The sequence below is a fragment of the Ptychodera flava genome, chromosome 19 (assembly GCF_041260155.1).
Source record: "Ptychodera flava strain L36383 chromosome 19, AS_Pfla_20210202, whole genome shotgun sequence".
NCBI lineage: Eukaryota > Metazoa > Hemichordata > Enteropneusta > Ptychoderidae > Ptychodera > Ptychodera flava.
This window is the reverse complement of record NC_091946.1, coordinates 27,971,872-28,043,960: the sequence shown is the minus strand read 5'-3', so window position 1 is coordinate 28,043,960 and position 72,089 is coordinate 27,971,872. Positions and strand designations below refer to the sequence as shown.

General features: G+C 37.3%; 2 protein-coding genes across 2 annotated transcripts; both read right to left on the bottom strand.

The window, feature by feature from the left end:
* Positions 1 to 27,808: 27,808 nt before the first annotated feature.
* Positions 27,809 to 45,032, bottom strand: LOC139119152 (G-protein coupled receptor 54-like). The gene is made up of 3 exons (XM_070682808.1): positions 44,497 to 45,032; positions 41,051 to 41,186; positions 27,809 to 29,498 (listed from the first exon to the last, which is right to left on the bottom strand). The coding sequence occupies exons 1-3, from the start codon at positions 44,809 to 44,811 to the stop codon at positions 28,831 to 28,833; spliced, it is 1,119 nt and encodes a 372-aa protein (XP_070538909.1). The 5' UTR covers positions 44,812 to 45,032; the 3' UTR covers positions 27,809 to 28,830.
* A 17,700-nt stretch (positions 45,033 to 62,732) lies between these two features.
* LOC139119143 (uncharacterized) lies at positions 62,733 to 68,686 on the bottom strand. The gene is made up of 5 exons (XM_070682796.1): positions 68,109 to 68,686; positions 67,776 to 67,888; positions 66,483 to 66,658; positions 64,826 to 64,946; positions 62,733 to 64,252 (listed from the first exon to the last, which is right to left on the bottom strand). Exons 1-5 carry the CDS (start codon positions 68,554 to 68,556, stop codon positions 63,845 to 63,847), a joined length of 1,266 nt encoding a protein of 421 aa, XP_070538897.1. The 5' UTR covers positions 68,557 to 68,686; the 3' UTR covers positions 62,733 to 63,844.
* Positions 68,687 to 72,089: the final 3,403 nt, after the last annotated feature.

The following is a 72,089-nucleotide window of genomic DNA, read 5'->3' as shown; positions in this document are numbered from 1 at the left end:
AATACATTGATACGTTGATTTGATACGTTATCGGTAAATTTGTTGATACGTTATCGGTTAGGAAAAATTACTACGTTATCGGTAAATTTTTACTACGTTATCGGTTAGAAAAATTTACTACGTTATCGGTTCGTTACTACGTTATCGGTTGATTTACTACGTTATCGGTTAATTTTTACTACGTTATCGGGTTTGATACGTTATCGGTTAGTTACTACGTTATCGGTTGTAACAAAGGCGCCCTTTACGCACGGTTCATGAATACATCCAAATGAAAGCGATCAGAAGTTTAAGACCAGCCTCGAGGGAAACAACGGACATTTCAATCAACCGGAAAAGCCCTTCAAGTTATTGTGCTATTCATTAAAAGCAAAGCATAAACGTATCGAAAATTTTGAACGATTTCCTTCACGAGATATGATCTTCACCTATGTAAAAGAAAATTGCAATACCTGCCCAGGGGTATCATAGAGATCCATTATGGCTTCCACGCACATTTTTGTAGTTTGAATTGGACCTCGAGTTTTATAGCGTCTTGACAGACACTATAATTACAGCAGATGCGCATAACCCGACATGATTGACCCGGAATCGACCGACATCAAATTGATTTGCGCATGTAACCCCTGGAGGACATTCACCTCGATCTGCACAGACTGAAAACTGCAGCCTCTCCATCATGTGATGGAGATACTTTGTTCAAACCGAATAGTGACACTGTCAGGGGTAGCCCCGGCTCCTCTATATGCCGGAAAGTGAAACATTTTATCGTGGGAGATAAAAGCCTGCGAAAACAGGAAAATGTTTTTACATGATACTATATGTTACCTCGCTGAGAGTTGACATATGAATAAATTGTAAGAGTTCGTCGGCAGGATCAAGACTTAGAATTCACTTTTTTGTATCGTCTTATGACTTTTGGACTGCACCCCTGTCGTGCGGCTAGCCTACCAGGGCACGGAAGATGGAGAGGCTAAGATCAGAAGCCGGCGGCTCATCCAAAGTGAAATGTTAATGCATGTCAACGTCAACCTAACGTGATGCCTTGATGGATCAAAGGGCAGGAAATTCATGCTGAAAAGAGTATCATCGATTCACGTTTGCTCGTGCGTCACATTGAGAGGCGTCGTCATGCCAAACGTACAAGCGATAAGTGAATTACACACCTGCTCTGATGGTTCCGAACAGCTACAGTTCAAGCAGAACAAGTAAGCAATCTTGCAAGCAAGCAAGCAATCAAGCGAGTCAACAAAAACAAACAAACAAACAAATAACTAAACAATAACCAAGTATAGAAAGAAACAGACAAACATAATTTTAGTTTTGACAAAGGGTCTTAAACATTTTTTTAAATTGGTGGATTTTTTGTGGACTTACACGGGCATGCACATATCAATGAAGCCCTTATCCGTTATTCTTTTATATGCTGACCACCACTCTAGACTTTTAATTTTTCAGACACTATTTTCATCTCAGACAACTACCTTGAAGTTTAATTCTTCGTCTCTTACAGCGGTTTATACCGAAAGGACGAGACGATGCTAAAAGCCGAGCGTTATAAATAATAACACAAATTACTTCAAGTATAATATCTGTTACTTAAGGTGGAGCTGCATGTTGCCAACACAGTTTTTTCAAAGCAATATTTCTCATCAAAGATGACAAGGAAACCCCCTCATACAATATATTTTCAAAACGCAGAGACTCTAAAGTTTAGTATAGTAGCAGTAGTTTACTCGAAGGATGAAGTGGGTTTATATTTGGGATTAAAACCTCAATTTTGGTATTAATTATAATAATTAATTTAAGTCAAACCTCGACACTATTTCTGAAATGTAATATTTAACTTGAAAGAAGAGTATATGTAGAAAAAAACGACTATTTTATTTTGCATTATCTATCCTCATTCAGAAATGGCAAGGGTTGAAAAAACTGACACTCAAAAATAGTGATTAAAATCATGATTAGTAAATTCAAATGCATCTTATTTAAAATGCATTTAAAGAACATAATGTGAAAATTTCAGAAAATTTGACCAAGCCAGAGTGGAGTTAAATTCTTTGGAAATTTTGAAATTGGGAGGAAAAGAAGCCAGGAAATCGAGTGATTTGCATTCATTTGCATAAATTAACACTTCTTTATCACGAAACTTACGACTGCTTGACAAGCTAAAAGGTGAACCCTGCCAACATTTTAATCTTGGGTTAACATATTAATTAAAATTGAATGAATATTTGCAAAAAACGTGATTTTTGAGCAAAATATGATGTGTTGGGTGCAGCGCCCCCTAAAGTTTCATTTATCCTCCAATCTTCAGACAGAAGTGCCCTTTCAATTTTGTCTAGGAACTTGCAGTTGTCACTCTACAGGCTGTTTCATGCGCTAAGCAATCATCAGGAGTGAGGGTTTGGCGGGGATGGAACTGTTGCAGGTGAGAATGCATATTCAAATAAGCGGTTGTGGCCAATGGCAAGTCAGTTATTAATGAGGATGAATTTGCTGCGGTGTCTGCATTTTGAGAGGAATTCTTCTCGTTTGTGAAGGGTTGATTTGCTATCCGAATAAATTATATGGAGTTTTTCTGTTATGCGAAGGTTGCAGCGTTTGGTTTTATTTGAATAGGGGGGAGGTCTGTCGATAATTGACCATTTGATATCGTAGTTTCTGTTGTTGTCTTTGAGTTTCCATATGAATTTTGAGAGTTCTGTGCTATTTCTGTGCTTGGGTGTTTTGAATGTGTACTTGTGATACGTGTATCTTTGTTTTGAAGGTTGAATTCTGATCGTTGCTTGTGGTGACAGTGGCTTTGTATATTACTGAAGAGGTGCGACAGTTTCCTGAGAGTGGACAGTTTTTTTTGCGGTAGTTGCAAAACTTTTCTTGTTGCTTGTCTTTATGTAGTATACGGTTGTTGTAGGCGTTGATTATGCTACCCATGTTTCAGGAGCAACTGTAGCTTAATTTAACGTTCTTGTTTTTTGAAATGAAACAGCCTGTAGAGTGACAACTGCAAGTTCCTAGATTCTCAGTATTACCGCCCTGCAGAAATGCATTGAGCACTATATATATATATATATATATATATATATATATATATATGAAACAGCTTGTAGAGTGACAACTGCAAGCTCCTAGATTCTCAGTATTACCGCCCTGCAGAAATGCATTGAGCACCATATATATATATATATATAATATATATATATATATATATATATTTATTCTATTCTATATTTTATTCGATAATGAAAAGATGTATTTTTCTATTAACGGTTTTGCTCTCCCGTCACTTAACACTTTGATCACTTGACCACAACCTACTGTTAGTCCACAAACACTGCCTATGACATACCGTATTGACCTTATAAGGAGATTAAATCACTTTGTTGACATCTCATAGTATGCTAATGTTGTTAAAGGGATGCATGAATTTTCGTACATTGTGCTGTGCCGTTGGCGTGGCGTACCGTACTCCATTTTCCGTTGGAGTGCTGGAGTTGATGTTTACATTCCGTTGATTGGTGTCAGTGTAACGTAATAATTCATCAGAATATTTAGTAACGGTCGACGACTTGCAAATCCCACACTTTATTTAGTTTGAGAACGCAATAGTGTTCGTTCACCTTTTTTGGCGCTTACTAAACATTGGAGAATATGTATCATCATAACTTCAGGCTTTTATCTGGGTGACCCTCCGTTAGAATGGAGCAAGATTTATTTGTCTCATTAGCGGAAAAAACATTGAAGAGATTCAAAACGCCATTGGACGCATCCGCGTGTGCTCTCCTGAAACACATGATGATATATTGTGATGATATATTATAACCTTATGACACTTTCTTTTGTACATGTTCACAAATCCATCACAAACTAATGGAGGAAGAAGGGTCTGAGTAATCATTCTGAAACTGACATTTTTAGCCAAACCATTGGATAATAAGCAAATATCTGAAAACCAGCATATTCAATCAACAGTAACAACTGGAATACGGTACACATGTTCGCTGGAACATACAGTTGACGATATTTTCAATTATATGTACTGCGCGAGACTTGACAAAATTTTGTATAGCTTCTGTTAAACAGTCAGTATTAAATGTGCGATATAAAAGCCTCATTAATCATTATCTCTACGGTAAAAATTGCTTTCAGAATTAATACAGCGGAATTTGGAGGGAGGTCACGTCGGTTAATAGCGTTGGTAAAGAATGTGAGTTCATTATATGTATACATTTTGAACGATTGATCTCAAAGGGGGAATGCATAATCAGAGGTATTGCCATATTCGTTATGACAGGATATGCTGTGTACGTAGCAGAAAGCGGTAAAGAAAAGTAAACGGCGAAAATATCCATTATATTTTTAGTTCACATTAAGGCTGATTTTAGCTTTAAAATTTCAGGAAGCTGACGATATTGATATGCCATCTTTTCCTTCCAGCATTGATCCATGATTTGCTACTGCAAAGATTTCCAAATAATGGGAGACATAAGACCGAGAGGACGACTGAAGAAAGTAAAATTTGCCACATAACTATAATATAATCAAACCAAATGTCATAAAAACACCTCCCTGACGAGTAAGCAAGTTTCCTTCTGGCATTATTTTTTAGTATTGAAGAAAAGAATTTGGAAGAAATACAACCACAATTTGTTAAATCGTTAAATCAAGCCTCGGGCCTGGTGACGCCATTTTGAGGATGTCGTTCAGGGTGGCTTTTATTAAGATCCGATTCGGGCTCTTGTGAACGTCCCAAGAAATAAATGGTCATATTGCGACTTCCATATTTTACTGTCTACATCCTAGTTTAGAGAAATGAGTCAAGACCGGTCAATGTATGGACAATCTATAATGTTCACAATTGTGACATTACTACCAGCTATGTTTGTCAGTTGAAGCGAAGTTTTGGCTACGCCTTCACTGTCGTAGCCATTATAAACATTATACGCGGGAATAATGAGAATAAGATGTGAGCGCCTTTTTTGTACGAGAATACGCCGAGCCGACTTTATAATAACTGTATTTATTCTACAATCTAACTTAATTTAGAATTGTAATTCTGATTATTGCAGGTGGTGCTGGTATGTTTAACCGATAAAATTATAGGCTTGCTTGACCCGAATACTTTTACTGCGCTTTATTACAGTCGTGTTCCATGTTGTACGTGAGATAATAAAACCAATATTTTTTACAAGCTGATATGCAAATTAGCAAAAAACAAAAATATTCCCTTTGTCTTTATTTACACACAGGTAATATTTGAAATTTGTTTCCCCATTACACTTAAAGGGACAAAGTCGGCCATTTTTCATGAATTTTGTTTGATACGAGATACTACTTATATTGTTTGACATGTTGAAAGATACTGAATGAATGGGTGACCATGCATATATTCGAGCCCGGTTTTAGACAAGATACATGAAACCATCACGAAAATGAATAAATGGTCATGACCATTAATTCATTTTGGCGATGGTTTCAGTTAAGTTGTCTAAATCCGGGGTCGAATATATGCATGGTCACCCATTCATTAAGTATCTTTCAACATGTTAAACGGTATAAGTAGTATCTCGTATCAAACAAAATTCATGAAAAATGGCCGACTTTGTCCCTTTAAAAAACGTTGAAGGGATACTCCTGATACCAAGTTCATAGCAATATTTGCTATTTATTATATCATATTCATCGACTTTGCGATACTATTTGTTAAATTTAAGGAACATATATAATAATAACAGAACCCTATGGCCTTGTGCAACATTTTGAGGGATAATGAAGTTATTTTATCCCGTGTTGCGGCATATTCCGCTGTACTTTTCACTCGCTTTGCTCCTGGAAAGTAATGCCGCAGGACATGCCTCGTTACTCGTTAAAATAACTTCAGTATCCCTCAGCTCAAAATGCTGCGCGAGTCCATGAGGTTCTCTCATACTATTTGCCATCCATGGACGTTTTTATTTCAATATTATTAACGATTAATCACATGAATGTGAGAAGTCAGATTAATCATAGCATAACGTTTTCTCTCTATCGAAATAGTGTGTCGTATAATACATAAAATTAAGCATGAAATCAATGAATTAAAAATTACGAGCCATCTGAAAATGCAATTAACTGTGGCACGTCTTTGTCATTTAAATACATTTTTCTATTTCCAGTTTCCTTAAGTACGAGCATATCCACGACTAAATTATATCGTTTATAGCATTTCAAAGCCTCCAGTCGTTTTAACACGTTTAACGTGTAGCGACATGCAGTAATCAACTTCGTGCATTGGCGTCGGATTGCAGTCGCCAGGGAACCAATTGCGCGTTAAACGTAAAGATATCCGTGTTGCTAAGCTGACTTCACTGCGGGGGGTTGTGGCCTTGTGATGCAGGGACTGTATCTTTACTATGCACATCCATTAACCTGTCAACGGATGACGACGTAGGGATTCAGGGCTCCGCACTGCCCATGCATATTTTAAGCAGATCCCGTCTGCTGTGTTAAAGTCAGTTCCGAGAAACATGAAAGACAACGTGACATTCTAGAGCCCAACTGTTATGCATCACAGGTGTATTAATTTTTCACTACTTTTACCGCGTGTTGGAAAACAAGAAGGATATCAATATTTCATATTTTGGGATGCGACACCTCTCTAAAAGTCAATTTTGACATAATTCTTGTCACGAAATATGGCAAATGAGGTGATGCGGGTCAGGATGCCGTATACCCTCCCAGATGAAGAAAAATTGATTGAAAGTCATTGGAAACCTTTGAAACTTTCCTTTCTTGTCGAGTAACTAGTATCATGCCTAAACACTTAGATTTGAAAGTGAGTTCATATTCTTTGTTATTTCTTACAAAAGGAGTACTGTGCGATAGTGCTCTTCTTTTTTATTATCGTGATAAAAAGAAACAAAAAAAACACAAAAAAACCCCGTTTTACGATTTGTTAGAATACAAGCACTTTCCAGTGGTTTCAATTATAATTTGTTCAGCTCGTATTGTGTCTATTTGAAACCTTGTCAGGTTACGCTGGTGACAGATTTACAACATTATTACGCTGTTTAGCGAGTCGGCGCAAGATAAAGTCATAATTTGGAGGTTCATGTAATTTGTTGTACATTCGGCTTTGTTCCTTTCATGTTCTGTTGCGCGTCATAAACCTTGTTATTGCTCTGAAATATCAATTATTTTATATTTAGAATCGGCTATATTGTTACAGCTCATCTATTCATGTATGGGGCTTTGTATATACTGAGGCAATGCACAGTGAATGGTTTTAGAACATAAATATCATTGAAACAAGTCCTGAAAATGTTTCTCTATTTCAAAGGGCCAGTAATGCTAACTTTTTATAATATTTTCACCATTTTTATTTTGAATGTGAACCATAATTCCTTGTTCTACTCCCCAAAGCATGCTGATATACACAATATTCAGCTTGTCATCACAGTCCATATACGTGTAACTGCACTGTTATTGTTGAAAAGCGACTTCTGGTCCGGACTAGAATTCAAATATAAACAATAACAATGCAGTTTACACATATAGACGCTAAGTTGACAAGCTAAATAGTAGGTGTTTCAACATTCTTTGGGGATTAGAACAAGAAGTGGCAATTGAGTAATGAAAAAATCATCGAAAATTAGCATTACTGGCCCTTTTATAATGCTTAGAGACAGTAATGGTGACAGAACCAAGAGAAATAGTACAAATTGAACAATAAAAATCATGTCCCGTCAGGTAGTAAACCACGACCGGTATTAAAAACAATGAAATCAACACAACTATCGCCACATAAGTGGCGCCAAACATAGACTGAGTCATGGGTCACCGGGTTTCGAGTTGGCAGACGATAAATTTTGACCAAGAAATTGTTTGCTTCGATGTTCCTATATATCTACTACTGTACAATGACTATCGTCAAATTTGAAGTTCTCACGTCCGCATTGTTAACTCAATCAATTTTTATGAACAACCGTCCTATAAATTACAGCTTGAGAAAGGCTCGTGAGTAATTACATATCTTTTTATTTGTTTTGGGGAAGATTTGGAGAGAAGACGATAATATTTTAAATCGTCATATCTTTCTGTCTGCCCATTCAAAATGGCGCGCTCATCCGAGTCTGCATGCACTACGGAATGTAACAAATGCAAATAGTGTTAGTGGACTGAACTTTGTCGATTGTAGACAAATGTCAGATTGTATTGGTTTTAGAGTTGAAATTAGGTGGTGGTATGGATGGTAAAAAATTGGAAAAGTTCTGCAAAGCAAAAATTAGGAAAAGCGCAGCCATGTTACCGTTTCGATAATAACCTTATGCATGCGATGAAATACCCAAAATTAATTTATCAACATTTGGAAGGCGTCCAAAACGCATGTTCGCTTCCTGGTCGGCTCTTCTCAAACTTTAATCCCCTTTTATTAACTTAACGCCAAAAGCTACACATGCGCAATGATTGTGTTTCTGAAACCGACAAAGTGGCACTTCACAACTGATCAATACCCGCGAAATGAGATCTCACTTGACAATCGCAGCATTGGAAGGAGCGATTCAGTTGAGGCCGACAGAATAAACCCTTTAAGCGTGTTTAAACAGCCTGGCAGGGTCCTTCGTAATAATGCAGAGATTTATAATAAGGCGTGAGGATTGCTGTGAAAGCTGCACCTTGTTTACGATGTGTCCTCAGGCAAACTACTGTCAGGAAAGATAGAGTAGTGATACATTTACGATTCGTCTACTTCACGCCTGCTAATTAAGCGTGGCAACTCTTCTGGGACAAGACAACAATTTCTCAGTCACTCAGCTGTGAAGTAATCTTTTTGTGCGTTTGATGAAAAGGGACGCAGGGTGTTGGGTTATGATATCAAACTCCCGTCTTGAATACGATACAGAAAACAGCGTAACCAGATTTCCATACGTCACTTTCCTTTGCGTAAAGTGTGGAGAGACTGGGCATAATAGAGTACGGCAAAATATGTAGAGACAGGTTTATTTCATATGTCCGCATGCTTGTTATTTGAGATGACAGCTTTGCCCCAAACTATCACAGGGGACGTGGAAAGTGGATGCGTAGAGACGAAAGGTTTGCAGTGTGGCAAAAAAACAGTGACATACTTGCGCCAGACCATGCCAGCGACGTATGCGTAATTGCTCGTGTTCATAATCAAATCAAGGGCGCAATTTGATTTCAATTGTCTACAATAGCAATGTACGTCACACACTGAAATGCCACATCCACAAACTAAATACTTGGTATTTCAAAAATGCTGCGGGAAGAGGACCAAGAAACTGTGATTTATTCAGGGAACAAAAATATTGAAAAATCGTCCAAAATAATAGTTACTGTTAAAAGATGTTGGTCTTCAGTTGAGCTTGAGCGAGATACATATGCACTGTTTTATTCCAATGAATATTCTCAGTTGATACTGATTCATTTCTAGTTTTGCATACTCATTTGTATACTTAAACAATGTTTATTAACAATTTGCATAAACTAAATAGATGCAATTATGTAGGAAATGGAGCACTAAATCAGGAGACGTCAGTCTGGGTAATTTCTATCCAGGTTTTGTAGCATGTTCCAGCAACAATTTCTTGGTCACTTCCCTCAGCGTGTTTGAATATGTTCACAGTTTGTCAACATTGACCACATGTATCTGAATGAAAGCATAAGATGAGCTCTTCCTTGTACGCTTGTAATGCAAATGAATTATTCGTGGTTTGGTGTCACCATATAGTACAGACAGCTTTTCCTTGGGTGAATATAACTGCCGAGTCCAAACAAGCAAAACGGTCCCCGTTTTCGGATCAACTGCCTCACAGGTGCAAAAGTTGGATTGTCGACATTTTCACCTAGTACAGCGATCAGAACAATTTCGAATTCACTGATGTCAGAACGTGCTCTTGCTATGACATGGCCCTGAGTAGGAATCGCTGTTAGACTGCAGCACTGTCCTTGCATTAATAATCTAATTAAATTTCCCGTCATAGGATATAAAAAACAACCAAGCTAGACATGGTACACTTACTTATCCATATCAATAAAATTGTGATCCTTACTGCCCTATTTGTTCTACGTGTTCTTGAGGTCAGGGGGTTGAAAATCACCGCACACCTGTCTACCGTCATGGCGGTGAACGTTCCAACCGTTGCCTGGACTGACACCTGTCGAGGAAGAAAAATAAAAATAGGCTGACCGCACATCGTCGGAAGACTTTACAGTGTCTGCTATCTATCTATCTATCTATCTATCTATCTATCTATCTATCTATCTATCTATCTATCTATCTATCTATCTATCTATCTATCTATCTATCTATCTCTGCATTTATCCATTTGTTAAACAAACTCACAGATTTGTCTGACAATGAAATACTAGTACAAAGAGATGAAGCGATAACAGACAGCCTTGGGAGATAGCTACGAGCAGGCAAGGATTCGTCACCTGACTAGACATCAGGAGCATCAGTAGGGTTCATTTTCTAGACAACACGTTGGGCAATAACGATGTGTGTATAGGTGTATAGGAAGAACAGCTATCAAGTTCAGCCAAACATTAACAGCAGATATGGAACCACTGAATTTTCGGAGGCTGTCTTCAGCGATCTCCAGGTTGTCTGGTCGACCCATTTTCACAACAAATAGCGAATTCTTCCGACGTGATGCGGTTTAACAAAACTTCGAAAGTGCAGCAGCTAGCGCTGGATGTGCCGTGCTCGAGATCTGTGCTGCCATTCATTTACATATTTTACTCACAGACGACCCATGAGGTGTTGCCTACAGTGTTAATGGCACTTGACAAGATAGAAGCTTGTTTAGGGAGCCTTCAGTAATTACAGGGGGGGTGGGCCGGGGGAATTTCGCGAACACATGTACCGTAAAATGTGACCCTCCCCCCTATCCTCCTGTCTAAAATGTGACCTTCCCCCTTGTCCGACATTCTAAAACTTGACCCTCCCCCCCAACCACTGCGGTATTCTTCCCGGGAATAACTAAAACAGTATCAGCTAATTTACATAACAATTGGTTCAATTGTTATGTTAGGGACAAATTACAGAGGGGAGGGCTGGTGTTTTTGGAGGGACAGTCGCAATTTATCACGCAAGAATTTTTGAAGAGATATGGTATTTCATACAGTTTAGGGAGGGTCACCATATTTTGTGCAACTATAAGAAGGCAAGATGTAGCTGATTTAGTGCTTCATCCAAAAATATCAAATTATAATACATGGAGTCTATCAGGCAAATTATTGACAATTTACCCCACAAAACATGCTATATCTGTATTTTATATATGTTTGATAATGTATTTAAATGTACTTTGCTTGAATAGGGAAGTAAAATGAACATTTGTGTACAAGAAATTGATTTCTGAATTTCATCTAAAAAGTAGGTTCACTATACATGGTGTTTATGATGAAATTATGAATAGTTTTTTCCAATACAAAAATAGGTAAATCTTTGCATTTGTGTACTCTTGATTATTGATATTAATTTTCTTGATTAGACTGGAGTGGTTACAAGTCTATGGTTGTGTAAGAAATTTGATTTTGGAATTTCACAAGAATGTCATTCAATACACTATGCATTGGGGTCTATGATGAAACTATGGATAATTTTTTTTCAGTACAAAATTAGATAAATCTGTACATTTATGTATGCTTGATTATTCACATTGTTGTTCTTGATAAGACTAGAGTGGTTACAAGTCCATGGTTGTGCAAGAAATTTGATTTTGGAATTTCACCAAAATGTCGATTCACTATGCATTGGGGTCTATGATGAAACTATGAATAATTTTTTTTCAGTACAAAATTAGATAAATGTGTGCATTTATGCATGCTTGATTATTTCGATTATTGTTCTTGATTAGACGAGAGTGGTTACAAGTCTATGGTTGTGTAAGAAATTTGATTTTGGAATCTCACCAAAATGTCAATTCACTATGCATGGTGGTCTATAAGTGTGTGCGTATTTTGTTGGTGATTTCCTATTCAGGAAATATCACACGGACAATCAAAGTTTTGGCTATAATATCAGCTTTGTGTCAAAAGTGACCCTCCCCCCAAGATAGGTTTATAAAAAGTGACCCTCCCCCTTGAACTGTTTTCTAAAAAGTGACCCTCCCCCCAATTCCCCCGCCCCCCCCCCCTTGTAATTACTGAAGGCTCCCTTATTGCTTGATCAAAGTGCAGTCCCTGTGGAGAGACTGGATAAAGGCATATATTCTGACTGGAGCAGGATAATTTAAGGTTTTTCGTCCTAATGAATTGGTTTCCGCTTGTTCGGTTGAGAGAGCTTCCGTGTAATGACTGTATAGCTGTTAGATATCCAAGAGTGATCCGACGGCGGTCAATGACCTTATCACTACTGTCATTTAAGCTAGTAAAACAAAAATTTTCACATGAAAAAAGAAATATTCATAGTCATTTCTTGGGGCATTTAAACAAAATGCAAAACGTTTGGATGTTTTCCTCTCACATAAATACAGGGGAGGCCCATGCAGCTCCGACAGGCCTTCAAACTTGGTTCGGTATAGGTTGACAGGGCTAAAAATGCAACCTTGTTTCGGATCCTAGGTTTCTAACAAAAGCGATGCGATGACTTTGTTTTGTTTATGTTTTTGATTTTATTGACCTCACATGAGCTGACTACCGACATGTAAATAACAATAACAGGAATGTGTACATACAGTTGTAACTCTTACAAGGAGCAAGATGACGATATGTGAACTCTTCCGAACTGTGTAGTGCGTTCATATGTATGTGATCCTACAAGTATTAACATGTCTGCCGTTTTATATTTTTTATCTCGGCGAATATTGAAGTACAGCTGACGCGGCTTGTCTGGATCGACGTGCGCGAGAATCAGAAACAAAATCTTTCCTTTTTTAGCGGTAGATATAGATCGACGTTGAAATACTACCAGTAGCCTAGTGCCAGCTGGACATGCTTGAAACTGGTAATGCACCGATGGAATATCGATTGCCTGTTCAATTTATCAACAGTGGAGTAAGATAATTGTTGCCCTGCCTACAGGACTGAAATTCCGCTTGGTTGAACATCCCCGGAAAGGTCAAATTTGGCGACGGTAATGGTAACCATAACAGACTACCTGGAAACGTTGGCATGCACAGACAACGGTAAACCAATATCTAATCTAATGGATGACGGCGCAAAAGGGTCATGTTAACAAGCCAAAGTGATGCAGACCTTGAGAATCGATGGCATTTGAAACAAATTTTCGTATTTTCTTCTCAAGGGTACAGGGTCGTGTTATATATATATATATATATATATATATATATATATATATATATATATATATATATATATATATATATATATATATATATATATATATATATAATGTATGTATGTATGTATGTATGTATGTATGTATGTAAAGTCATGTCTCCCAAAGCACAAGTTTTCTGATCTTAGTACCTCTAAGTCAGCAGCTAATGTGTATCTTGTGAATCAGATTTGCTAGCCCATTTGTGTTTGTTTTCGCACTTTTTCTTTCATACTGGACTGCTTTTCATCTGTTGAGTGTTTTACCAGGTCTCATAATTTCAGTGTGAAAAAAGACTCATATGTATCGTTTCAGACATATTTGATATGTCTATTCTTAGATCAACGTCCCTTTAAATGAGCCACGAAACCTGAAAACGTAAATTGTTTTCAATGTTTAAACCTAAGGGAACCTCAAAAAGCAATTTGCATCCGTAAAGGTCAAGGTGTTGCCCTAGTTGACGTTCTTGGATTTGCTTTTGTGTATGTCTGGCCTTTGGCTAATTTCCCATTTATTCAATGCATCAAACACTCTCTGACCTATTTGCTGCTAATGACGCCCTTTTAATAAGTTGCTTAGGGATTACTCCTTCCCTGGAGGCTCCCTTGTGCATAACTTTTTCCAGGAGGGGTAAAATATTTCTGAAGCCGGTTTAGCGATCTATTCATTGCTTTGATAAAATTTGCGGATGATGTATGATGGCGAGTATATGTCAGTGCTTCATGAACTACAGCGTATGGAGGTGGTACCGGTCAGAAAAATTGTAACAACCTATCTCGGTTATAGAACCACTCCTTTTTAAGGTAGAACGCGTCTCGGGGACACAAATTTGGACTCTCAAACTTTTACAATTTTTTTGATATACCAAGTGTGGGGTTCATTTTAAGCTCTTGATGTAAGAAAACTTTTTAATAGCTTAGTTTTTCGAAATTCGAAAAATGTTATTTTTTCTCCATAGAGTTAACACAGCGATGGCGGCCATTTTGAATTTAAAAAATCTGTAAATCTTGGTTTATTTGTTTCACTAGTACCAAAATTTGCACGGTGACCTCCGATTTTTATTCTTGATTTTAAGAATGGTTGAAAGATTCTTCAAGGAAGTTTGAGCAAAGTTTCAGCAAAAGTTTAAGTCTTTCACTTTCGAGGCACGAACTACCTTAAGGGTGGGGATTTAGCCGAGCGCTTTTGACTGTGGCGTCTTCGCTATACTGGGTGTCGTATGGCATGACTTCGAATCCGATCGGGTTTTTTATCGAATTTGACGGCGAGTTAAATCATCAAACCGAAGGTAACGGCCTGTTTTGTATAGTCTTGTTTATTCTGATCTCAACAATCTATTCCTTTCGACAGGTTTGGCGATTTCAAATAATTTTCAGCAACGGAATGAACGTCTCACATAGGCCTATTACATTTTTATAGACACCTGAGTCTGATTATGAACACCTGACATCTGCACCAGTGAAAATTTAGAAGATATGTAGGAAATAGACGAACCATTTTACGTATTTTTCGCTCGCTATGCCAATTATGAGACTACGAACGGAAACTAATTTGTATTTTAGACATTAAACCATATTTGTACAGGCGTGTGGTATAAAATTATGTGTGTGTGTACATAGTACGCACACAAACAGTTCACTTGTACATAATGCTTTACGAAAGCAGATAAATGAAGGCATACATACCGAAATTACATACATAATACCTACCTATCCACCATACATACATACATACATACATACATACATACATACATACATACATGTACATTGTGTATTAGCACAAACGTTTCCACGGCACACACTTTTAAAAGAAGGGTAGCATAGACTCACGCTTTGGACGTAAACAGCAAATCGACACGTAAAGTCCCCCAGTGTCCACACACCAGCGTTGACGAGCTGCGACGCAGCAGGCAAGGCGCACACGACCAAGAAGCAGATATCAGCCCTCGCCAAGTTGCAAATGTAAATATTTGTCGCGCTGTGCATATCCTGGCACTTCACAACTATGTACACCACAAGGGAATTCCCGACTATCCCGACGACAGCCAAGACACTGATGACTGCCGCTGCGAATGGATTCGTCATTTCCAACGTTGCATTGAAGGCAGGCTGGGCTGTGGCTGTTACATTTCCCGTTGATTCCATATTGGCTGTACAATGAAGGCAATTTCAAAAACGGCTGCTTATGTATGTAGCTGTAAGGCACGGCTATAATGTTAGACGCAACCGGATTGACAGCTTCCCTTCCTCCTGTATCCTCATAGTCGCTTCGACAACAGATCTCTCCGTAGCTAAAAAAATCACTTATATGATAGAGGTAAGGCCCAACGCCCACTTTCCTTTCGATAAACGAGCGTTGTGATATTGAAGGTACAACAACAGCTACACGTGGGCTACTTTCGCCATTGTGTCGTCATCGTAGACTTCATTGAATATGCAAACTGCGAAAAATAGCTCTGGCCGGAAAAACTCCCATCTCTTGTAGATCTCTCGATGCAATTTAATTTATTTTTCATTTTTTTTTGTACATCGCGGACTGAATACATACATTTAATTCAACATGCTAATTGATGGCTAAGATGAGCGACATCATATTACATAAACATTTATTCTCTGTTTCCTTTGTATCTCATAAAGTTCCCATCTCTACACAAACACTTTCAGACAGCATAAGGGAATACCTAATATACTTGATAAATAAATGCTGAATAGAACGTGCAAGGCACTTCAAGGCCGCCAATAAAAACTTGCTGTTTTGTTTACTCATGAACACGTCGCGCGCCATGCTGAGCGGGAAAACTCGTTAAGTCGTCAGGGAGACCATTTTTACAAGTCTGAGAGTGAAAACATCGTGTAAAGCTTGTTATTTGAACTATACACAAACTAGAGGACTACGTGCGTCACTCACATGACTTATAAAACATTTGCCGCCTAATGACTAGCCTACTCCCAAGACGAAGTATTTTTGCCTTCAGAGATTTTTGGCCTTCGCCATACTCCTCCGAAGACAAAAAATACTTCGTCTAGGGACAAGGCTACCTAATGACATACTTTGATATGGGAAAAATGCGCAAACAGGCTGTCAGACGCCGATCGTAAAACCTGGCTTACCTTGGTGAAAATTTGAAATGCCCACTTGATTCTTTCTGGTATACTACAAAGTAAACGACTATCGTCGAATCATTACACGTATTGTAATTCAGGGAGAGGCTGGAAGTAATTTACTTGGGTTTCCAGCAACTTCAACTGACAGGTAAAGGCAGCTAATTTCAATGTCATATTATCGTGAACAAGTAAGCTCCGATATCCTTCTTCGTCATGAAATTGAAGAAATGAAACCAACTTTAATGCTGATGGCATTAAAAACGTGCATGGGACTGATTTACGTTGAAGTAGAATGCGCTTTTTTAACAAAGAGTCAAACCCTATAACTTTTACGTTTTTTTTTTCGTCTATCACTTGCAGAGCTTATGAATTGGTATAGCAAATAGATATTTCATTGGCAATCAAAAAATTGCGTCTCCTCGAGTTAACAAAGGGATGGCGGCCATTTTGAATTTCAAGCGTCGGCAAGGGTGACTTGTTTCTTTAGTACAAAATTTTGCATGGTGACCCCTGATCTTGATTTCGAAAGAAAATGGTTTAAATTTTCTTTCAGTGAAGTCTGAGTAAAAGCTGGGTCTTTCAATTTTGAGGCGCGGATTATCCTAAAACTGGAACGAATGTTTTGTTTTTTGACTTTTCAGTCAGGTAATTCCCTTGTGAGAAAATAACCGAACATAATTGTCATTTCTATAAAAATTCAAAGTAGATATAAAATGTAACTTGCAAGGAAATTATTTTAGTCAATTATTATTCCTCGAAGTGAAATGATGTATGGAATGACCTATGTCTGTAAAGGCCTGCATAATGATATCTTGGACAACCTTTAATCCGCCTAATAATTTACGAACTCGGCTTTCCATGCGACATAAGCTTATCATGCACTTTTATTGAGATTGATTATATAATGCAATCGGCTATCGTACGTTTTCGCTAGAAAATAATAAATGAATTATCTCCATTAAAAACTTTTAACTGACGCATTCATATTTAAAAAGACATTCTCTGAAGAGTTATGAAGGCCTTGCAGATGTCACAAGTATGACTGGTTTTGAGTAATATTAAAGGTCTATTCGTGCAATTCATTGTATATCACATTAAAAAGCAAAACAGCGAATTAAAGTAATAATTCAACGGACTATGTTCAGAAATTAGATATCATCCGCAAGCACATCAATCCATTAAGGTAATGTCTGCAAACGCAATTCGCAAATAATTCACGTTATCACATCACATCACAGCGGAGTTTTAGCGCAGCATAGAAAAAGACTATAGAGAAGATGATAAGACTGATCACTTAGCATGTACACAACATGTAAGGTCAATATTGGTCCTCATGTGTCTTTTTCCAGACAACAGAAAAGAATACAAAAACTCTCAGGGCATTAGCTATCCTTTATAAAACGACTGGAGTATTAAGGATGTACGATCGGTAAAATTAAAAGTAATGTCATTTCTCTAAATTGTCAATTTTTGGATTCTCCTTTGTAAGTATTATCAAAATGTGTGATAAAATATAGGGGTCACCATGCTCGTTTGTGAGATAAAAGACCATGAATTTTGCCATTTGTGAGAAAAAATGCTGAGTCAGCATTTTTTCACCAATGCATTTTCTATGGACGAAATAATTCAATGCTGTTTATCTCAAAATTTAGCGCGGTGACCATATAATTTTATTTGATCAGTATTATTTATTTCTCTAGACTGAGCTTTGTGCAAATTTTCATGAAAATGACATTAGTAGAAATTGATTTTCAAGCAAATTTCAATGTAATCCTATGGGAAGTGAAAAATTCCACGCGCGCGTACCGCTCGTACATCCTTAAGTGCCACTATCTTTACTAAAACACTTAGGTTTTGTGTGTAATAAATAGTCCAAGCTGGTTATCAGTCAAGAGACCTCTCCAAGCGCTGGAAATCTTTACTTCGAATATGTATTAGGCGAACACAAATGTGTTACAAGCAGTTCCTAATTTGACTACAAGAGTGTAGGAATGTCACGAAATAATAGTACACACTGATGGTCTAGCATGGAAAACTACTGTTGTCTGTAATCTTACTGTACGTCTGGAAAAGTAAACTTTGTATATATAAGCTCTGTGTGTGGTAATACGTCCGTGCACTCAAATAGCAGCAAAGCGTACATATAATGCTAAGGTAGATCACGCCTCTCAAATGAAAGACTTAAACCTTTTTCAACCATTCTCTTTCAAAATCAAGAATTAAAAACAAGGGGTCACAGTGCAAGTTTTGAAACCAGAAAAATAAATTACCCAAAATTTACCGATATTTGAAATTCAAAATGGCTGCCATTCCCGACTTTTGCAAAACTAAGCCAGTGACAAATTTATTTACACGATAAGCTTCAAAGTAAGCCCCACAAGTGTTAGGACAAAATAATCCTAATATCTGTCCCTGAGGCAAATTCTACCTTAAAATGTATCAGTTGATGCAATAAATATGACTAGCAATTCTGCCAGTCCAAAAAGTCACTTAACAAAGTAACTGTGAAGTGCCACTAAGCGTGTCAAAATCAGTGTTACGGCCATTCTAAATGCTCTCAGCTCAGAACGTTCAGTGACTCTGTCGTAAGAGTGTCAATTTGCTAAACCAATGATATGAATAATAGAGTTGGCTTCTTGAGAGTCAGACGTGCGTAATTCTGAGTCTCCGCTGACCTCTGTCACAGTGATTTCATTTGGTGTTAATGTTCTGGATGTTAAATGTGGTGTAGTTTGGATGTGAGCAGCTATGGTGAGCCGTATTTTTTATTGTTCAATTCCTTCTATCTGGGGTCTAACTTTGTGCTTTACTCTGCCGATGCGTTTTAGATGTTGAATGTACCCCGTTGTTAAGTTGACAAGAACGATAACATTGACTACATTACTAGCTCATCCTTATAATAGTATGTGCCATGTGACACATGGTAGACGGTAGCCTGATGTCAATAAACGAAAAAACTTCTCCGACAAGCCTATAGGGGTGTTCTGGTGTGAATAACAAGAAAAGTTACCCCTACCTCGATAGTTCGCGCCTTGATATTGCAAAATCTTAAAATTGTGCCCAAACTTTCCTCAAGGAGTCGTCAAACTATTCCCTCTCGAAATCAAGAATAACAATCAGGGGCCACCGTGCAAACTTAGGTTTACCGACACTCTAAATTCAAAATGGCCATCATTCCTGTTATAACTCTATGGGGAAACAAACACTTTATACTTTCACAAAAATAAGCCGGTGAAAAATGTAGTTACTCACTCATTTCAACTTCAAAAAGAAACCCTCTGCAGTAACAGACCAAAAATGTACTGTAAAAGTTTGAGAGTTTGAATATCTGTCATCGACTGGAGGCGCATTCTCCCTTCAGTGTAGTAAGCCATTCACGTCCTCACTATCAAGTTTGATCTTTGTAGACTTAAAATTTCTCCTCAACCCCACTTAACCCTGACCAGATTTGATCGGAAGAAAGACATCAAACATAAACAATAACATTACGTGCTTTTCAAATATCAAGAATTGAAGGTACGAATTAATTGCATCAAACTGTTTCCAAGGTTACCGCACTTCGATAGACGTTGCATCGTCTTGTATATTTATCGAAATTCTTCGAGAATCAAGACGTAAGAAGTATTACAAGGACTTCTCGCAATTCTATGACTGGCAATTTCCAGACTAGCGCGGTTGTTTCAAGGATATAAGGTCGTCTATAAACATTGATCGCCCCGCCCCGAGGCTGGAAACGATGAATGTTGAATACCTGAGTCTAAACTCACAGACAGAATAATAAGGCCGATTTAATGCCTGAAGTCAAACCTAGAATTAAGAGTGAAACAGCAAACTTTTCAGAATTTTTAGACTGACATCTCATACATCATAGCAATGGCTGTCACAAGTATGCAGTCAACTCGTCGATGTGCACTTCAGGAAGTGTCAATAAACTACATGTGGCACGTTCACTGAGAAGAAATAGGAAATGACAAACGTTCCTACATAGAATTCTAAACTTTTATCTTTACTAATATACAGAACATGCATTTGCATGAAGTACTAGCGCGTTCGGAAGAAACAGGACAAGGTTCACGTCCCCACATTGAATACTGAACTTTTATTCATACTAATATACAGAACGTGCATTAATATTCAAATTGCAGCGTCGAGCGATAATGCTAAGAGATGTCTTGTATCCTTGAGGGCGCTATTTATTACTCACGGAAACAGCACTCTACCCCAATGAGTGCAACAAATCTCTCATTACTCGATTAAACCAAAATGAATTTGAAATGTTACATACCGGAAGAGTAGCTCTCTCAATTGTCCTTCGATAAGAAAAATGCAGGTACACATCAAACGTGAAACAAAAGTATGAATAAGGCTGTAATCCACTGAACTACTTTTTGGCGAGCAGGTAATGTCATATTCATTTTCTACTCAGGATAGGTTAGGGCCTGGATTTTTCTTGTTTTACTGTGGGTTTCTTGTGATCACTTTAAAGTTCTTTCTGAGAAAAAAAAGCACTACCCTCAGATCTTTCTTCCATGCCCTCTACTCCTGTACGTGCAAATATGCCAACGATTGTAAGTAATTCACTTGAAGTTAACCGTGTTTTAATATACGTGTTATGTTATTTAATTATTTCACAAATAAAATGAAGAGCACTTATTGTTATGGATATGAAATTAGTTGTAGATCAAGGTAAAAATGCTCATTACTCACATGGAGGTCACGTTCACAATCAAATAGTGGAACAAAACTGCAGTCGAAAAACGGGACAAAAATATTGGCATAATACCAAAAGTTACACCTAGCTTACTTTTAATTTTGAAAAGCCCTTTCTGCCTCTGGTATAGAATAGAAGAATACCAAATAATATGTATGTGATATCATGTGTTGAAGAAAATATTTCCACATATTTTCCCAGCCAAACATATTTTACAGACTTTATTTTCAGTCACGGGCTAGATCTGTTCACCATACTTACGTCAACACGAAATCTGTTGTTAGGATGAGATTGCCAGAGTTCAAATACCATTTATTCATTCAACACAGATGATTGCTTTATAGAAGTGTGCTAGTTAGGTTCCCATATGTCTACTAAACGGTGTAGCGTATTTGTACATTTTACATGGAACAACAACATATTGATATCTGATCTTAGGTACAAATTACTCTAAAGTCTTGTGCTAAATCGACGGTCACAAAGTTTGATATGTGATTAAAATTATTATGTGTGATTTATCTTTTACATGTAGGGCATGGAGGTCTGAAAGCGTAGACCCAACTGTTATTTGAAAGAACCATTGCCTATACAGAGGGAAAAATCTATTCAACGGGCGAGATTGTTTCAAGATCGGGTAGCCAGGTATATTTCTTTTGTTTTTCAGAGATCTTTTTCAAAATGCTCTTTGTACTAAATTTCTTGTCCTCACGTAGTAGTAACATTCACCAGATGTGACTCTTTTTTATGTATTTTGTTTTCCTACGAAGAAAATGTAGCACGTTTCCATTTCGCTTCTTGTTGTAATATTACTGATAGTATTGATAGGCATGAAACTGTGTACAAATCTTATAATGTTAAAATGCTGCGCTTAAAGTTGCCAACGTGTTGTTGCTGCGAGTTACAGAGCCATTGAGGATATTAAGGTGAAGTACTACGAATTACGTCAAAATTAAGTTGTGGTGTCATTTTCTTGAAACTTTGCACAAATATTCTTGGAAGTTGTGCAAGTGCAAAAATAAAATAAAAAATGGGGGTCACCACGCTCGTTTCCATGGAAACGGACGTTAAAATTGCGTCGTTAGAAATAAATAAAAATGATATAATTTACTTAAACTAAAGAAAGCAATTCAAAAAAGCTTAGCAAATGAGTTAATTTTAATAAATACCAAGACTTAAGATCCATATCTATCGAATGTATAGTTTTCATGATGTTTGTGAAGAAATTTTAACATAAGTATCGATTACAAAATGACGATATCGAAATTATATCACTACGTAATTTTCAAACTTTCTTCCTGTCGCTTTGAATGGTGTCATTTTGACCAAACTTGGCGAATAAAATCCTGACATAATACCATTTAGTTTACACTTTTAATAAAAGGGTGTCACCACGCTACTTTTTACAATATCTCCAGGTGAATGGGTAATATGCGCCATGTAAATGGGAGAGAAATGTTAATTTTTTGCTCATATTGAATAAAAACCAGCTTCCTAGGGGGTCAAAATATGACAAGGTTATAGGTCACATGTATTTCTAAGAGACTGGGTCAAAAAATTAGGTAAAAGCGCAATTTCAACAATGACAGGTGATGTTAAATACATGCGCTACAAAGTAACCCATTTGCGACAGGCTGGAGTTAAATCTGCGCAGAAACGTTCTAAAGTGTGTGCGCGTCCGAATTCGTCGCCCTTTACCTTAAGACGTCTATTGGCATAACCACTCCAAAGAGCAGCTTCATGTAAATGAACGTTCTGTATCCTGGTATTGGAACTAACTATATGCAGTGAAGATTCTTCTGCTTTTTCAAGGTTCATCTAAAAATGCCACTTTATCGACTTTTATGCTTCAAGAAGTACTTATTGATATTTTAACTTGACACTCGAGGCGCGACACGAGTCCTTTCATATGTTCTTCTTCAATAAAATCCAAGACGGCAGTGATATAGGAGAGATTACTCCCATGCACTAATATCACACAACGTTTTACGATTGCTTCACTCCCGATTCTAGGTTTGACTTCAGGCGTTCAACCGATGTTATTACTCTATCTGTGGAATTTAGGTTCAGGTATCCAACACTCATCATTTCGAGCCTAGAGTGATCGTTGTTTATAGACAACTCAATATCCCTCAGGGCACTGTTACTGAGAAAAACTCCTCCAGTCGGGAAATTAGTTGTCAGGGTAACAGCATGGAGTCCAGGTTATAATTTTGACAACTACAGGCCGCAGGCGTTTTGTCAATATTTATGTAGGACTATGCAACGTGCATCGAAAAGCAATAACCATGGAAACTAGTCTCATAGTATTGAGATTCCCTTTGAAACAACAGGTAAAGCTATTACAGACAAGATCTGGCTCATTTGAACATATGGAAGGACATCAAGCTTCACTTTAATTGCTGTTGTCATTCCAATCAAATCTGGTGTAAGAGTCTTTCAAGTGTTATCTGTTAAGGTCAACTTAAGGACACTAATGGATTACTGCACTTACTCAAATATCATGATCAGAACATCTCCCTAGACCTGCCAATGAAATCTTTTCACAAATTTACACTGAAGGTACGATCTAGACGTATTTATATCTCCATTACCTGTAACGGTTGATGTATTTGCCATCGGTTTTGATTATTCTTGTGAACTGACAAAACTATTTCGCTTGTCAATATACCCTTCCTGTTTGTGTGTCGTTCCAATCTTATGATTGACAACTGTGGATTTTACTCCGTGCTACTATTGATTTGTTAACAATAATTATTGTATATTCCATAGTATGATTTATGTATGCACGGCGAACAGTTCATATTTCAATATAATTTTAGGAAGAAAATGAAGAAAATATCTTTGTTTTTTGAACATGGCGAATGAAAAATTAGTGTTTTCACATACCCTTAAAAACATTCTCGACAACACGTCATGCATATCTTTTAATGCGACATTGATAGTTCAAAATCTGTTTATCATGGAATATAAAACTTTGACAATATTGGAGGAGAACACATTTATTGCTGTTTCGTCGACAATAAAAAACCGTACAACATCGATCACTTTCGCGACGTATAGCGAAAATTTATTCAATCCTGGAAATGACAATAAAGAGCTCTATTGTAACATATTATAGCATATAATAGTGACAAATTATCGCATATAGAAATTGACATATCATAACAGTACTCATTCCGGGAAGCTTAGTCATCTAGCTGTAAAGTCGTTAGTTACGAGTATGACATTCGATGACGATACTGTATTCATTTTTGCGATGGTTTCATTTATCTGTCTAATACCGGGGTCGAATATATGCATGGTCACCCATTCATTCAGTATCTTCTAACATGTCAAACAATATAAGTAGTATCTCGTATCAAATACAATTCATGAAAAATGGCCGACTTTGTCCCTCAAGGTAGAATGCTCCTCGAGGACCTTCGAATATTTAAAATATTCTTTTGGCCAACCATTTGCGGTCGTTCATTTTGAGGCTTATGGAGTAAAAGAAGTTTTCACTGGCCTATAGCTTTGTGAAAATCAGGAATTTTATTTCTCCTATAGAGATAACATATGGAAGGTGGCTATCTGTCTGTAAGTATTGAGTAATTTGTTTCTCTAGCACCAAAATGTGCACGGCGACCTCAGTTCTTTTTTCTCTATTTTGAAAAAGAATGGTTGAAAGTTTGTTTTGTGAAAGTTTGAGTGAAAAGATTCATTCTTTCATTTTAGATGCATGATACGTAGCATTATCTGAACGAGTCCCGTAGAGTCCATTATCAAATAATGAGGAATAATAAGGTCACCAAGCTGGATCAATGTCAGCGAATTAGTCAATCGGCTTCAGTGCATTAGTCGAAGTTGCCCACGCCGTGAGAGTGCACAGTACGAAGAATTTATCATGAATGGTGCGTGTAGGAAATGAAAAAAGACATTTCCATCTCATCAGGTGGGCGCGAATCACGCTCAAGTATAGAGATTCGGTTGCTGGCTTTATTGATGGCGAACGGAAACTAATGAGGCATTTGTTAGTGGTATAATAAAATAGTGCAAGCAAGGCGATTTTACATATGGCTTTATTTGCCTTCTACAAATTTTGAGCGATCTTATTTCCCTCGGTGTCCCACTTTATCTTGAGACTGATTGTCCTGATTTTGTCGATGCCAAGCTAAATATCTGCACATTTTATTTGTATTTGCCTTCGAAGTATCCCAAAAGACTGCAATTTACTTAAATCGCATAATGATACCATGTGACCCTGAACAGTAAAGCGTAATTCCCACTGGTACTGACAGCAAAAGATGACCTAATTAAGATGGAAGAGTTGATTAGAAAAAACCAATTTGTTGGTACAACCTCTGAAACGGAAATTAGTTGTGTTCATGTTCAACACGTCACAGTTAGTAATGAAATTTGGCTCCTTTCTGCTGTAAGGCTGAATTTGCGATGTATCTTACATTTCAAGAAAGACCTTGACATCGTATTACAGGATTTTGAGTTAACTTATTAATGATTTTCCTCCAGAAAACCTAACGTTTAGTTATTCTTCCTCAACTCAATAAAAGACAAAAGACTTATTATAATTGTTTAAACACTAAGCAGTGTGTACTCACTCTATGCAATGCTATTGTTGAATTTACTGTGGGTCATGACTGTACATCTGAGTTCATGAACACTGGGATGTCTTCGCTACTATACCTTGGGTTGGTACCTCTGCTGGTGGACAGAATTGTCCCCAAGGCTGTCTTTCGCCCAGTAAAGCGATGTATTCATTGCTCTGATAAAGTTTGTATGCGATATGTGAGTATGTGAGTGCGAGTACTTCTTGAAGTCTGGCGTGTGGAGGGGAGGCAGTCAGAAAAATTGTAACAACTTAGCTTGGTTATTGAACTTCTCTTTGTAAGGGTGGGGATTTGGCCGAGATGTTTAGACAGTGATGCCTTCGCTAGGTGACTTGGTGCCGTATGTTGTGAGTTTTAATCCGATCGGAAATCTACTGTATTTTAGCTCACGTGCTCACTGTGTGAGCTAATGTCGCAGCGATGTCTTTGTGTCTGTCTGTCTGTCCGATTATTGTGGCCTTCATATTTTATGCTTATTTGCATAATTAAAAAAAAAGGAAATACATTGAGAACGGAAGCGCAGATTTTGATAAGTTTTGCTACAAATGTTGATCACACAAGGATATATCAACAGTGAAAGATGGGTTTCGTGAAGTTAATTGCTAATTTACTTATTTAATAAACTTTCATAATTAGGGATATACATATCTAGATTGACCAGACCAAATGTTGATCAAACTTGCTATGCACATTGAAGATACTCTGATACAACATTAATGAAAGTTATTCAGCATTTGAAGATGGGCTAATCACTAATTTGCATATTTAACGAACTTTGCTTATCAGGGATATATCTGAATTGACCAAATCAAAGTTTATAAAACTTCCTGTGTACATTGAAGATACTCTGATACAACATTAATAAATGTTTCCTAGCATTTTGAGATGTGCTATTGAAGTATTACTTTCATTGATTTTTTTGGTCCTGACAAAATCAACCCCTGCATGTAATTATCCGAAGACTAGTTGTGACCTTGACCTGGCAGTTCCAGATGAGGCAGTGGCGCCAGAAGAGAGATTGCACTCCTTTACAGCCTTGTTGACAACCGTCAAACCAAACAAACACGGGGATCACTAAGTTAAAGGTAGAATAAGCCTAGGGGGACAAATATTCGGACACTCAAACTTTTACATTATTCTTTTAGTTTACCATATCTGGGAGTTCATTTTGAATTTCATAGAGCAACTAAAGTTTCCATTGGCTTATTTTTGTATCGATTAAAAATTTTAATTTTTCCCTAAAGAGTTAGCACAGATATGGCGGCAATTATGACTTCCTAATATCGGGAAAATTTCAGGTAATTTGTTTCCATAACAGCAAAATTTGCACCGTGAGCCCCTGATATTTATCTTGATTTCGAAAGAGAATGGCTTAAAGTTTCGTTCAGGAAAATTTGACTTTCGAGGCGCTTATTACTTTACTTATAGTCAGCAATTTTTCAAGAACGGGCGATGAGTCGACGGTCATAAAGGCAAATTTCGTAATATGAGGTACAGATGTCAAAGCGATAAAACTTAGGTACATGTATGAGCTAAATTGCAACATCTTTCCTGAAATTGAGTGTACACAGAAAGCTCTATAGACTGGGTAATCATCAATAGACAAATGAAATTGGAAATTGGAAATGCTGCAACAGAATTGAGAGTGTGTCTGTAACGTAGAGTGAACGTTACGTGTATATAGATTTTAAATAAATATATAATTGCTTTATGAATTAAACTTAAATAACAGATATTGTTACTGTGTACTTGAAGTAATGAAGTAATTTATTATTATTTACAACGCTCTGCTTTTAGCTTAGATAAATCACATCTCTCTCTCTCTCTCTCTCTCTCTCTCTCTCTCTCTCTCTCTCTAATATATATGTATATATATTTGCCAGTACAATGTTTGAGATGACAAAAGAAAAAGATAATACCCACTTACTCATAAACTGTGACTTCGGGGAGTATTTTTCTCACCAATTATTTCCCCGAGGTGACTGGTTCATGCACTAGAGTGCCCAGTCGCCTGACCTTATAAGCCGAGCGATGTGTACGATTACCTTTGAAATACCAGCGAGTTTTCAAAGCGAAATCAGTAATGAGCCTGCGACACAGAGAGCAAGAATTTGCATTTAATCAGCACAGAAGCATATTGTGGACAGCTTATCGAAACACAAAGTTCAACCCAGGACATCAACTGATATGCTCATTTTGATTTGGCTTCTGCTGTTTGTGAACAAATTGGAACGTCTACTTAAACCACGAACAACTCGTACGTTCGACGGAACCTCTCATATTTTGTATTGCATGAGCTTAATGATAGTCGTCGGAACTGCGCTCAAAGCAAGGTCGTATGGGACCCATACGACCAATTTAAACACTGTATCCAAGGTACGATGGTGATCGATGAAAGTTAAAATATATCTGTCATAATCTACATTGTATAATTGAAATGTTGCTTTATAAGTTTATAAAATATGAACTTACCTTTCAACATTTAGCATTCAGAGTCGTTGATCGACTGTGATTGTCAATGCTTCCTCGTTGAAGCAGCATTACTTTTGTTTAATGTTACCTAATATCGCTAAAAATTCTTCAGAAACCACTCAATGTAATTTTCATCTTCGCAATAAGGCCGACAAAACATAGTTGACCCGCCAGTAGGATAAAAGTGCCGAGCATATTATCCCCCTTCTGACGTCAGAAGTAGGTGGGATACGGAAATCCTATAAACCGTATAACTATGGTGTGATTACCATATATGCGATAGGCACCTTCATGACTGATCACGAAAACTTTGTTGAGTGACCGTGGCCTGATACGTTGAGTTCGTCGACCTAGTTGGCAATTGGAAATGCTGATCGCCATTGTTTACGCCAAAGCGGAAGCGACTTTGGGAAGAGGAAAGTATGCCGTTCTCTTTCTTTCCATCGTTCTAAAGTGTAACTCGAAGAATACTGACCAAGACCTTTCTTCACTTGAGGAATCTCAAAGATTGTTTTTTTATTTTTATTTAAATTTCCGATACAGATATCATTGTGGATAAATTCAAGAAACTCCGCAGTGAAATTGGAACAATTCTAGACAAAAGCAGTTTTATCATTAATCCATAATCGGTAACACTACACACAAACGATCTTACAACGAGGTCGGCAGCGCGTTTGAACGTCGAGTTGTATCTGTCGAGTGGTAGTGGGTGGGAACGTACCGCGTTTTGGGAACTAGGATACAGCTGTGACACCTAACCTTTAGGTGGTCGCGGAAATTTCTGCCAAGAAAGGCGTAAAGAAAAGGATTTGCAGCGGCGTTAAAATATTGTAGACACAGTGTGAATGTATTGAGACCCAGTATCAAGTCAAAATTTTCAATCCTTTCGCTATAAACCATGTACATTCTCAGCGCATGTCCCGGGCCCCAGCATACAGCAAAGAATATGATGATTATTGACACCATCGTGGTAACGTGTGTGCTGTTGTCATTGTCTGCGTTTCCTACACGTTGGAGAGTGGCGTTACTGCCGGCTCGTCTGTCCGCCTCCTGCGAGGAGCTTTCCGCGGCCCTCCTACCCCCTCTGCACTTACGTATGTTGGCTGGCATCCTTGTGCCGCTCACTCGCATGGCTATGCCGACGTTGCTGGTGCCGATGATGGCTAGTGGCACGACGTACATGACCAGCACTTCGTAGGTGGTGTAGATGGCGAATTTCGTAGGGTGGCTGAACAGATATGTGCAGTCAAAGGACTTGTTATACGGGGTGTACACGGCGCCGAAGAAAAGCACCACTGGTAAGTGCATTAGGCATGAAGCTGAAATGAAGACAGACAAGAAATGGTGTTAAGTTTGATTCTGCAGGGTTCAATAAAAAAGTGTGAAACTGCCTAAAAGCCTAATATTACGATACAAGATACCTATTCATCTCATACGAGTTGCGCTTTTTCTATCTCATACGAGAGAGACAGAAATTCCCCAACGAGGGCGAGGCAATCCATCTCAGCCAATTTTGGTGTGAGGTTCAATTTCACGCGTCCCTTATGAAAAAGCAGTAATCGTATTTTATTGTAAAAAATACCATTGTCAGCAATAACCTTCTCTGATTTATATCACTCTTCTTGGAAAACCATAGGCCACATCCACTCACATACAATGCTATGAGAAACATGTTTCTACTGATGACAGTTTCCTTCTCGCTGCTCTAACAGCATGTAGTATTAATATTAATAATAATTATTATAAGTAAAAATAACCACAGAGCACCGTGCTTTGGTCAATCTTAGTACATATTTGTCACTTACGGGGAGTGCACAAACCAATTCACTTTGAAATGTGTCGTCTGCAGGCGCTATAGTTTTAGTTTCAGAGTTCGCGACCTCCCATTCGTCAAATAATACGAGCGCCTTGCAGCAGGGACTGCAAAGGACCAATGGACATTCGTCAAACGAAAACATATTTCGCTGGCGCGGAAACACAGATTGTGAGAGCAAATCGATCTTACACTGGTGTTCTCACACTCCCAGCGTACTCTGAGAGTCGTAAGATTAATAGACCAAGGATACGATTTCTCCCAGGAGGACATTTTGCCTCACACGAGCAGCAGGCAAGTGTGAGACAAATATCCCCAACGAGTGTGAAATATCTGATCCAAGGTCATGGGTGTGTGAGATTCTTTTTCTCACATGACCACAAAATGCCTTAAATTCACACTGGAAACATCGATTCCGCGTCACTTAGATCCAAAGTTTATCTCAGGAGACACGCTAAGATCAGGGGTGGAATATTGGCGATTTTTTAATATTCTTCTACTACTTTAAGTACTGTTTGAAAAGTTATTTGCAAAATTCGCTGTCTTTTATAAGTTATTTGGAAAATTTGACTGTCTTTTATGAGTCTGTCACCGACGAAGTACAAAAGTATCGAAAATGGTGACAACGCTGTCGTCTGCCACTGCATTGCGACCTGCTTACTTTGTATTTCCAGACCGTATGCTATTCTTCGCGCAATTGGATAATATTTTGAACATGGGGCGAAAGGCCGTATGTTATCCAATCAGAACTCGAGTAATATATACCGTTTTCGTGTGTGCGTATTTACACACAGTGTGAGACGATTTCTGAGAGTCTGGGATCGATTGCTCCCACACAGTCGATGCCACACTCCCAGTGGCAAGAAATGCCAGAAATTAACTTCTAACAATATGCACCCGCAAAATCAGTCGAATTGAAGAGGCTTTCTGATCAAAAGAACCCCTGAGCGAGCAAGCGATCGTAATAAAGTCATCTAAGATTCATCAATCTTGCTGTCATGCCAACGGCTTTGTACGACAGAGCGCTTCCTGAGGAGCCGCGCCGTGACATTTGTATGATTTGATTTACATTCATCTGCGATTGACACATGTGTGCATACTCGTCATCGTTGCCTGAAAAATGGGTTCAAATTCGGTGACAGATATTTGCACAAAAGCTCCAACCCCGATGATCTAAATGTTATCATGACACACATCACAGTGATAGAGAGACTGTGCACGCATGCGGTAAGTCGTTCGAAAGGTGATGCTCGACTCTGGTAAACTGAAAGATTTTAAAATTTTTAACAAACTTTCCTGGGAAACTTAACCAAACATTTTAAGTCTATGGTATAATCCATGGTCAACGCGCAAATTCTGTTAGCAGACTAAGCAGAGAAATAAACTACTTTCAAAATTGCCGATATATGAAATTGAAAATTATCACTATACTATTTTTTTATTCCACGAGCGCAAAGATAATTTCAGCTTATGGCGCAAATTTTGTTTTTCCCATAATGAAATCAGTGTGAAATTATAACAGTCTCGCAAATTTCTCATAGAAGGTTAGAAAGCTATCAAAATTGAGATAACACAGGCCCCCTTCCCCCGAGAGTCTATGTCAAGCTTACTCAGTTGATTTCCCATCACTACAGTTTTGTTGATATCTTTGTCTCTTTAGCAACAGGTGTACCTCTATCGGCAACCTGCTAAACAACTTCCGAAAGCTATTACTCAGGCTGTGTGCCATAACGTTGGCATAGATTTCAAGATTATAACTGCCGCGGAAATGACCATGAAAGGAAGGCAGAATTTTATAGTTTTGCAGCTGCAACTAACATCTGTGGCTTCTGTGACAAACGCTCGCACTATATATTAGGTCTGCTAGTGATGAAAATGCGTTAAAATGCACGTCGACCCGTCCTGTAATTTGAATTTCAGGATTATACTTTATTGACATTGAGTGTTATAAGAGGGATATTTAGTAATATCTTTTTAATAACATTTTCACTAATCTGGTTCTTTCAAATACGTGCATATTCTTAGTCTTTCCACGTTAGCTTTGTTAAATGGCAAAGCATTTGCATTGAAAACACAGCGCCTTATACACACAACGAACTCTAGACTTGCTCTAAATCTGTGGGCATATAAATATGAAAAACAGAACACTTGAAGGAATGAACGTCAGTGGACTATCACGTTAGTCGTAGGCTACAGCGTAGATCGTAGGATGAACGCAATGGCCCATGGCGAGCATACCAAGTAACGCCGTGCAGAACTCATTGTCCGGCCGAAAACTGTTTCACCGCGTGAAAACGACGGGTTTAAAGTTGCCGAGAAAAGACAAACGATGAGGACAAGTCTAAACAAACTCCTCTCCGGACTTAAATTCAGTAGTCATCAATAACAAAACGCGATATAAATAATACAGGACGATTTGACAACACTTAATTTTTGATGCGGCTTTAGACGTAAAACCACACTTTGTTTCAGAAACAGACGAAAAATAATGGAAATGATTAAAATCACAACGAAGCTCGAATTTTCCGCGCCGTGTTGTACATCCCGTGTATTGTGTTTTTCGAGTTGTTCAACGGGGTTGCCAAAAACAGGCGATTATAACAGAATTATTACGCGTATACAACAAAATATTTCTCCCCTAAAAATGCTCAGGTTAAGCAACTGCAAAGTTCATTTCGATGTAACTCGCCCTGGGGAAGGGAACCAATACATACAGTCGCTGTTACGCTTTAACCATACATTTAAACTGAAATTTGATAGAGGTATGTCTGGAAAAGTAAATTACATTTAGAGTTTGCAAATGCAATCTGATAAGGCTTAGATTGAAACATTATTGTTTTCAAATTTTATTTCCCTCGTGTGTCGTCTAAGGTTATGTGCACAAGCATGACAAATAGATTTCTGAGTATTAACCTACTGGGCGTGCCCTCCGATCAAAAACGTAAAGCCCTGGGTAGATGAAAAGATGTCTGTCCACTGAATCGATGAAAACGTCTTCATTGGCCATCTATAGATGGATGGTCATTAGCATAGGCCATCCTCATAAGGATATTACCTGGGCTTGTCAATGCACAAATTTCAAACGGAAATCTTGCAGCGTGTTCCTAAAGAGAGGAAAAATCCGATTTTTGGAAGGTTCAGCAAAATGCTTGTTTCGTGACTAGTATGCAAATAATGACTGTGTACTGTGCACGGTCGCATTTCCCAATATCAGGGTTTTCAGAAAATATATACTTTATTGGGTTTTGGGACTTCTTTAAGTGAGAAAAATATTAAAATCTCAAAGTGTCTATTTTGTATGTAGAATCCTTAAGAGGCGCAGTACCCAACATAGCGAATTTTGCTCAAAATCACTTTTTTTGGCAAATACTCATTAAATTTTCATTAACTTGTTAACCTTAAATCATAATATTGGTTGGGTTCATCTTTTAGCTTGTCAAACAGTCGTAAATTGCGCAATAAAGAAGTGTTAATTTACACAAATGTATGCAAATCGCTCAATTTCCTGGCTTCTCTTTTCCTGATAATTTCAAGGTTTTCAAAGAATTTAACTCCACTCTTGCTGGGTCAAATTTTCTGAAATTTTCACATTATGTTCTCTAAATACTATATAACAAAACAACTATTTTGTTCTTACATGATTCTTACATTTTGAATAAGAGGCATTTTGATTTTACTAATCATGTTTTAATCACTTTTTTGAGTGTCAGTCTTTCAACCCTTGCCATTTTAGAATGAGGATAGATAATGCAAAATCGTGGTCGCTTTTTTTCTATGTATACTCCTGTTTCAAGTTAAATGTTACGATTCAGGAAATAGTATTAAGTTTTTGACTTGAATTAATTTTTATCATTAATACCAAAATTGAGGTTTTATACTCCAAATATACACCCAAATTTATCCTTCAAGTAAAATATTGCTACCATAACAAACTTGAGATTCTCTCCGTTTTTTGAAAATATACCGTATGAGGGGGTTTCCTTGTCATCTAAGATGTGAAATATTCCTTCGAAAAAAGATATGTTGGCAACGTATATCTCCACCTTAAAAAGCTCTAGCATAATCCTATGACTGGAAGATTAATACGGATTTTGTGTTTAGCTGCATGACAGGACTTGCATGTCAGGCTTATCTATCAGAGACATCATCATATTTACTGAAAGGCGATCGTTGTCAGGAGTCAATGACTTAACTACGGATTGATAAAGAAGACAGGATGAAGAGAGCCAAATCGAGTCAACAGGCCCGAGGCACGAATACCTGCTAAAATCTTATTTCGAAGCGTTTAGTTCGCGCTCCTTTGTAGCGTGCGATGTAGTCGAATCAGTTCGAATAAGTGAAAATGATCACATTCTACTCCGTTAGTTTCTCACTTCAGCTATCATGGCGTTTTTTATAAACTTAAGAAAGGAAAGTTTCTTATAAAATTCTTACAAAATTCCCAAAATTGTGACATTTATCTTTCAAAACCCGTTGACGTCATGAAGGTACTGTATTAAAATACGGATAAAACCGTGGCACTCCTTCAGATTAAATTTTATACATACAAGTAGAGAAACTCTTAGATTGGTTCTGTTTATTTCAGACGGGTCTTGTTAATTTCATCCAACGTCTTGTTTGAGTAGCTTACACCAAATATCGCTGTATTTCATGTTATTTACTTTCTTGCGTTGCACAAGCAACTTGAATATTATGCTCAAGGGTCTCTTAGCTAATGCAAGCAATAACGATTGCACAATGAACGGCAAGACATAATAACATTTGGCTCAAACTAAAAGATATCAAGAATAAAAGTGGTCTTAGCTTCTTCACAAAAATTACATCCATTATGTTACATTAACGGTACAGCTCTTTGAAAACCCTCCCATACCCATTTTAGACAACTTTGTGTTTCTAAATGTGTTCAAGTTATGTATGCTGTTAGAAATGAGATGAGCGAAGCTGTTTTCGAACATTATATATTGCTCACATCAACCGATTTTTGGCCCTAAGCCAAGATAAGAGCGATTGTGACGCAGGACTACGGATGTTAAAAGATAGGTCCAGGCTGATACACACTATTACTGGCAGTGAATTAACTGAACTATCAGGAACTGGTCGCTAATCATTGCCCACTTTTATGTAAAAGCAAGGTTGTAAATAGAGTAGATTTCGATCCGAACCATACAACGATTCGGCAAAATAACTGCTGTAATGCGATGGGTTTTATAGCGTTATAAAACGCTCCAGTGCCTGGATCTTTCAACGATTTTCAGCTGCATTTACAGTGAAAAACACTCCTGCCCAATTTGAAAAAAGTAGGAAACGTGTGAAAGATTGTAACGTAATTATCGCGCGTACCGGCGTGTACGCTCTTTACGGATGACCTTTGTACACCCACTCTCGAAATTCTATATCTGCAATACACTGACGAAGAAACAATGGGTAGACATAGATCCTTAAATCGTTTTAGGGGTGATCAGAACGAGCTAGTTCACTTTTGTTTTCCTGCGTTCAAAGATTTGACAATCGTTTTAAGAAGAGCCCGCGGATACACCTTATTTAGCTATAAGGCATGTAGAGATCGCTTTTGCAAAAAAAAGTAACTTAAAGGTTGCAAAATATTTTATCAATCGCCTTGGTTCACACCAAATCGTATTCCGATGTATTTACGTAGTTAGGCTCAAATCACATCTCACAGTAGCTCCAGACTAATGATTGTTAAATTTCTCAAGAGACCAACGGCTGGAGTGCTGTATTCTTATTCGTTGGAACATTACACGCTTAAGCAATGAAACGGTAATGTTATCTGAATCAGTACTTCTCCATCCAACATGCCTTGTTAGAATTACTGCAGACGTTCCTAAAATTAGTTCTACTCTATTACATGACGGTGAGAGCTCTTTAGTTTATGTTTGTAAAGTACGGTAATATGATATGACCAAGTGACACATAATTTTATATTTAAACGATACAACAGGAAATTTGTAAGACAGACATCATGTACTTTGTCCATTGCTGCGATCGACCATACTGATCCAAAGTCTCGAAGGATCTTAAATTGTAACATTCCAATCTTAAAATGTAGAACTACACACATGGTCAAAGTAATTTCCATTACTTGCAATTGTCATAGTTGGAAATGAGGAGGCTGGAGAATGATGAGAAAATTATCGTTTAAATGTAGTTAGTCATGTTAGGCATTTAAGTGTAGTTCGCCATCGCCAAGTGTAGTTCGCCATCGTAAAATATACAGTACAAATCACAGCCTCCAAGGCATCAGGAGGCCTCGATTCCTGACTGTGCCGAGGCTTTCACAACCTGCCCACGCAGCCGGGCAAACGTGATTTTCACACATATGAAGTGAGTTATCGATTAATTGTTGATAAAGTGCATCTTGCGAGGCTAGAGTTCAACCTAAGCGTTATCTCAGAGGATTCAGTTGCTTCACAAATGTCTAACATCTACATGTGTGTTTGAGATTTGAGATACCGTGTTTGCTGTGGCTTTTTCGTCGTAATGAGGGGTTCATCAAAGTTGTAAATGCAAGTGCAATGCTCTAAATAAAAGTAATTTTGCCTTGCTATACTTTATCCTATCATTTTGTGCTATTTCATATACATCGTATAAAATATGTTAAAAATATGTTATAGCTTTCAATCTGTAGTTTTCGTCTCAATTACAAGACAATATTATTCGAGCTAATAATTGCAACGTGTTATAAAAATTTCATTTAATCGTCCAAGACGTTATCAAGGTAGTATGCGCCTCGAAAGTGAAAGACTTAAACTTTTGTTCAAACTTTCCTTAAGGAATCTTTCAACCATTCTCTTTCAAAATCAACCATAAAAATCGGGGGGTCACGGTGCAATTTTTGGTACTGGAGAAACAAATAACTAAAGATTTACCGATATTTAAAATTCAAAATGGCCGCCATCCTCGTGCTTACCCTATGGAGAAAACTAATTTTTTTGAATTTCGAAAAACTAAGCCGGTTAAAAGTTTTCTTCCACGAACAGCTTTAAAATGAACACGTGGTATATAAAAAAGAATTGTAAAATTTTGAGAGTCTGAATATCTGTCCCCGAGGCGCGTTCTACCTTAATATGTGTTCATATTTGTATTGTTACCCTACATCAACCACGCTTTACCAACAACCGGCTTTGAAGGTAGTGTTCGTCTCGAATGTGAAAGACTTAAACTTTTACTCAACAATAAAAATCGGGGTCACCGTGCAAGGTTTGGAACCAGTGAAACAAATTACCCGACATTTTGCGATATGGGAAATTCAAAATGGCCGCCATCCCTAGTCCTCTGTTAACTCTATGAGGGTTAATTTAATTTTGGATTAAAAAAAACTATGACGATGAAACTTTTTCTTTCTCCAGGAGTTTAAAATATCCCTTCAAGTAGTAGATCAGAAAAGAATTACAGATTTTCTAGAGTCCGAATATATGTCCCCAAGGCGTGTTAGCAGTTATGATGAGGAGTTCTTAACACTTTTAGATAAAATATACCACAATAGTGATTAACATGTTATGTGGATTTACACTTTATAAAGTGGACAAGAAAGCAATGTATGAAAAATAAATTCGGCCCGAAATTCTATATATATGAGTAAAAGTCTTTGATATTGAATATATTTTCTCTCTGTAGCGTATTTTTTACCAACCTAAAACAGAAACTCTCAATTGCCTAGTTAGGAATGAACGTAGATAAGGCAATCTTTATTTTTGAATCTTTTGTAATATTCATTCGTTTTCAATAGTCCATGACTCAACTGTATGTTTAATTTTGTGCTGGAATGAACTGAACAAGATTCACCCGGAAGCAGAGACAGTGATTCGCTGCCTGTAATACAGGTGTTATCGGTTAGCTAGGATTTCTGCATACTGGGGTTTATATATACTCGAGGGAGAAGAACCTTAACCTGTGAGTGCGGGCATCGATCAAGATGAATCCCATGAAAAATCTGGCTAGAACAGTCAGACATCACAGTATGCGCACTGCGTTATCAAGAAAACCCTGAAAACCGCCTCCGGTACAAATCACGGAACATGAAGCTATCACCGGATGGTGATAGATCTCGACCTCAATTATACTGTGTACTGACAAATTAACTTCGTTGTTTAGCCACTCTGGACCGTAATTATTCATCTTCGTACCCAGCGTTGAAACAGAGACCTAGGGTCTATGTTCGAAACAATGAAAGTGTGCATTGGAAATTATTTTTCTCTTTATTTTTTAATAACAATTCTGGTCGATTCAACGAACGTTAGGTAGCATATCGTAAAATCTCTGTTATCACTGAAACTGAAAGATCAAATTATGTCTTTTCTGGATTCTAGCTTCATTTCTTGCGTTTCAACCTAAGTACAGAGCTTGCGTGCGGAGGAGGTCCACGAGGAAGCCCAATTACAGCGTTCTTGTACCTGCTTTCGCTCATTGCTAAAACAGTAAATTATACCGACAGCAATTCTACAACCTGTGGTAATACTCTTCGCTATACTGTTTTGAACCAGCAATAAGGTAAACAAGTGACCCACAGTAACCAAGATCATATTCTTCACATCCTTTAAAAGAAGAAGCGACACAAACAACAAAAATAAACAGAAACAACGATAATCAAAATACTAAACATAGAAACAAACACGTTGCTGATTTTGCTTTGCATTGAAAGAATTGAAATGGTTACCTGGGAAGCTAAGGTTTTCGATTTGTTTAACATCACGTTGTAAACAACATCGATTTGGTTACTGTCACGCTGTCGGATATTGATCAGCTGCGTGGGCATGTTCTTAGCTTAATCGATGGCGATCACCGGCAGCTCAATTCAGAGACTTACATCGATTTTGATCATCGTTTTTACACTTATGTTAGACAAGAAGGCAATTTTCATATTGAACTGAATCAATTTCATAATTTAGCCAGTGTAGTACACGCATGCGCTGACGATAGGTTGGAAAGCGACTTGAACCTATTGTATTGGTTCTACTCAAAATAATACGATGTACAAAACAGTAAATGAGCCCGAAAACCGACAAAGCTAGTGTATTTCATCACAGGGCATTATTAATGAGTGTTTCCTGTTTGAATTTTTTGAAACGATAATCATGGGGGTACAGTGAAATGGAAAGCCATCACGGAAGATGCACATCATATTTGACTACTGTCAGTTGTTAAAGAATAAAGCTGACTCAATGAATAAAGGCTCTTTACTTTCCCATGACATTAAATCTAGGCTGTTGCTTTTGTTCTACTCGTTGGCGATTTATTTGCAGACACGGAGAAGCTCCAGCTAGGAATTGATAAGAATAGTTTCACGGTTCGTTAAATTCGAACCTTCAAAAACTCGTCATGACAACGCACGGGGGACCTATGCCGACACACGGGGGACCTAAGCTGTCGTCGGGAATTCACATGGCTGTAAATTGTAATCTTATAACATCCTGTACAAACACCACGTGGGATTCTTGTTTGTAAAGTTCAAGATCCGACATGTATCTTGTACTGAAAGATAAACATTCTTTCGTTATATCACGCCTGTTAGGTAAACCGTGCAGCACGTGATTTTACGAGCCAATAGCTAAAATGGGGGTACGCTATTTGCTCAACTTCTCAAATATTTTACGATTTTGGAGGGGACGAGTAGATGTAAAACTACCATATCTTACCCAAAGAATTCAAATTTGTTTTCCTTCAGGCGTGTAATTCTTTTGTGCAAGGCTGAAATTTCAGTTTAACACGATTCGAACCTATTTGGGATAAGTGGATAGTGAAGTAATGTAGATTGAATCTGCAAATGTAAGCTCATCTTTTATTTTATGTTACACACATGTTTTGATGTGTAATTTGTATAATTACAACATTCAGCTACAGGGCACCTAACACCTTTAAGAAAAATACAAAGATCCAATCATCCCAAATTAGTTCCAATCATGTTGTTTGTAATATTACGAACTAACATCATTTCCAATTTATTTACTTACAATTTCTCCTAAATCATCGAAAGCTAAAATGAATGGAACGCGCAGAGGGAAATTATATATTGGAAATTTCATTAACGTACACCTAAATTTGCTGTACTTCCAGGGTAGTTAAGCACATAAGCTTAAATTTCGAAGTTTTAGAAGAAATTTACAAGCACTAGATAGGCATTCACTCACTTCTAACTTCGTTAACAATAAGCTTCCGTCAACAACATTCTCGCTACCTTTCTATCAACTCACTTCTGAGTAAACAGTCATCCTCCGCCATCAACATTTTTCGTTATCTCTCTACTTGTACATTGTTTTTCTTACTCTGTGTATGACCTATTATTTAAATGATCTGGCGACAATTTAAAGGCCCATGAGCTGCAACTCTGCGAAATTTGTCCAACTTCAAGGTACCTCCAATTTTACCTTAAGGTACCTCCAATTTCCTCAGATGTTCATTGTATTCTGCAAATTGATCGATATAGTCATTGCCTCAACAACGTTTGCTTGAGGCAGAATAGGCAAGAAATTGAACAAATTTTTGTTCATTTAAATTTCCCGCCATTTTCAATATCTTGCCATGCTATGGGAAAAACGGAGGAATTTTTGTCAAAGTGGAGTGAATGGGTTACGCTGTTTATTATGTAGTTATATGGAGGCAGCCATCTTTGGGTGCAGCACCCGTTTAATATTTGTCTTACTGACCACCCAGTGGATAAGTATACCTGGGTAAACATCTCTGGGTAAGAACATTTCTATGAACTAATTTTAATCGAAATGTAAAATCATGAAAATAATGCCAAAAGTTGCAGCTCGTGTGTCTTTAAGTCAACCGAGAGACAGTAACTTAATTTGTTTTTGCAAAATAAATAGTCATAATCCTTAGCAACAACAGAGAATCTTACTTACAGACGGCTAGAAATATTTGCTTTGGATTTCAATTAATTTATGAAATCTGGATAGAAACTTTCGTTGCCTCATAACATTTAATACCGAAGGCTGGAAATATTTCTCTTGTAGATTTTCATTAACTAATGAAATCTGTTTTCCATTGATCCAAGGACATAAAGTTGTTGAAGTGACTCACGCAACGTCCACTTACTTATCCATATCAATGAGATGATGATCCTGACTGCTGTCTTGGTTCTGCGTGCTCTTGATGTCAAGGGGTTGAAAATCACCGCACACCTGTCCACTGTCATGGCGGTGAACGTTCCAACCGTTGCCTGGACTGACACCTGTCGGGAAAGCAAAGCGAAAAGATGGAGACGATCGTTTTGGAAACTTACAGGGACATGTAAGGGTTTTAGATATCAGTATGCGGAATTGAAACCCAAATTTTTAAGGCATAGCATTTAAAGTTAGTAGAGATATTTATCCCCCGCAAACGCTGTCAATGCTGGACAAGGCCCCACACCACTGGTAGTGATGCTGTGCCCTGGCCAGCTACAACACCGGGAAAATATCTTGCCCAAATCTTGTGGGGCCCAAACACAAATCCATACATGGTAAAATGTGGTGGAAAGGGGAGGAGGAGGGCGTTGTTAAAGTTCAGATAAGGTCAAGCTGCCGAAATGGCAGTCTGGCCTGGAGGACCGTCTCTGGGCAAAAGAGGATAGGACAAGCCTACACGATGACCTCTTGACCCCCGCCACAGGTGGCGCTGTATGAACGTTTGCAGGAGATAAAATTCCTTTACTTTTGTAACTTCTTTTAGCGCTGGTTGAACATGAAACGAGGTTAGTTAATGATTGACACCGTATGGTAGCTTATGCCAAAGCAATACGTGCCTTGAGCTTTACGGGTTTTGAATACGGCCCTTAATCACCCTAGAATATATTTCCCAGGTACTTGTTTTGATAAAATTGGAAACATTCGTCCAGCCTACGGTCCTTTTGTAATGTTTGCTTTTAAGTCTAAACCGTATACTGTGGGAACTCGACCGCTTTGTGTACAGAAGGGGTTACACGTCTGACACTTTGCAGTTAAAATATATAATTAGTAACTCAAGTGGAAGTGATTACAGAACCAGATAATTTGGGAAAAATCAAACAATAAAACAATCTGAATCCTTTATTCTTTAGTGAATTGACAAAATCAAAGAAATAAAACGGACAAATTTAAGATCCAGACTTTCTAAATTCACAAAAGTGAACTGAATGTCATAATATTTCTGTTAATAATGCACTGCTGATAAGAGTGTGCTATGATTTTGAAAACACTAGTGACGGAACATGAGAGTTAAAAATCCAAGATTAATCGTACTTAGGAGAGACCAAATATTTATATTTTAACTGTGAGTGAGAAAATCAAAACAACCATATGTTAACGATATTTGTATAAACGACGGTCACTGATTAGGCCTTTCGGTGGAAATACATGTGGGAGGCTATGATAAAAGAAGTTCATATTGTAAATCGTACAAAGTAAATGTTCTAAGCTATATATTTAATTATTACATACGGAAAACCTGTTTTACATGGAAGATTATTGACTTCGACATCTGTGAAATATGAAATCAAATTAGAATCAGAAAAAAAACACTGTCTTCCATCGTATCTGATCTGATAGCCTTCTGGAATATGCTAAAGGCTCATTCAGAATAGTTTTCATTTATCGAAATTACATGGATACACATGGTGCTTGGATACACAATATATATAATGATATAAAGGAATGTTAATTGTATTTATAATGTTCGCACCTTTAGCAGTTTATTGAGCGAGACTAACAATTTGATTAATAGACGGGTGTATTTACTGCAATGTTATTGTAATGTAACTTGAGATTGATTACATAAAGTAAAACAACATTGAGATCAAAGTAATGGATTTATTGTACCTACATACTATGAAATCAAATTTGGAACCGCTGTGAATAACACGTAACCACTAACTTTGACGTCAGTTATTAAAGATTGGAAAGTAAAATAGAAACATGAATCGCATGGCATTAGATTATTCCGCTGGACTCTTGAAGAACATGCGCCAGGTTTTGTTTAGGTGCTTGAGTATACGTTTGACATTTGACGACGCTAGCGAAATTATTGGCATTTAGCCAGATGGAACTTGACATGCTCGACACCGTTCATGGCTGACTGACACGATACATGATAATTGGACACGATAAAAAGCGCGTTGTGCTAATTGGGCTACGTTCCACTCGTTAGAATAAAAAAACGACCGGAAAGCTCAAACACTTCAGTCAACTAATTTAGCTTTCAGCGACCGTAATCAACGGCATCGGGAGTAAGCTCACATTGGACTGCACTACCATTCTCACATACAAACTAATCCACGGGAAACGTTGAATTGATGTCGGCGTTGATTTTACATTCGTTTTCATCATTCGTCATTCGATTTGACATTGCATTTTGAACTTTAATGAAATTTCTCTTAGAACATACAGGGCAAAGACAAAATTTACGAGATAAAATATCACCAATCATCGCAAATGCAAATTAATTCTTGGTAAATACGTTTTCGTTTCGTTTGAGCAATAAAATAGTCAAAGCGTTTTAATCCATATGTATTGGAACTGCCAATGAACTCATATATAAGAATGGCCCGCAAATCTTTACCACACCACCGAATGAATACGGAAACCCCGAAAACGCAGATTTACTTCAAAGCTAAAGTGAAATAGAGCGCAAACAAACATACAAACAAACAAACAAAACTGAATTGCAAAATAATGTCTTCCTTCAAGATAAAAATTCACTCCACAGGACTTTCTAGCAGGAATCTTTTCCAAACTACATCACCGATGACATATCACGTCGCCATAGGCCAAACCAGTTGGCTTAATTGAACTAATCTGATCAAGACTTTGCTTGTCTCCCGAAGCGTCCACATGGTCGATATTTTGCCAGGGCGGATAAACGTTGACTCTCATACTACGTTAAACATTTGAGTCAGCAGATTGTGTTTCCAGTTAGATCGAAGCCACGTATACGAAGTATGCTTTGTCGGTCTTTGCGGCTCCAGCAATATTTTTTGTTTCTTGGGTCTATCCACATCTAATGTCCTGTATTTCCATTGTTTTTGGCAATTGCAAACCTGTGGTATAGTGTTTAACATTTCTGTTCTGAATAATTTGATTGGGGGGGGGGATTAAATAGCGATATTTTGTGAAGGAAACGTTGCAAAATTTCTTTGCAGATACAACATCCGATTCTGAACTCGTTGAGTCTTTATCTTGAAAATCGCCGATAGTATCGTCGTATCAAAGAAAAGCTGGAACTGAAGACGAGAGATGATGTCGAACTTGTCTATTGAATAAGAAACAATGGCTAGGCCTCACGGCCCAGCCACTGCTACATCAATCTGTAAATCTGCCTGTGGGAGTTGCTGCTTGAGTCGGTCCTAGTTAGTTTGTCCTTTTAGCTAGTACATGGAGGCTGCTACCTCCATGGTTAGTGTGAATTTGGAAGATTATGACAGTATCTTCGAGATCTATACAAGAGGTGAGGTTATCGTTCTCATATTTTGATTCCTCGTGTCAGACTTACTGCATGGAGAGTGCAATGAAGGAAAGGTTCGAACTTACGCTTTGCATGTACACGGTAAATCTGCACATGAAGTCGCCTAACGTCCAACCATCCCCGTTGATTAGCTGGATGACGGCCGGCGTGGCGCACACGGCCAGGAAACATATGTCTGTTCTGGCGAGGTTGCAAATGTAAGCATTTGTCACGCTGTGCATATCACGGTATTTCACAACTATGAACACCACAAGGGAATTTCCGACTATCCCGACAACTGCCAAGACTCCGATAACCGCTGCTGCAAATGGATTCTTCTGATCGTAAGTTGCGTTTACACTAGACTGTGCTGCAACTGTCGCATTTCCAGCTGATTCCATATCCGACTGTTTTGTGATCGTAGAGCATACGACAATATGTTGAGTTCCAGCGGACGATGCGCGCTGGATCTATCCCCACAGCCTGTTTTGCAGGTCCCGTGGAAAGATCTACGGCGGCCTCGCTTCTTGAAGAAACCTCTCGGCTATACATACAAAGCTGTAGAAAACATAAGGTAGTACACCTAGGCCTGTCCCGATGAAAGTGTACGCAGGCGTGCAGAGGCTTATGGATAACAGCCGGATTCCTCACTCGCCGTCGTGTCGTCACCGTAGGCCAATGAATATGCAAATATAGAGAGATAATTGGTGTGTGACGTGTGATAAAAAAGTTACTTTCCACATCACAAAGTAAAATTTCAAAGAACACAGGCAAATTTAGAAAGAAAACCTTGGCTGACACCTAAAGAATATTTACGAAGAAAATTACTAGCTTTGAGTAACAGTGGTGGCCAGACTCATTATTAGAAGGGTACATATTCTCGTTTTTTGGGCAAGCATTCAACATAAATGGTTGCATATATATATATATATATATATATATATATATATATATATATATATATATATATATATATATATATATATATATATATATATAAGTACAAAGTAATATGTTAGATGTATTTCAAAGCCAATTTTAGTTTTTTGCGTGTGATCACGATGATTATGTACTTTTTCTATTCTGTAATGTATATGGAAAGGTATAAAGTCCAAAGGAAAGTAACAAAAAATTATAGAATTAATACTAATATCTGTTACATAAGCTTCAAGCATCCTGCAATCTTCACCGTCACAAAGGTCTATTGAATTTGTTTCTTTTCCCTCATTTATAGGGTTTTGGACGTACAACATCCTCCGGTCTTAGGGAATGTTGAATTTCTATACATCATGGTTTTCGGTAAGATAATGGTACGCCCAACCATGTAAATTAAGCAAAAAGAGAAAAAGAAAGCTAGATCAGTCTGAAGATAAGATTGCGAGATGCGTGAAAGTCAAGTACAGAATGACAACGTAATGTATATATATATATATATATATATATATATATATATATATATATATATATATATATATATATATATATATATAATATATATATATATATATATATATATATATATATATATATATATATATATATATATATATATATATATATATATATATATATATATATATATACCCACACAAGAAAATTCTGTTGGATGACGCCGCCGCGGAAGTGCGAGAGATAAAGTCATAGGAAAATAAACTGTTTGTTCTGCTCTTCTAGAAAACATGACGGAGCACGCTCTTGCGGGAGTCACTTGTGCATATAAGTATCAAAACACTTGTTGTTGATCAAGTAAACTTTGTATGTGGTTGACACGTATTTCAACTAACCGTGTAAACTTGTTGAAGGAAGAGACACTCTGGGGATATCCATTAGACGTGATAACATATCGTGCGTTTCAATGTCGCCCGATTATTTGCAAGCCAAAGTCTGTTGGTTACGTCACTTATATCTGAAATCGTCGCCTGGGAATCGTATCGGAAGCGTCACTCTTCTTCGTTGTTAGACAGTCATAATGAAAAATAATCAGAATATAGTTATTTTATACTCAACTGACTATGAACGTGATAGACATTGATCCATTACAATTTCGGAGTAACCACGAAGTCTCAGAAACTGATTTCCAACGTGCCCTGAACGCGAAAAGTGAAAGGCGACTGACGTTTAGGGTTAGCTGGGGTTAGCTAAGCGAGCAAGGAAAATATCCTTTGAGCATTTTCGATCTTTCAGTCGGTAAAAGCGATATCTGAACTTCAATTTAAATCATATCATGCATTCATCACATATTCTGTTTTGTTCGAGAATATTAATCAAGGCTTTCTACATTTTCTCCTGTCTACGGTCATTATTGCCCTTTCATCAACTACTCGCTAATCTTCTTTTCATTTTTTTCTTTTTGTCTTCGCCCGACTTTCTCTTACCTAGTGGAAAAATATCCCTGTGGACGGTCTGTGACAGTGTCGAGCACTGAGCATGTTGAAGATGTTGAAGAATTTAATACTGCAGTTTTTACATCGAAACTTCACTTAACCACAAAGAATGTCGACAACGAGTGAGAAAGCTCATCTTCTTGAATTCCTAGCGAGACAACTGTTTAATATATGTGTCTTCCGGGTCGTTTTTTACACTATCATGTTGTTTATTTCATATCACAGGATAACCAATTGGATGAAATGTGTAAGGCAACAGAACTATGGCAGAGGCATAATTTGCCCAAAGGGCCTACTTCAAGTTGTGTGAATCCTACAAAACGTAAAAAAGGGTGAAAATAGTAACACTGGACCAATAAAAGCGGCAACGCGAAAAAACTGGACAATGAATATTAATAATTGAGAGCAAAACCATTCGGGAGTCGATTCACAGAATAACAAGGTGTTGAAATCCTCAATACTTGGATTGTTACAAGGTGTAGAATTTCAGATACCCAAAGCACGAAAATACATTCAGACCTACAGCATATAATGGGAAAATCAAATTATACCACCCTAGTCTTCCTAAGTATCACGGTTGAAAGCTCATAATTCCCACAAAGTGTTGTAATTCCCACAAAGTGTTGTAAAATGTAATGAAATAGAATCAAGCAGGAACAATTCGACAGAATGAACATCTCCGACAAAGACATATTACAAACGGTAAATTTATATAGGATTGCACAAACACGTAAATGATCGCCGAACATTTCTTTGATAATTCTTTCATCCGACCAGTTTTAGGGCCGCCATTAACGATTGCAGGGGTTGGTTGTTGGGTTCGCATCCGCATCGCATTCCGAAATAAATAACCGAAAAGCTTGCACATATCTAAAAAACAGCCTTGCCGAACTTCCCCTTTAAGGTAGAACGCGCCTCGGGGACATATATTCAGACTCTCAAACTTTTACACCGCTGGTGGGGGTTCATTTTAAAGCTCTTGGTGTAAGAAAACTAATCAGCGTCTTTGTATTTCGAAAATCGAAAATTTTATTTTTTCATATTAAGTTCACGTTGAGGAAAGTAAACAGGGAAATAAATTTGTTTTTTAAATGATATTATTAGAATACTGAATACATCAAATCATGAACATTATAAAATATAATTTCTGAATTTATATAGTTTGTTAAAAGATAGATTTATTAAACATTAAGCTTATGAAACCTTGTGAATAGTATAAAATTCTGGAAAATGAAATTGGGAGAAAATATGTTGAACAATACATATTTTAAAAATATTGAGAAAAATTAGATTGACCGAAAACTTTGTACATAGATCCCATGAATCACGATCACAGATGCAGTAATTTTGTATAGCCTTTTTAAAGAAGACAGTATACTGCACGAATCCAAGTGGCAGTGCTTGCTGATAAAATACTCTCCAATATTACAGACGCATATTGTTCTGTATGTAGTAGATTCAATCTTAAGCTAAACAAATTAAAGGGGAAAAGTCACTTAGTTTTTTTTCTTTTCCTTGACCATGAACATAATTTGGCATGAATCAATCAAGAATCAATCAAGTTGCACATAATTTTTTACAGTATCCATTACATTTGAGTAAGTTATAGTGCGATAATATCAAACATGAAAATCAAAATCTACACAATTGGAACAAAGAAGGCTTATCTTTAATAATTATCGGAGTGCCAGCATTGAGGTAATATGAGCGTCGATGGTAAAAGACTTAAACTTTCGCGCAAATATTATGTTTCTAAACCAATAATAAAAATCGGGGGGTCATCGTGCAGCGTTTGGAACTAGCGAAAGAAATAACTAAATATTTTGCGATATTTGAAATTCAAAATGGCCGCTATCCCTGTGTTAACTCTACAGAGGAAAAATTAAATTTTGGATTTTCGAAAAACTAAGACGGTGAAAGTTTTTCTTTCATCAAGACCTTTGCAGTGAGCCCCCAAAACAGGTAGATCCGAAAAGAATTGTAAAATTTTGAGATTCCGAATATCTGTCTGCGAGGCGCGTTCCACCTAACATCAACTTATTCATAGCCAATTAAGCTTATGTAGGTTGGGGACGGAATACATCATCATAGGTTGTTTTTCATCTGATATTGTGATTTTTACCGCGAATCAGAATGATTGATGCAAATGCACAAGGGAAAAGTAAAAAGCTAAGGAAATAGAAAGCATGATTAAATATCCTGACACAGATGTATGTAATCAAACAAAGAGCGTTTGTACAGTAAAGCTTGATGCAATAATCCCCAATGCAGAACAAATGGAAAAGCGATAATACATGATCCTAATACGCAAATAATTGTAAGAGGCTGCGTTTCACTTCTTCCAGATTTCTATCTGATGCCCAAATTAATTGCAGCGAGTTTATGAGATAGATGCTTGGTTTGACAGATATACAATACAGCCGAGATACAATGGATACAACAACTCAATCAAAAATGGGAGATTTTTATTGGAAATAAACCAATATTGCAATCTGTGTTCGAAGTAAAGCAAGACTAACATAAGCAAGCATAGGACTATAACCATAAACTCGAGCAAAAGAAATCGACGTTTTAAAGATTTGGCGTAGCGATAATGTCTGGTCACTTCAAGGGCATTAAGGGCATTGTGAAAAGCAAGGACATATTTTGTTCAAAAGTCTTTTACAAGTCCCGCCACCGTCAAATCTTCCGTCCCCTCCTCAAGATGTTTTTGTGAATGCAGCCTAACAGCAAAAAAACAAATCCTCCTCCATTCGATGTTCGTCCACTTCGGCAACTTCATTCCAGCGGTTAAACTTGGACAGGTCAACTATGCCCAGGAGTTCCATCTATTTGAAATTTATTGGGGCAAAGTTCTCTGATAAATACAAGCTGAACAGCTCCAAAGAGTTTTGGAAAATCTAAAATAGCACACAAAGATTTAATATTACAAATATTCATATTTGCCAAGTTAACAGTAACTCTCGAGAGGAAGCTATTGTTTTCTTTTGCCCCACATAGTAAAATAGGCATAAATAGAGAATAATCAAATATTCTTCCTTACTACCATCAGGCTCTGTTTCTAATTCACTACTCTCTTATATTATTTTCTTTCATTATCTGAAGTAAAAGCATTGCACGCCTTGTTACAAACAACATAGATTGTTTTGGGAGCTGTTAATCCCTGTTTGCAATTTTAATATTCCTTGATTGTATTTAGTGCAGTCATCGTAGCGACGCAAGTTGACATGCATACTGAATGTAGTGCAGTGCCCCTTCACTTCATGGAATCGACTCAGATGAGTCAGCAACGGCTGAAGACATGAAAAGATTGTAACAAAATGGCAGCCTTGAATCACATTGGATGTGTATACATGCTATTGTTATGGCCCTTTTACAAACTTTCAATATGTGTTCAGCCATCTCTGAGTAATGCACCGGACGTGAAAAGTGGCAACCATATTGGGTTGTATAATGGCACAAATTGGCATACAGATAGTAAATTGATGTTGTACCGTGTCGGAATGAAATTGATTCAGGTATGTCTGAACAACTGCAAATGTGACACAATCGTAACATAATGACCGTCAAAGGTCCACATTAGATTGCGTCATGAAATAAACCAACATGGATAGGTAAAGGCATGGCAGATCGTCCTTGCATATCGTTTTAAACAATCGTCAAGGTATACCTTACTCACAGTCCTAGGTATGAACAAAATAAAACAAATCCCCTCCTGGCAGCTATACTTGATCATATTGCAAAACAAATCAATCTGCATTTGCGACAGGTCCAGGCCCGTCATAAATCCGACTTTGGACATAGAAATTTTGCATATGAACAACGCAGGATTATATGTTATGCCAATTAAATAAACTGGTCATGGCATTTCGATGGTACAAGAAATCTGGAAACAAAATGACTTCCTGGCGGCCATATTGGATCATACCGGGAAACAAATCAACGTTCACGTGTATAATATGGGGTTATGTCCTTTAAAACTCTTAAACAAATCGGTCCTGCCATATCTCAGTTGTAGAGTTGGACAAGAAAAATCGATACAAAATGGCCATCTGACAGCTATATTGAAATGTATCGCGAAACGTCCTTGTACAAACTTTGAAACAAATTTGTGTAGGCGCTTTTAAGAAAAGCTTGCGAAAGGACGGATCGACGGTCGCGTGGAAGGACAGACATGACCAAAACCACAGACCCTAAAGGACTTCGTTCGCAGTGACTTAAAAAAGGCGACTAGTGACATTGTTTGGCGTTTAAGTATTCAAATGCTTTCGGTTGAAATTATAATTAAACTTTACCTCCTTTTTGTCCCCAGTGCAGACGATGGAACACTTTTCTTGTAGTCCCATTGATATTTAGGAACACAAATTTTCTCGATGAAAAGGATAACCCTGGATTTGCTATCGAAGATATCGGTGATACAACAACTGTAATCCAAGGGTATATCTCATGGGACAGATGAACTCCTGATAAACCTACAAAGCTGATCAGGATGCTAGGCAACCAATTGACTCAGTATTATCGCTATGATGCGGATCACGCATTTCTGCGATCCGCGTCAAAACCTCATTCCCGTTCCTAATCTACTGGATCTCTTCATGAAGAAGACAATGGTGATGTGGACGATAAACAGCTTTACAGAACATTTGGGCTTAATCTCATTTTGCAAATCCCTGAACCATTGTGTATCCTAGGGAAAAGTCATTCAAGCTGATAAAATAATTGCAACCAAATGGCTACCTGACGAAGACAACGTCAAGACACATCACTGTGATACATTTGTATGGAATATGAGATACCCAATTTGCCAAGTTTTAAAGTAATTAGTAAATAGTTCAATTACGATCAAAGTATTTAACTTAACTTGTCCCATCGGTGAATGGTTGACATATGCAATATTAAGAGAATATAGTGGTTTTAATAACCACATATCATTAGAAGAATTCATCCTGTTGGTTTGGTCGTTAGAGGATCTTTTGTTTTTGTTTCTATGATCCTGAAGGCAAGTGCTAAGCTGGAATTTTATGTTTCCGCTTTAACAACTGCATTTTTTGCAATCATAAAAAAACATCCACGTGCGCCTGATGGTTACCATAAGTATTAATGAGAGTTGGGCTTTAGGTTGAAAATTGTCATAATTACAAAATGTTGCAATGTTACTCAGGCAGGCCCTCTAAAGGTGTGTCCACTTTTGCATGTTGCATAAAGGAGGATAATAATGAACTTCTAGCATTAAATGAAAACCGTCTCATCTTTGATGAGATGAAAATCTAGTCTGGACGTATTCATAAAAGACCAGGGGTAAGAATGTAGGTTTCATTGAACTTGGTGTTGTCAATGAAGAAAAAAGATAACATCCGCAAGCAACTTGATGAAAACGAAGAAATTCAAGAGCAGTCAAATGATATATGCCTTTAACAATTCACATGCTAGCCCTGATGCATATTTTCTCGACTTAAAGAAATGTTTGCCTGGTTGCTATATAGTAAGCAGTTGTATTGGTGTTTCAAGTTGGCTTGCAATGCTAGAGGTAGCAGGTTTCAATTTGCTAGCATTCGTGTCACATAGTGCCACCACTTACTGCAAGTTTTATAGGATACACTGAACTAAGGAAGCAGACGTTATTACAATACAACTCTTACACTTTCGACCAAAAACATTCCCGAGCTCATCAAAATAACACAGAATAATGGCGATAAACTATTGATGGAACAATAACACAAGAAATCTTTATGACAGTAACTCATCATTTTTGGCCGTGATGTAGAAATTCTTGCCATAAGTTTTATAACAATGGCTGAAAGATGTTGCATGATATCAAAGTTCCGAATACAAAGTTATACCCATTGTTAGGTATGCTATAGTACAATGTAAAAGCGTAGGTATCTGGAGGGCATTCAGTTTATTTGATTTCACGTATATATCTACATATTTTGCATATTGTGAACTTGTCAGCCCTATGTACAAAGGTTGTCATGGACATTGTAATTCTCAGGTACCATCATTCGAAAAGCAAGACAAATACATGGACATTAAAAAGATATCATACTCTGTGCCGACAGTTTCAAAATCAGGATAATGAATGAAAAGAGTTGATCAATCTAGTAGAAGTTGACGTCGGTATAAGAGGGAACGCGGAGGTAGTAGAACTGAGACGTCAACATAGTCACATCCATCTGAACAATCTCTGACAATGCGAGTAAAGTTAGCTGGAAAAATAAACTGCACACAGCCGTGAAATCAGTGTCTTTTACAAATTCACTTTGAAAAATTTCTGATGATGAGACGAGAGACCATGATGCTACCTACATGTACTTCCCTGGTAAGACTCACGGCGGTTTTGTACGCAGAAACATTCTGTATTTATTCAGTAAGTTCACTTTCATTTCATATTGAAGACTTCACTCATAGAACATATTTGTCAAGCAATTTAGCGTCAATTTAAGTGAGATAATATAACTTTTGTTATATGAAATGGAACTTATATGCACATTCTCAGACAATATTTTTTCTCTTGATATTAGGTATTCATGTTTCAATGTGGTTTATCACTTGACAATGTAATTGCCCTTTCAATTTTATTTGTTGGCCTACAGGAGAAGAGAGAGGCCTCGCCGGGTATTTCTGTTCTCAATGTTTTTTGTCATTGCAAATTAAAAAAAATGTCTGTCCATTGTACTAGCCATTTTCAGGAGACCCATCTAATATTTTCCATTTTTCCAGTTCAACAAATCCTAAGCCCTTGATTTGAAAAAATCTCTCTGATATATCCTTGAGTAAAGAGACATGTACATCTGTACATGATGGGGAAGCAGACATTCAATGACTGATGCTCAGACAAGAAGCCTAAAATCCACTCATTAGTCTGCAGTAGATTATGAAGAAGGAATGATGGGACTAACTATAACACTGTATTTGAAGTTACTACATATGACGGATAAATTAGAGCATTTACAATGAACATTCGACAGGATATTATCCATGAAGAGCATTGACATATCAGCCTCATTCATCAGTTTAATGTACTTTTATCAATGACAGAGATGCTTCCTCGGGCTTTTTTCAGCCTTCTTTGAAGCTTTCTCATTTTTTCTCCAAACGGTTTTCAACAGTGACAAATGACCTGCATCTTATATCCATGTGCACATAATCCTATAACACTTCTTTCAAAAAGTGCTTCTCTCAAGTTTGATTTTTGAAACTTGCCTTCTGATACACATCATAGTACACCTTAATATACATCCTCCATTGACCTATTGGCGCAATGCCTATAATTCAGGAATAAAGATTCAGGTTTATTTTCTTGACCTTTGCTGCCCCATTAAAGCAAATATTCATTTCAAGTGGCACCAAATATATTAAAGGGATACAAACTGAAAAAAATCTTTATTAACTTATGAAGAACATCCAACCACACATCTGAGTACATCCTCCTCTTCCCTGTATAGTGGAAATGACATCATCCTCCGCTAGTTTAGTGCTATTACTGCCAATTTTATTTACAAAAATAATTTCCATATTCTTCTAAAAACTGCATCATGTATTGCTTAATTTGGCAAGGAATACACACATCAAGTAACCCTATCAAAGATTCAAAACAAGCTGATGTGTACGACGAAAATGCGGTTAATAGGGAATACAGTACTACCCCTTCAATGGTTTGTAGACTAAACCTTGAAGAAGCTGCTTCCTGCCAGTCTCCAGTACAATAGCTACATTAAAAACGAAATCAGCGGCGGCAACAACAACAACAACAACAACAATAACAAAAACAGCAACAACAATAACAACAACAACCATCATTATCATTATCATTATCATCGTCATCATTAGCATAATCACTGTACTCTCTGAACCCTTTATTCTACTAGGCTTTAAATAAGTGACTTACAGACTTCTAATAGACTCTTGTAATTTCCCAAATACCTGTGGCGATGAATTACTACAGTTCACATCGTAATGGAAGCAGGTACAGCGAATTAGACATGAGTGATCTGCAATAGGTAATGCATATTAATTGTAAAAATAAAACAGTCAAGGGTTTGATCTTACAACACAGTGCTTCGTCATCTCTAAAATAACACTGAGCAACTCCGTCACAAGTGTTTTTTTCCCCCAGATAAACAACCGTGATCGTCTCTGCACTTGTACGTACCAATGGAACATTTCATCGAAACTGTAATTTCAATTATGAACGTAAAACATACAATCAGGCAGAGGACACACAAGAACAAAGATGGACGTATTTGTATTAGTGTATGAAAACTTGTTGAAAATACTTCACATTACAGTGCCCGGCGTCAAAGCCAAAGAAGAGCTTTATTAGCAATAATAAAAAATGAAATCAATTGTGTAACAAAGTAATATTGTCTGTTACTTAAGTTTCATGCATGTTGCCATTTTCAGACAGTCTATATACATGTATATAGCAGCATTAGGTAGATACATAGATAGATAGATGGACAGATAGAGAGATATAAAATACCATGTATTACATACATACATACATACATACATACATACATACATACATACATACATACATACATATGTACGATCTACCACTTTTGGGGGCTCATTTTAGAGCTCTTGGAGAAAGAAAAACTTTCATCTCCTTAGTTTTTCGAAAATCCAAAATTTAATTTTTACCCCGTTTAAATTTCAAATATCGCAAAAATGTTGAGCAGTTTGTTTTGCTAGTTCCATACTTTGCAGTGTGACCCCTGATTTTTATTGTTGACTCGGTAATAGAATGGCTAAAAGTTCCATTCAGGAAAGTTGCAGCAAAAGTTTAATATCTTTCACTTTCGAGGCGCATACTACCCTAAGGTTACACGCATTTCTAGAAACGTCACGTGACATAAATTCTGTCGGGCGCATATGAATATACTTGGTTGTTTAGTTTTAAATTTGTTCGGACATGCCTAATATTCGGCACTAAGTCACAGCGCAGCCCCAGAAATACTTATCCTAGTCGAAAATAAGAACCATCTACCACGGTATGCTGCAACGTTTGGGTCACTGTAACAAGTGGACGTTCCATCACACAGGTCACTCGGATGAATACATTTGCCACTGATAAACTGGCACAAAGCATAAGGTTGACTGCCAGGATGAAAGGTAAGCAATATTCACAATTAATATACTGATTCTGCATCTTAGCCATATTTCATTTTGTCATAAGAATCTAATAATAGTGTATGGCTCGATCAGTCTTAGAACTCGTGAAGAGTGAGATTGGAAATTTCGATTCAAAGGGACAGGTTACATACCTCATGGTCAAAATGGTTTACTACAAAGTGCGTACCCTTGTTCGTATACGAAACTTCCTATTCGTAATTACAATACATTATGTTACAAACAAAATGATTTTCAAACAGATTTTGACTCGAAACTTATAGTTTCCTGTCTCTGACAGATCAATGAGAACGGACAATACAGTTCTTTGAAGAAACCGATCAGCAAAACCTTTAAGTAAGTTAAAGATATGTTGATAAACAGCATTCCAGTTACGTTAGTTTTATTAGACTTGTGGGAGACAGGTAAATCATCGACCAAAATCTCTTCGGGGCATTCCTAATAATTCATTTAGCTAAAATGATATAGAAATCCTTTGTTTGTGAACAGTTCACACCAATCTCTACCGAAATGTTCATAGATTATAAATTAGTATGGCTACAGTCGTTGACTCTCGGGTATTGTTCAAAGGTCGTTTTTGTCTCGTAAAAGAAAAAGGAAAAGTTACATTTGAGAAGAATAAAATATAACTTGAGGCAAACTGTTTTCAATTCAGTAACTTTTGATTTATTGAGCTACTTTTACGAGCTTCAATAGAATGTTTTACAGAGGTAGAATGTTGCCTGACGCAAATAGCTTTAACCTTATCCATCATGCGACGCACATTCTCTCTGAAAAAGGGCTTACACAATCCGCAAGTGTGATATTTATCACGGCGTACTATAATAAAACGGACAAGATGAATAAACTTGTAACCAAATTGAAGCATTATGCGCAAGGCTGTCTGTTACTCAATATGTGTCATTGAGCAATTTATTGTTCGATTAAGTTTACCGCAATTCTGAAGTGCATCTCCTTGTGATACAGAATCACATGTGACTTATGTGCCTTTGTACCTTTGTACCGCCGCCATTATAGCTGGTAACTTCTTGCAGATAACAATTTGGTAAAGTTGTCTTCACAGTGTATGTCATACCAATGGTCGGTTGGATGAGGATTATTCAAATATATAGCGACGCAGGCCTGATGAACGCTGCCATCCGGCTCTTGGCTATGTTTTTAATGATTGACATGAAACTGATATGCTCTTACATTCCAATCCGATAAAGTGTAGAAGTACAAAATTCAGGTAATTTGCATTTTCTGCAGTCATTCTAGCGAAAAGACCCCAAACGCTCTTCAAATATTGCAGCATGCTGACGTTAGCTGACACAACAGCAGTATACAAATTGCGGATTGCGAATAGTAAAAAAACATTTATGAATAGAAGTAGGGCTCGAAAACTAATTCATGATACGCCGACAAGCTTACGACTGAGGGAAGTTAAGCTGAATAACGAAACCAACAATGAGTATTTACCCAGAAAAGTGCAAATTTAACAAACATGCGTATTTTATGAACACTGAAATGTAAAATAATCGAATAATAAGTTGGTTGTCCTTGCAATAAACGCACACAGACACACATTCTCTCTCTCTCTCTCTCTCTCTCTCTCTCTCTCTCTCTCTCCACATATATCACGGTCCCCCCACAAACGGACCATGATATATATAATGTGTACATGTGTTATTCAAATCATATTGCATATATTGTGGTATTAACCTTGAACTTACTCTTTGTGTAACCAAACTTGATAATAGTCATATATTTGACATTTTTTAAAAGGCAAGGAAATTTCTTCCGATAACTTAGAACTTTTCGGGAGACACTATCCCGGTACTGCTCCTACCGGCAAAATCATACGACTTCCATCTGACCACGTGTTTTCTTTCCTTGTCTGTCAGGACAAATGATGTAAATAGTGCATTCTTTACAGCCATACTGAATTTTGAAAAAAACATAAGGCCAATGTCCCTGAAGCTACTATAGACATGGATACAAAATTAATTATTTCCTGACTGTATGAAATTATCTCACTAAGGTCATCCTAGGGACCTGTATACCAAATATTAAAGCTGTCTGACCAGCGGTTTTGAAAAAACAAGCGACCTAACAGCTGTGTTATGTAGAGAATAACTTTTTGTGACACATGTGTTGATGACGAAGGTGGATATCTTAGATAGCTCATTTTAGGATGGCCTGACCAAAAATGACAAAATTAGCTGCAAAAATACAAAATTGATGATTCCATCATAATTTCAATATATTACATTAAGATAAACCGTAGGAACCTGCTTACCAAATATCACTGCTATAAGATGAGTAACATTTAAGAAACAAAGATTTTGACCGAAAATGGCAAAAATTGACCCAGATATACAAAAATAGCGTCAATGACACTTTCACTCCCATATAGATTGTAACACGAGTGTCAAGGGAGTGAGAAATTTGTGAGCAATGCCTGGTTTGTGTGTGTTTGTTGTGTGCGGGTGCCTCATGAGCTCTACACCATGCAGTGGATCGGAGTCAGAAAAACTGTAATAACAACTATACTGCAACTCACAATGTACGTTACCCTATCACCTAACACAGAAATCACAGTCAAACCACTCTGCTGAAGCTCACTTTTAAGTAGTACTTCACCAAGAATTTATGTAGGACGTAGTTCAACTGATCGAAGGCCAAAAAATTATGTCTAAAAATTGGAAATGATCGATTATTATTTGACTTTATGGCAATGATGATGTGAAAGTCTGGTCCAAAACCAGAAGACAGACTATGCGCATATCCTCATCTGGATCCATCATTAGGGATTTTGGTCTTGTGTATGATAGGTGGTGTGTTGTACGGGTTAGCTTGGGACTAAAAATTTTGCAAAAAGAAATGGATGACCCAGCAATTAGTCAGTAGCTGGATGGTTGGTGAGAGGGTAAGTGTCTGGAAGTAGGTTAAGTTTTTGACATGGACAGACACATAAACATGCATTGTACACACATAAAGAAATAGAGAAAATTTGAGAATATAGTATTTAATGAAAAATATTGTTGACAATGACAATACAATCGTTTGTATCGCGACTGCGTGGAGAGTGTAGAAGTGCAAGTGCACGATTTTGGCGGGATCGTTCAAAGTAGCGAAATACTAGAACTCACCATTTTATAAGGAGGGATGAACATCGAAACGAATACTCCGAGAATTCATGCGATCACTTTATTCAATCTGACTTTATTTTTAGTGATTAAATATTAGCAGTTTTCATTTCTAAAATACGTATTTATCAGAAGCTTTTTGAAATAATCATAAGACAACAAATCAACACCACGTTTCATTTCGGTCACCATAAAACTTCTAATCGAAGCCAGGGGGAATCGTCGTCGGTACCCTCCCATCCGACAGCGCGGTAGCGCCGAGTTCATGAGACAACGAAATTTTTGTAAAGGAAATTACAACTACCATCCAAGAACTGTGGTAAACTACGTTTTATGATGTAGACACAGGCCTGCCACGCTGAACTAAGGTCGAGTGAGGAAAGGATTGTTTGTAAGACAAAAGCTCTACAAAATTTGGTAGACGACTTGAGCATTGTGGTAAATGTCCAACGTCGTCTATGAAATAACCAAACTCGATAAATTTGGACATGTATTAGGCGAATTTGCTGATCTCCCAGAACTGTTTTGATTTTTTCCCGTTCTTTCCTGAAATGCGGCATTTCTAAGACGGCATTTGGACAAAACGGTGCTTCATTATTAAGGCAAACACGACTGCCATCAAGACTCCCTACAAGAGTGATGTACACTATGAGCCGAGGAAAACCCCGATAATTGATCCCGTGGCAGAAAAACTACTCGTTGGATTTCTGCATCCTTTACCCGTATACAAAGATGCAGATAGCTATTGCCACTGTCTTGATACGCACTATGTTGAATCATTCAAAAACGCGCTGAATACAATGACAAACGCTTCGTTTTCGGACAAGAAACGTATCCATGAGAACTAAGGGTCGATCGCCTGGCAACGTCATCACTGTTTGTAAATATCCGAGGCGCCGAACCTCTGCTCCAGTAAGACTTCGAAAAAGTCTATGTTCAAGACAAACCTATGGGGGAAATGAGTGGATGTATCGTATGGAAAGTAAACCGTAAAATTAGGTGAATTAGTATACGTAAAGTCACCGTGCAGTCATTGTTTACATTATGTGCCGTGCACGTTCTATTTTTGGTGGTGTTAAACCAGCTGAGAAACCATATAGTTATGTTTTGCTTCGCCCATGTTTATCGATTTTTCTCGGTAGGGACCTACCGAGAGTTACCCGTTTAAGTTCTTTTTTTTCATTTGCGTGTTTACTCCCTTTTTGAATTACACCCTCCACATACAATTCACCCAAAAATGATTAAAAAGAACAGTTCCAATGTCAAGAAATATTAAAAATTGAAACCTCCAGGTTTAACTAAAAATTTAAAAAAATCTCTACAACAAAATAACCAAAACATCACCATTCAAATACATACAAAATACATGGATGTGGACATCCATGTATTTGTAACGTGTATACAAAGTTTTAAGACTCTCCAACAAATATTTTTGAAGAACACAGCTATTCAACATAAAAATGAAAAAAAAAATCTTAAAAATATATAATTAATGATATCCCTCTAAAATTAATAGTTTTTTAAAGGATTGATGCTACCTACCTACGCACAAAATATCGACAGGTTCTGCCAAGTGGTTCCCGAGTTGCAGCATCTTCACCAATTTTCACTTTTTTGTACCTTTATTTGCATATTTTTGACACAGACATTTTGATTTGAACAAATTCACATCTCCAACCTAGGATGCCTCCAATTACAAAATAGGAAGACATATCGTCTTGTAGTTTTTTTGTTTTTGATCTGGACGGACTAACAGACATACATACATCCACACAGACGCCATTTTTCCACCTTATAAGAATGCCTCCCATTTGCATAGATACATATGCATATATGGGAGCTAAAAATTGGAGATTGCATAAAATTTCAATATATCAGACTAAGACAACCCCTAGGGACCTGTATACCAAATATTAGAGGTATCAGAGAACTAGTTTTTGAGAAACAAATTTTTTGACCATAAATTGCAAAAATGCCCCAAAAATACAACATTGTAGATTTCATCATAATTTGAATATATCAAATTTTGATCATCCCGATAAACCTATATACCAAATATCACAGCTGTCAGACAAGCGGTTTTGATGAAATAAATTTTTGACCAAAATTGACAAAAAAATTCCTTAAAAATACAGATTTGCATATTTCATCACAATTTGAACAAATCTAAGTTGGATTACCCCTGGGGACCTGTATACCAAATACAAAAGCTATCTGACCTATGGTTATGAAGAAGAAGATTTTTTACCAAAAACACCTTTTTTGCACTAGTTTGCATATTTTCAACAATATCAAAAAAAATATAGTTTCTCATAATCATATTTTGCATCTACACAACATTTATCAAATCTGTAAGTACTGCGGTTCTCAAGATATTTGAGTGGACGGACATCCTCACAAACAGACATACATATATACATACATATACAGACTGACGCCGGGCGGATACCAATCCCAATAGCTTCTATAGACTATAGTCTATAGTAGCTAAAAATCACAAAAGTCAACCAAAGAAACCGGTTGTGGGTTTAAACAAATTAATATACATGCTGAGCCAAATCATAAACGAGCGACATAAAATTTTAGACAGTGGCAAAAGCAATTTGAACGGCACATACACGTCAGTATTCTGAGCAACACACCTCAGAAGATCAAACGGTCAAGCCTAATGAGGGCCATATTGAAATAACGGGTACAAATTAACTCATTCCAATGGATTACCTTCAGTCAATGTGCAGCTGTACTAGTAGCATACCACTGCAATTCACTGACATATTGACGGCCCTAACTCTCTTTATGCCATCTGCGGAGGGAAACTAAAATGACAGACTTGTACAGGCTGCCAAGTAACAAGCATTTGTTGAGGTCTCATTCTTGGTCACGTCCTATCCAACGGAATAATTCATGAAGAAACTGCAGCTGCTCTGAAGCAGGCAACTCTATATTTCGAACAACATGTAGGATGAAGAGAATGTGTACTCAGGACATACCAGCTTAGCTTTTCTGAATTAAAAATTTTGTTACAATTTTTTATTTGCTGCAAGCAAATTACACTGTGCTAATTTTCTTGTGTGTGTTTTTCAGCCGCTTAGAGGCGTACCCTTTCCCATATTGAGTGGACGCAAAACAAAGAACTTAATTACTTTGGCCTTAGAGTGTTTAGCTAAGAATACTTTCACTTCTTGTCTGATGATTGCAGGATGCATGAAACATAAGCAACAGATACCATTACTTTGTACTTGATGTAATCTTGTGTTATCATTTATAACGCTCTGCTTTAGCATCGAGAACTGTAATTTCCCGCGAAGACATCTACAATATATATATATATATATATATATATATATATATATATATATATATATATATATATATATATATATATATATATATATTATATATATATATATATACACAAAATATATACAATGTGCCCTCCCGGTTATCACCATAATGACTTTATGGCAATCTCTGAACTTGGGCACAGAGAGTATGGTTATATATATATATATATATATATATATATATATATATATATATATATATATATATATATATATATATATATATATATATATATATATATATATATATATATATATATATATATTCTATGGTTTGGGCCACTAAAGAATTTGAAAAGTAGACGGGCAAGTCATCAAAACACACATTAAGTCTACTGCAAACTCTGTTTTTATTTTACAGTTTCTTACACTATGTGCACATCACTGTAACAATACAGCAAAGTGAGAGGAAGCAACCAGTCTGTAATGGAGCAAAGTGACTTGTTTCCTTAAAAAATGAAATTTGAAAGAAAGACAAATGATGGTACATGTATCTCCTACTGTGAAAAACCACAGACACCCTAATTTCACATTTGTGTGTGTAAACAAAAATTATAGAGGTCAACCCACCTATCGATAAAATTTCAAAGTTATCAGACTAGTGGGCTCTAAAGGAGAATAATTTTAATGCTTTTTTGGTATATTTGGGAAAAAAGTAAAAGAACAACTTTGGGAAATGATATGCTAATTTAAACAAAACTGAATTACGATCTATGGCAATATATATACCAGAAAGTTTTCATTTTCCTTATCAGTTTTTCATTTTCGGTTTCCAATTTTGACTATTTTAACACTGTTTGAGCTCATCTGCAACTCACATCTACACTACAGAAGAACCATCACTTCAAGTATTGAAATGATCCAATCGGTGGTTTTTGAGCTTTTGCAGTGGAGGGCATGTCATCTTCCCATCAATACACAAGGGTAAGAATTCAACAGAAACCCGTTGTTCTGGACCACATAGTGTTCTTTCTGAATGTTTGCTTTACCAAACATATTGGGTGAACATACCCATATTCACAGACAATCGTTGTGTGGTTGAGTGTCGACTACTCAATTCAGGTATACATTGCAATTCTGGGAATACAAGGACCACAGTTCTCATGCAAAGATGAGCAAAACAATCAATCTTCCCAACATACAAAACTGGGCAAATGTCTTTTGCTGGCATTCCGAAAGATCAATTTTCAGATTTTACATAGAAGCAAATCGACAGCTTTCTAATTAGTTGAGATGCTCACCCACTGAATCCAAACATCTTTGCTAGCTGGTATGGCACATATACTCCACAACTTCAATATTATTTGTATAAAAATGTATCAAAGACAAAAACAAAGAAACTTGCTGCAAATTTCAATTTTACAGATGCTTGCATAGATACATATACTATTTTCAGTTTGTCTCAGAGTACCTCATCACTGAAAATCAAGACATATGCAGTTTTCATTTCTTTGTAGGAAGATATTTCCAGTCTGTTTGTCTCCCCTCAGCACCCTTGAATGTCAACACCACAGCTTTGAATGCCTGGTAGAGAAGTGATAAGAGGTGAGGACTGTGTAACTGCAATCCCTGAAGTCTTTGGTGCATTATGTACGAGGGCATGAACGTATTGACCAATGGACACTTATTCATGTTAGCCAGTGTGTCAACAGACACCTGGCATTTTACCAGGAAGATGTCAAAATTCACAGTTTTCTCCTCCCTGCTGTAGACGCTGTGGATGCAAATCTGGTACACAGTTTTGAAAAAGTCATTTCCGAATGCCGTGATTGGTGACATGACCAATGCACCGTGCGCCATTTCAGATAACAAGTCGCTGCTCAAGCTAGTTTCCTTCATAAGATTTGTGTCCTGCAAAATGCAAAAAAAATATGACACTATTGATTTGAAATGTGAACAAAGACATTATTTGTGTCTTACACTGAGATTTCAAGGAGTTTAAAGTTGATAAATAATCCTACTTTGGAGAAAAAGTTATTCTACATTACAAGACAGTTACAGTCAATTTCACTCACCCTTGGTGATACAATGTCTAGCATACACATACATGCAGTGTGTACATAGAATTCATGATGTGTTTGAACACGGTTCATGAGGGACCGTGGTTTAAGCGACATAATCAAGAAGTCTTATAAAAGTGAGGCCGTCTCATTTGACTAAACACGGCGGGTTACACTGGTGGTCATGAAAAACATCAAAGTTACAGCTACAGGCCCTTAACCTGTTCACGCCCGATTCCCTGTAAACAGGGCCACACATATCATTGATAACAATGGGTTTGGACCAAACCATGGTGGTGAAAGGGTTAAACCAGTAGAAACAGTGAGTGCCCCTCTAACATGACCAGCAAAAATTGATAACTTGTTATGATGGGAGACAAAACTAAAATTTGGTGAAGAGAGTTCACTATGTGTCGAAGCTTACGTTTGAAAATGAAATGACCTGAAGGAGACCAGCACCATGGACAGCTCTGGCTTCAACATTACACTTGATGCTGACGTCACGACCACACAGAACAAGTTTTCTTTCAGTGGCATCCCGAATCCTGTGTAAAGAAAGTTAGGAAATTACAGAACAGAGTCAAGAGACAAGTTGAAATTTTATGAGTCATGTGGATCAATTTATGGTTGTATATCAACTCATTTACCTAAACAACCTTTTGTTGTTTTTAGAGGGAGGGAGGGAGGGAAGTGAGGAGGATGGTACAAAGACAGAGAGTTTCTGAATAAAGAGAAATGATCTTAATGCCTCATTTGATCAAAAGATCTTCATAGGAATGGCTTGAGTGATGGCATGAAAAGGAAAAAGTCACTATCCTCTCAAATTATTTCGAATTATATCATACTTAATTATAATTTTTGTGAATACACACAAAAGTAACTGAAATAATTGGAAAAGATAGCAACTTTGGCTCTTTAATACCTCCTGTGTATGTGTAGAGGTGAGGGTACAGCAACATGGTTTTGAGCAAATACCACTACATGTAGTTGTGAGTTTGAATCCAATGCAATAAATATCTTGCTGAATTTTCTACAAACTTTCTTCCTCTGATTTGTTCGATTTTGGACACAAATATTTATAGTCTGACTATAAAACCCCCTGAAACGTTTGTATACATGTTATGACAGTAAAACATTCTGAAAATTGGACTCTCTGAGATGAATATGTGCGCATGTATGTGACGGATGATTTGGAACAAAATTATGGCAAAGTGGTGTTTTATGGTATTGGTAAAATATGGGATCACTGACCAGTGTACCCTCTCACTCAATAACTCTGTGAGTAAATTTTTATTTTTTGGAAATTTTTTTCGGCTTTACTTTACTTACTACCAGTACATATGCAGAGCTTAAGGTAATTAGAGGATACTATGAATAATTGGGTACCAGAGAAACAAATTACCTAACATTTACCAAATCCTAAGATTCAAAATGGCTACCATCGGCCCTGCGTGAATTTCATTAGGAGAAATTAAATATTCAATTTTCACATTAATATGATGTTGAAAACTGCATTTACTCTATGAGCTTCACAATGAATGAGCCCTCACAGATGGTAGACCAGAAAAGTGTTGTGCAAATATGATGGTCTGAATATCAGTCCTCAAGGTGCTTGTACCTAATGGTAGAAAATAATGCACCTCGGGGACAGATATTCTAACTCTCAAACTGTTACAATATTCTTTTGGTCTACTACTTGTGGGGGTTAATTTTGCAGCTTATGGAGTAAGTAAAGTTTTCAGCAGCATAGATGTAGTTATGTAAAAATATCAGAAATTTTATTTTTCCCCGAATAGCTCCAACACATGGATGGTGGCCATTTTGAATTCAAATATCAGTAAATATTGGAAACCAGAATTTTGTTTCTCTAGTACCAAAATTTTGCATAGTAACCCCTAATTTTCTCCTTGATTTTGAAAGAGAATGTTGAATGTTTGCTTGAGGAAAGTTTGAGCAAAATTTGGAGTCTTTCATTTTTAAAGCTCAAACTACCTTAAAGGCATACTGCTTCACTCTCTAATGGTACACATATTTTGCCAAAGTCAGACCTTGTATTATATCTTTTAAAGAAGAATACCAACCGTGTTAGCACTAGAAAATTTGCTTCATTAGCGGCCAGTTCAATCAGATCTGCTGCCAAATGGTCAATAGAGGCCTCACACAGATTCTGACTCCGGCATTCTCGAATGATGTCAACCCACCGTAGCATGACTGTCTGGTATTTTGGCTTGTTTTTCACAAATTCATCACGTTTGTCCTGTGGAGAAAAGTATAGCAGAGAGGAATATTCTTAGAATACTGTTTGGTAGCTATGGTATTGCACAGCAAATGTTATGAACATTACTTGTGTCCACTTTACCATCAGTGCAGAAGTACTAAAAAAATTATCACAGCTTGCTATTTCAGTGATTGGGACATTTAACCAGAAAAACAAGAATGACAAAAGTAAATAAGGTCTGAAACTTTAGGTACTGGAGGTCAACTTTAGCAACATGCATAGCAGAGGAATGTTTAAACTCAGTCCCTCTTAGTTTGAGCAGGTCTGCCAATATGTAACAGGTCATGAACAATGACAGGAAATGACTCATAAGCTGTTTCAGTTACTGCCACCACTCCTACACATAAAAGGTACACTGCATACAAATAGGTCAAAGGTCATAAACCTCTTACTCAGATGTGAGGGCTCTTTCAGTTACAGCCACCACTCCTGCACATTTGCAGGATTCCCCTTTTTCTTACCTCATTTGCATGTTTTTGAAACTGACATGTTCATTTGAACAAGTCACATCTCAACTCCTTCGTCTACCTGTACTCCAAATACTAAGATGGTAGGTGTTGCGGTTTGGGAGTTTTTGCGTGTGACGGACATACATCCGCACATACATACATACATACATACAGATGCCACAGACTCACCATATAAGCCCTTTTGGCATTTATATCCATGCTAAATATGAGCTAAAAATTTACTTGAATTGCTGAAAGTTTACCTGAATTTGTAACAACAGCTTTCACAGCAAAGCTCATATCCCATGTATATCAATTATGGTTAAAAAAGTTACAGTACTTTTTGACTGTGTGCTCAATCTGATATGCTGTTGTTGTGATGTGTAAGCGTGAACGTTTGTAATTGATATAGAATGTAAGTTTGGCCTGCTCTTCAGGAGTTTAATGATGACTAATGGATGCGATAATTACAGTAGTATATATCAACACATTTTTCTGCAGGTATTACCATATTTGATACTGCCTTTGTACAAGGTTCTTGCTGCTACATAGAGTAGAACTAAAACACATATGCTGAGTAAACTAGACTTCAATTATGAAAATCTTGATCATCATTTGAAGCATGTAAAGACTTTCTTTATACTCACCAGAGTTGCTACAGCCTTTGCAAGACTTGTAACGCGGTCATATTTTAGGTTATTCTTGGCAGCAAAGTGAAACAAGACTTCCAAAAATGAGTCTTCTTTCAGTCCTTCTTTAACTGCAAAGACAGAAGAAAGAAGAGCATATCGTTAGTATTGGGTGAAAAAGTAGGACAAATGTTGTAGACCAAGCAAGAAAACGTTGTCCTACGTGGAACATAAATCCTGAAAAAAATATATAAAAAGATATAGTTACTGTAGCTTTGAATGACACTACAAATGTTAGCACTTGGTCTGGGTATGCTCTGCACCACACAAAGGGAATAACCTTGTACTCACCGTGTCGCGAGAGTAACTTGCGATAGTGCGACGTCGACATGCCTGCTGCGGCAACAGACACGTCGGTGTCCTGTGAGGCTGGGTAGCTCGGTAAGCAGTCGTCATCATCACCGTTGGTGGCGTTCTCCATTAACCAACTCCAGATAATCTCGTCCACCGGAATGTCAGTATCGATCATTCGTGGACATGACCTGAAGTTCAGTCGATTTATATTCTCTGTTTTCCATCGACTGCTAGGGAGACCAGGCAGCGATTGTGCACCCAAGTGTTCTGTAGCCCTTGAAACGCATGCATCTGCACACATGTGTGCCCCCTCTTCGCACGGACGCGATTCTCGCGGGGATTCTCGGCCGTCGTCAGATATCTGTGCCCCATCGTCGGCACTTAACCTGCCTTGTTGCTCAGTAGCTGGGTGTTCGTCTTCGTTCTCAGCTCCTAGCTCATCCATGCGAAGGCCGTTCTCAATTACTGCCGTCGACTTTCAACCTCAACAGATCTAGGTTTCAGGATACACTTCAGGCACTTTCCCGCTGCAACCATATTTAATTTTATGCGGAACTGTGGGAAGGTCATGAGGTCAACTTGGGTCAAACACTTTGTACATATAATATGCATAGCAAGCTGAGAGCGTTCCGGACACTGGGAACAGTACGAACATCGAGAAATTCATAATTCTTTTCGATGATAACTTTGGCATTTCCAATAAAGAACTGTATGTGCTACTAATTTACTCCTTTTCTGTTACTTACCCTGATCACATGACCACCCAATGCTGTCACGGTCTAGTCTGTTGACGTCCACAGACAACGCCTTAGGGATGGACCATTTGATATCCTGGAGAGGCTTGGAAGATTTATTTTTTTTTTGGGGGGGGGGAAAGGTCCCTTAAAATCGAAGTAAAGATAAGTCATTTTCGGCGCGCTCCTGGCGCCCCATTTCATAACATCTTTAATTTTCTGCGTGCTAATTTTGACAAGCATAATATTAGGGACTGGTCAGTTTCTTCGGCCGGGGGGGGGGGGGGGTGGATTATTTTTTGCCGACGTCAAAAAGTGGCTGACCCCCCTATTCCAAATTTTGAAAACAGGGTGACCCCCCCTATTCCAAATTTCAAAAACAGGGTGGACCCCCCCCCCCCCCGGCGCCGACATGGGTAAAACAAAAGGTGGACATAAATTTTATATATATATATATATATATATATATATATATATATATATATATATATATATATATATATATATATATATATATATATATATATACATATATATATACGTATATATAAATTATATTTTACATTTTACATATATTCATATTTTAAATAGTCATTCTATGTTTTAATGAAATTGTTGACATGTCAGTTGTAAGATAGGAATTTCAAAGTGTCAGTCTTAAAGTTTGAATACAGTACATTTTGAATGAGCTGTATTTTGAATGAGCTGTGAATGTATTTCACACTTTCTATGCTTAACCTGATGTCCTGAACTGTTGTACAGAAATGGATGTCAATCATTAATATCAAAGAGGAAAAAGCAGTGAATCAAAAACTTTGATGGGTGTTAAGACTTGCCAACCATCCAATTAAATCTCCTGAGGAGCCATAGAGAGCTTTTTTAGCCAAATCTGATGTGTACAGTGTCTGAGAGGACCTTCTCTTGTAACATTGAAACCATAAAAGCACAGCTAATAATGACAAAAACTGCCTTTTTTAACTGTTATTTTGTTCATAAAAAAGCATCTTTCTACAGAAAACCTGTGTCACAAAGGAAAATAATTGCATCAATGAGAAGGAAAGATATCTTGTCATTTTTCTATCCCTAAAATAGTCACTGTATCAAATATATATTGTGAAATATTTGTGCATGTTGCTTTCTCATGCTGAATTCTCATAGAGAGTCGAACAGAAAAGTATCAGGAATTTGTCATCCTTTTCATATGAAATGCAGATTTCATAATGGTACACTTTCACTAAGCAAACATCAAGATATCTCTGATTATTAAAGTATTGCGCCCGAAGGGCGCGCCGAAAAAATATGAAACATCCTGATATCTCTGATATATATGCCTTGTATATTAAAGTCATGCACCTGAAGGGCATGCTGAAAAATGTCTGATATATTAAAGTAAGAGTTTGAAGAGCACGCTGAAAAATATTGAACATACATATATCTCTGATGTATGTATGCTTGATATGTTAAAGTTGGGCGTGCTGAAAAATATGACTGATTATTAAAGTTACGCGCCCGAAGGGCGCGCCGAAAAATACAACTCAATGATGAAATTTGTGGCTGACACTAGCATTTTAGGCAATGATGAGCCTGTGTCAAAATTCAAAAACACACTGACCCCCCCTATTGGGCATTTCAAAAACATGGTGAACCCCCCTATCACCAAAGTCAAAAACAGGATGACCCCCCCCCCATGAATCCACCGCCCCCCCCAGGCTGAAGAAACTGACCAGTCCCTTATATAGGGCTCAGCCCTTGGTGTCGCGCCAGGGTTTAAGATTGGCAATGTTATTTGTATTGATTCATGATAAACTGTAATTGTTACTTCATAAACGTTTATATGACAACTATGCCCAGTTTCCCTCTGATGAAAGCAGTTCACGTCTTACACGACGTCAAACCCTGCAGCAGGGCAGGTATAGATTTTCTGTAACGTGTAAAAATTTTGGACAAAAATTGGCAAGTTTTACAATGATAACAGCCTATTGCGTTAAACAAGGGACGTATTATGCAATAATTATCATTGCAATGGTAACCGCACTGCCCACCTTCCATTGCAAGCTGAAAACTATAGCGTCCCGTCTAAAAACTTGCAATTTTTGAATCTAATTATTGACACAGGGGTGCTCTTCTATAATTCAATTCCAGCATTCTTTGCGTATGCCCCCCCCCCCCCGTTCATATGCACGACAGTTTTCTCCGTTTATCTATATCAACGATACTTTGTATCAGCGACAAGGTGTATAATAACATTTACTGGCTAATAAAAGAGGTATATTTTATAAAAGGCATGTTATATCATAGTTATTTGTTTTTCATCTTCGGCACACTCTTTGATCACGACATTTTCATATTTTTATATGCATATATTTGCATTTAAGCGCGCGTATTCGCATGCGAAAAAAATTCTTCTGACAGGGGAAGTTAAAAGAAGATGCCAGAATTCACAAAGTTGAAAAAATAATTCCGGATGAAGCAGGGAGGGAAAAAATGCTCCACAGTCAATCTTCCAGGCTCTCCCCGAATATAAATGGTCCACCCCTAATGACTTCCTGCGTTGATCTTATTAGGTGATAAGATTAGTCAGTTTCGCAATGTACTAATTAATGGCCCGATATTTTTTCGTGATATATCGCCAGATGTTGATGGGTATTGCAGAAGTTCATGCACAGTCGGAGAATTTGTAAAAAATCGTCTTCGAGTTGTTCTAAAACTTCGTAAATAAGCTCAAACCCAAGCTTAAAAGAACACCTACATAATTGGAGGAGAAATGTTCGCGCTTAAATCAGAAACCTTGACTGAAACATTGCGAGACGCACGCGCCATTTATGGAATTTGAATACTTTGATAATTCGGAAACGAACATAAAATATTGGACGATGAATCGATTTTGATCGCCGCAGTGGTAGCATATCGCTGAATTGTCAAATACATTGAAAATCTAACCACTGCCCCCTTACCGGAAGAAATTCAACGCTCTACAACGAAAGTGATTTTCAATGGAGAGTCTCCTCAGCCGAGCAACACAAGACCCGATTCGTGATGTTCTTTTGCAGCCACAGCGAATGTGTAATAAAGTGATCACAAAATATCCTCACTTTTCCATGAGTTTCTTTGAATAAGACCCATTAGAGACTGAAAAAGTGTATAAAACTGTCATATGCATAAGTGTCGAAAGTAACATGCAAATTCAGACTTTTTTAATTAACATCATTTTAGATCTCCAGCAAAATGTTGGCCATCGTGTGCT

What these genes read in the sequence shown, in the direction of transcription:
- LOC139119152 (XM_070682808.1), bottom strand. Translation starts at nt 44,811, where the DNA reads ATGGAATCAGCTGGAAATGCGACAGTTGCAGCACAGTCTAGTGTAAAC. An exon ending in TTACCGTGTACATGCAAAGC is followed by an intron (nt 41,187 to 44,496) that starts GTAAGTTCGAAC and finishes CTTTCCCGACAG; the next exon opens with GTGTCAGTCCAGGCAACGGT. An exon ending in CATCTCATTGATATGGATAA is followed by an intron (nt 29,499 to 41,050) that starts GTAAGTGGACGT and finishes TCTTCATTTCAG; the next exon opens with CTTCATGCCTAATGCACTTA.
- LOC139119143 (XM_070682796.1), bottom strand. Translation starts at nt 68,556, where the DNA reads ATGGATGAGCTAGGAGCTGAGAACGAAGACGAACACCCAGCTACTGAG. An exon ending in CAAAGGCTGTAGCAACTCTG is followed by an intron (nt 66,659 to 67,775) that starts GTGAGTATAAAG and finishes TTTTCTCCACAG; the next exon opens with GACAAACGTGATGAATTTGT. An exon ending in AGGTCATTTCATTTTCAAAC is followed by an intron (nt 64,253 to 64,825) that starts GTAAGCTTCGAC and finishes TGCATTTTGCAG; the next exon opens with GACACAAATCTTATGAAGGA.